The sequence below is a fragment of the Peromyscus maniculatus genome, chromosome 7, assembly GCF_049852395.1.
Source record: "Peromyscus maniculatus bairdii isolate BWxNUB_F1_BW_parent chromosome 7, HU_Pman_BW_mat_3.1, whole genome shotgun sequence".
NCBI lineage: Eukaryota > Metazoa > Chordata > Mammalia > Rodentia > Cricetidae > Peromyscus > Peromyscus maniculatus.
Window position 1 is genome coordinate 51,269,855 of NC_134858.1, and position 72,089 is coordinate 51,341,943.

At 45.5% G+C, this 72,089-nt stretch overlaps 1 protein-coding gene across 1 annotated transcript; it reads right to left on the reverse strand.

Annotated features, from left to right (window-relative positions):
* Positions 1-5,406: 5,406 nt before the first annotated feature.
* On the reverse strand, positions 5,407-33,765 carry Cyp19a1 (cytochrome P450 family 19 subfamily A member 1). Its single transcript, XM_006971586.3, has 9 exons — positions 33,088-33,765; positions 26,756-26,906; positions 20,289-20,443; positions 15,398-15,574; positions 12,455-12,569; positions 11,771-11,885; positions 10,878-11,040; positions 7,934-8,175; positions 5,407-6,354 (listed from the first exon to the last, which is right to left on the reverse strand). Exons 1-9 carry the CDS (start codon positions 33,230-33,232, stop codon positions 6,103-6,105), a joined length of 1,515 nt encoding a protein of 504 aa, XP_006971648.1. The 5' UTR covers positions 33,233-33,765; the 3' UTR covers positions 5,407-6,102.
* Positions 33,766-72,089: the final 38,324 nt, after the last annotated feature.

Below are 72,089 nucleotides of genomic sequence, written 5' to 3' on the forward strand. Positions count from 1 at the left end.
TCCCATTAAAAGGCTATTTGGTAATCACCTTTACTTATCCCAAACTCTTAAATGTTTCCTTGCAAATGAGTGATTTCCCATGGGATATTTCTGCTAGTTACTCCACCCCGGGAATGAGTTTTCATTTATCCTTCGGAAGTCTTAGATTGTAGACTTTCAAGGCTGACAAACCTTGAGGTCAGAATCTCCATTTAGCATTGCTAACGTGTGGCTTCATGCAGATCACCTGGGTAAATCCCCCTCTTACTAGAACTGTGGGGACCTAAGTGTCTGGCAAGCAGTGATACAGAACCACTTTCTTGATCTTTTGACCCTGTGCGAGTCTCAATTCCTAATGCAATCTGTTCACCACACTACCATCTCTGTTCTACATTTGTGGGAACTGAGGTCCCTGGAAGTTCTGCCCTGGACCAGGGTCGGGCTCTTTGGAGTTGGGATGTCATGTGGGGCAGTTACTGTTTGCTGTGCTCAGGGCTGCCAGTCTTTGCATGAACTGGTTTGGCTGTCCTTGCTAAGGCGCCAGCTATGAGACTGGTGCTCCATCTCTCTTTCACCTGATCTCTGTGCCCAGTTGGCACTGGATTGTGGCATAGGTACATGGCTCATTGCTCTTTCTAGGCCTTGCTGGGTCCAGGCTTCAGGATCTATTTGTGTGTTTATTTTTCAGGTTCTTGTTGTCTATTTGTAATTTTTCTTGACATATACTTACAGCTCAGTGAATTTCCACATAGTGCACACAAATACACACAAGAGCACTCAGATCAAGAAACAGAACATTGCTTGCACCCCAAGACCGCCTCACATGGAATCTAGTCCTCACCCCTAGGGCAACCATTCCCCTGACCTCTAATAGCATAGCGAATGTTGATATAAAGGCAATCATAGTCCACAGTGTGTGTGTGTGTGTGTGTGTGTGTGTGTGTGTGTGTGTGTGTGTGTTCATCCATCAATGTTCTGTTGGTGAGATTTATCCACATTGTTGAATGTAGTTGATTTGTTTGTTCCCAGTGGTGTATAAAGACACAATTAATTTATCTTTTATATAATGGGATGTGGTGGTATTGTGTTCCCCAAAATATTGTGTACTCTAATAAATTTATCTGGGGTCAGAGAACAGACAGCCACTAGATACAAAGGCTAGAAAATGGTGGCACTCACACCTTTAATCCTAGCATTCCAGAGATAGAAATCCCTCTGGATCTCTGTGAGTTCAAGGCCACATTGGAAATAGCCAAGCATGGTGACACACGCCTTTAATCCCAGAAAGCCAGCCTTTAATCCCAGGGAGTGGTGGTAGAAAGCAAAAAGATATATAAGGCGTGAGGACCAGAAACTAGAAGATTTTGGCTGGTTAAGCATTTGGCTGGTTAAGCTTTCAGGCTTTGGAGCAACACAATTCAGCTGAGATTCATTCTGGATGAGGACTCAGAGGCTTCCAGTCTAAGGAAACAGGACCAGCTGAGAAGTTGATCAGGTGAGGTTAGCTGTGGCTTGTTCTGTCTCTCTGATCTACCAGCATGGACCCCAATAACTGGCCTCGGGTTTGATTTTATTAATAAGAACTTTTAAGATTCCTGCTACAATGGGAAGACATTTGAGAAGGTTCTACTTTGTGGTTACAGTATATGCCTTTTGGCCCACAGGGTCCCATATTTTTGTAGATTTTTTTTTTTTTTTTTTTTTTTGGTTTTTCGAGACAGGGTTTCTCTGTGTAGCTTTGTGCCTTTCCTGGAGCTCACTTGGTAGCCCAGGCTGGCCTCGAACTCACAGAGATCCACCTGGCTCTGCCTCCCGAGTGCTGGGATTAAAGGCGTGCGCCACCACCGCCCGGCTGATTTTTTTTTTAAAGTTACTGAGTTACTTAGAAAGACATTGTCTTGACTCAGGCTTAACAGATGGGTCTGCCTCATTTCTCCTTCACCACTATCAGCAACTTTTCTTTCATACTTTTCCTTTGTTAGGGTCAAAGATGCCTTGCCATTTGCAGGTCCCGTTATGGCTCTAATGTGTACAAGACCAGCTCTTCATATCCACATCCGCAGAGAGCAGTATCAGCTTCCCAGGGCAGGCTCACAGTCCCCGGGAGGACCTCGGGAACTCAGCCGTTGACCCTGTAACTCGTTTCCCCTCAGACTCAGTTTTCCCACTGTGGAGATGATGCTTCCTGTATTCCCCTTCTCTGAATCCCGATTGAAAAGCATTTCTATTCAGCCTCCCTCCTGGTTTGTTCTGCTCCTAAGATGGACGAAAGCGGCTTCTCTCCTCACCTCACAGCCTCTTCCCTTTTCTCCTCTGCCCACACAGGGCCTGGACTGGGTCCAGGTCTTTACTTCCATTGTTTGTCCGGTGCTGTGGATTCAGCCTGTCTTTCTCTGAGATGTTTTGATCATTGGTGGTTTCTGTTTCCTCCCCTTCCCCTCAGGCCCCCTTAGTCATTTCCTTACCTGAAATCTCTGTTTCCAGATTGGCAGCCCTCCTGCTCCCAGAATGCCTGGCGATGACTTTCCACCAGGAAGGGTAAAGCACAGATCTCTAGTTGAAGCAGGTCAGGTCAAAGGTTTATACACTGACTTGGTAAAGTATGAGGCATAAACAGTTGTGAGAGCCAACCAGAAAGAAGAATGTGAGTCAGACGACTAAGGGATGGAAACAGCAGGAAGCAGGGGCTTCAGAGTTGGGCTGAGCTTCCTTGTAACGAAAGAAATGATGGATTATAGTGTTGCTATTATCAGGACAATAGACTGAACCTTGAAAATAATATTTATAATAGGTTTGAGAGACTGTCTTATTATTATTTCTCTTGAACACCCAGCATAGTGTGGTCTATACATATTTTTAAGGCTAAATTAACAAGTTCCTCTTATCCTTGGATCATATGTATTGAAAATTCACTAGATAGCGGGTAGTTTCCAGTGTGTCACACCTCCAGCAGGTGGACACCATGCTTCCCCTGTGTTCAAATGTAGAGAGCAAAGCTCAGGGGGTAACTTTCCGGAAGTCACAGCTCTCAGTGGACAGTTTCTGATTTAAACTCCAGTGAACTAGTACAGCCAGTCTCTAAGGAATCTGAAATGACAAAATAAATGGGTATTCAGGGGCATTTCATTCACCAGACAATAATACCAACATGTGGGGAGCGACTGCCGGAAGCTTGGGCGGGCTGCACTCCCCTCTGCTGGAAGCTGCCCGACTGACTTCTGAACTAACAAACCTTTGCCTGTCTGCCCCGGTGCCTGACTGGAGTATTGCTGCTCTCTCTCCCAGCTTGACAGCACATCCTCCTAAGTAAGGCAGTGACGCTGGGAGAGCTTCGTCGTCGGTTTTCTAGGGAGCGGTGTACTGCCTGAATTCCGAATTGGAGCCTATGCCCTGACAAATAATACTGTCTTAGCATAGGCTCTGTGAGACTAGCAGCTGTCCTGGCGATTTTACACTCAGTGTGGGCTGAAGGCAGAAGATAGAGGAGCTAAAGGCTCAGAAGACATGGGTTCCGACAGAGTCCCATCTTCAAGAGAGAGATCCGGTTTCAACACTGAGAGTTCTTACTAACAGAACCTGGACATTTCCCATGTGTTATGTGCAGGTAGAAGAGGGAATCTCCGGTCAGTAGGTAACAAACAATGAAAATGGGGAGGTAAAAGGGATGCATCATAAAATGGAGACCTTCCTAAGTTCAGTTGAGCATCTATTCCAATTCATTACCAAGTTCAGTTAGCCAAAGGTCAGCCCTGGGACTGACACAAGAGACTAAAGAGAGTGTGCAACTAGCATTATTTCAGGACGTCCGTGCCATGTACTACCTGGCGAAAAGTGATTCTTAGAAATACAGGATGGCAATTTCCAACAGCCATTTCCCAATAGGAGAAAGACCTTCGGAGCCTGGTTAATGCCCCCTTGGAAAGAGAAACACGCCATCTCGGCGAAACCTGGGGGAAGGGAGGCGATCAACACACAGAGAGAAGGCGTATCTGCGCTCATAACTTGACAGTGACAGAACTTGCACACTCGGGTTTTACTGGGGACACGCACAATCTAGAAACTGACAACAACAGAATCTGTGGCACATTTGAGCGTAGCAAGCGCTTCACAATATACAAGAGTTTTGAAGAGATACTAGGATTTTCAAATGTGTGTCCATCAGCACACACCACTGCACCGTGCAACCCTGTGGGAGCGTGTAGTGCTCGTCTAAAGAGGCTAAGGTCAACCATTAACCAGGGGTTTGATTCTGAGAGAACCTTCCTCCATCGGCCCAGCACTTCTCTTTCTGTCCTGTCCAGGTTCCTACTCCAAACTCCTGTTTTTTTCCCCAACATCACTTTGTGTCCACATTATCTAGATATAACTCTTTCACTTCCTGCTTCACTATAAAAAGATAGGCCCGGATGCATATTTACATATGAAATCAAAGTAGATATTCCAGGAGAATTAGGTGAGTGAAAAATACTGGTAAGAAGTCTCTTCAACCACACAGCTCCAGAGACAGCAATAATGATCAATAGACTATTATCATTAGAACAATATATTATCCTATTATAATTAGAATATTCTGATATAATTAGCAATAGAATTATCAAGTGAACTAGCTTGATTCACTCACTGCCCCTCACCTTGATCATGAGAGTCAAAATTACTTGGATGATTATCTAGACCTGAAAACAGACAGATTTGGGTGGATAGTTATACACTACCTCTCCTTAAACCATACAACGTCAAGCTAGCTGAAATATGGCCTTCCTAACAATGTTCATCCTTGAATTTTTTAGGACATCTATGAACAAGTGTGTCTATGTCGAGCTGATCTTGGCAGTGGATAAGGAAAGTCAGATTAGGAAGGGAGACAGATTGAGGTGGGTGACAAAAGACAGTTCATGCTTTAAGGCTCCTGCATGTATTTTACACCCTGTCACTAAGCGGTAAGGCAAAAGAATGTCCATGCAGGGCAGGATGGCTGTCAGCTGGATGGAAACATGTCATGTTCATAAGGGAGCTTTGACTTTCAGTTTTTAAGTTACCAAATACTGACTATTACATATATTTATAGTGACTTTAGAACACAAAGTGATATAGAGAAAATTAATCATTTATTTGACTCCTTCTAGAATGCTAATTCCATGGTGTACATTTCATCTACGGCTATAGTGATTCAGTGGGCCAGTTATTTGCTAAATTTCTAAGGTAACTATTAAATCTGAGATAGGATAAAAAAAAAAGATTTGCAACAAAGGTTGTAAACAAAGGTTTGACCTTGGTTCTTTGAAAGAATGGGGTCATGGCGGTGGGGGGGATGGTAAGAATGTATGTCAAATAGTTGGGGCCCACTGGGATGCTGCATTAGATGTCGACACAGAGGGCTCTCCTTTCCCCAAACTGAACTAAAGGAACTAAGCAACAATGCAAACAATAGAAAACAAAGACTTATTTATTTGAAGTGCACCGTGTGATTTTCCCCCTACATCACATACAGAGTCCTAACTCTATTTTACTTAAACTAGTATTAATTGGGTCCGTTTGACCCGAATCTATGCCTACTACGGTCAAACTCCATGTCTGGGAGCATGAATTGAGAGTATGAAAGGATACGCTTCATGTTTAACTTTTGCCCCAAATAGCTTTTATGTGGGTCCATCAGAAGTAACTGGGCTTAACTTGTGGGAAGAGTCTAGATTGTTGCTTCCTACCCACTCTTAACACACATGCACATACACACGAGAACGCCTTTATCCCTTTATCCACAGTAGCAGGTTTGCCTGGCCTTTCTAACAACTGGAGTCCTTCTGCCAGAGGCGTTAGCTGCGTTGACGAGAGCAGCGCTGAGGACTCTGGCAGGAGACCAGACAGGTTTATCGGGCAGCCTGTCTTTCCCAAAGTAGAGTTTGTAGGCTCTGTCCTTTAAGACGTCAGTCTCTCTCCTTTCCTTTGCATACTGACTCTCTGGATGGACGCCCATCTTGCTGACAAGCCACAAGAACTATGATCCTAAGACGCTTCAAGCCATCACAGGTTCATTGTGAGGTTGACACCACCCGCCTTCTAAAATGGATAGCTTCCATGTCGCTCCTGACACAGCAATGCTCCAGAGTAGATACTGACCACACGTCTTTATTGCTTGAGGTACTTGTCTGAATTCCTCGGGGTGAAAATTATTTCCACCAGGTGCTGGCTGTCCTCATCTGGGTGCAAGGACAAATCATTTTTTTTCGGTATGTTTTCAATACATCTTTTTTGCAATGTCTTCACATGGAATCGCTTCAAAACTGTAACCAGGACGACTTTCATCATCACCATGGCGATGTACTTCCCGGCGCAGCTGCGGGGCCCAAAGCCAAATGGCTGAAAATACCTGTAGGGAACCTATGAAAACGAGCAGATGGTTAGGCAGGGTCACGCAACTGTCTATGGAAACACTTGTCAGTCAGAATGCCCCGGCTGGACTCTCAGCCACCCTGCTTCCTCCCCGAGACAAACAGCTGTGGCTGAAGAAGCACCCTTCTCAGCCACTGTGCCTCTCTTGTGACACAGTCCCGGCCTCAGATCGTCCCTGGTTTTGCTGTACATGTCAGTAAGCTGGGGTAAGTCAGGGCAAGTCACCATATGGGCAATATTAGCTATCCAGAAACTCTGCTTTCCTAGTGCTTGGCAAGTTACTGAGACAAAGTTTGTTTTTGTGTGACCCATATAGTGGATAACATGAAGATAAAAGATATGAATTTCTAGACTATTAGTGTCAAGCTTCTTGTGTATGTGAGAGCGGAGGGATCTCTGTGGCCTGGGATGGCCCCAGAATTCTGGTTCTCTTGCCTCTACCTCAGAGTGTAGGATTCCAGGAATGTGTCAGTACACCAGGTCTTCTAACCACTTTTAGTTACTGTGAAAAGTAATGTGGATCATGTCTGTCTGCCTTGTCTGATCTAGATTTACATGGCTTAGACATACTAGAACTACAAAACAAATAAAATTTATTGACCAGTTGACAAGGCATTGTCTGGGTTTCCTGTCTAGAAACATTAATTAGAGTGCCAGATCAACACTGGGTCCCTATGCTACATGCAAGTAGGAAAAGGGGAGACAGGGAGCTATTTGGAAAATTCTGTCCTAATAACATTGTTTTGATGTAATGAAGCAAAAATCTCTCCTATATTCCAGCTAGATAAAGAAGAAGGCTGGTGCTTTTAATCATTGAGTTTTATTTGGAGTAAGACCCACTGCTTGAGGCCATTTGATAGAATAAAGGCAGTGATAAAACTAAATTTTATTTGATTTATATCTAAAGCAGAAATGGATTTCCTTTGCTTAGTTGGTGGAACAGTTGAAGCTAGATGGTGCTAGAGTGATGCATTTATTGTTTTTTTTTTTTTTTAATTTTTACTTTACTGTAGAAGAAGTGATAAATTCTGGGCCAGAGAGATGGCTTAGTGGTTAAGAGCACTGGCTGATTTTCCAGAGGTGCCAGGGTCAGTTTGCAGTACCCACATGGTGGTTCATAACCATCCATAACTCTAGTTCCAAGAGATTTGATGCCTTCTTTTGAACTCTGTATGTACCAGGCACATACATGGTATACTTACATGCATGCAGGTAAAACACTCATATTTTAATATAATTTAACTCATAATTTAAAAAATCAAATGATAAATTTGAGGAGAAGAGATCAGTTGCCTTAAATAAATCTTTGCCCAATTAAGGATTTTTTTCATATTTTGTTTTCCTGGGTGGCAAATTTACAAAGATTTTACACACAGAGAGATTTTTACACACACCAATAGCGTTGAATGTGTTAGCCATGTTCTAAGCTATAGGACCCAGGTGCTCCCATGAAGCCGCTGAAGGGTGAGTGAAGGGCGCTAAGGACGTCCTTCCTAAACACAGAACTGGAGCAGGTCTGACCACACCACCAGAAACAGCATGCTCAGGTCCAAGGAGGAGCTCTTACATTTTTCTCAAAGTTTTCTAAGGTAAATTCATTGGGCTTGGGGAAATACTCGAGTCTGTGCATTCTTCCGATATTCAGAATGATGTTCGTTCCCTTTTTGACTGGGTAGCCATCAATCACATCATCATCCAGGGCTCGACGCATGACCAAGTCCACAACGGGCTGGTACCGCAAGCTTTCATTAATGAAGTTTTCTACCACTTTTAAATTTTGGATATCCTCAATCCTTATGTCTCTGTCACCTGTGGAACAGCAGGAAGGACAAAGACAGCAATGCTAGTTTTACATGTGACAAGCGCTGTAGCTCCTCCTTTTTTCCATAGAAGAAGTTGTTCTTGGTTTAAAAAAAATGCTTGTAATTCTAGTGCATACCACCCACTGGAAATAGTTGTGTTATATTTGGTCTGCAAAGGTCTTTATAAAAGTTCAGACGTGAAATCACTTCTGGAAATTTTAATAACCACAACAAAAAAGATTTCCTAAAAATATCAGAAAATTTGCTCATGCTGGATCCACATTCCCACCTGCAGACAATGGGCAGAAGATGTGGCGGGGGCAGCCACCCCTTCCGAGGGACATACACTCTGTAATTCCATGTCGGCCACACCTACTCCACATCTCATATTCCTCTTATCTGTGCACCTCAAGTCTTTGAGTTTTGCATCTACTGCATGTTCTAGGGAACATTTACTTTGTCTCTTCATATGTGAGCCAACTAGCACAATAACCATCCCAAACAAAGGTGCACAGGATGCTGCAGAGTCAGGGAGATCAACTGAGTCCATTTTATAATGTTCACTCCCTAGTCATTTGTACAGCTACCTTCCCACACATGTCACTGGCAGGCCCTCCACGTCTGACCATGCACAAACTGTTCCTGGAAAATGGCAAGACGCTTACTACTCCCCATCATGAAAAGTCAGGGCCCCACCTAGACCTGGATGCGGCTCCCACTGCCTCAGCCTGACCTGACATTGGTCAAAGAGGCTTAGATTTGTTCCAGATATGGCAAGATTTCCAAGTACCCTCAAATGAGCCACCACTTCTACAGAATCAAACCAAGCCATGTAGGAAGGTCTAGTTCAGTCAGAAGAATCTAGGAAGAGAACCTGCGTTTTAAGTACTGTGCTCTGTAACCATGGACCAGACAGAGGGGAGACAGAGGTATTTGCTGGGAAGTAATGTCCCTGTGCGGACCACAAGAGGGAGCATGTTGCCACACGCTCTGCCGCGTTCCTGTCTTTGCAGAGTCTGATGGAGTCAGGGAGACCTCAGAAGCACACAGCAGCTCTCTCCCAAGGAACTTGTATTAGAGGTCTGATAAAAGCGCGCTCTCAAAATCAGTTCCCCCTCCTCCATCCTCCTACCTCTCTCTTCGCTCCATTACAACTGAGTTCTCTTTCTCCCACCAGCCTCGCAGCCTCCCCAGTGAATGCTGTGACCTCTGCACAGACCCTGAAAGCATTCAGGGATTTGGGGCAATGTTACCCTGTCTCTTTGTTCTCCTCCCCCTTTACTGACGCCCCTACAGAACCCTTCTCTAGTACATCTGAACTAAGGCAGCCTTTCCTTAGTGTCAACTATTTCTAGCAGCTGTAAAATTGCTTGTTAAAGGTGGTGCTGTTCCATGTCCAATAACTTCTTGCACCAGCGCTGCGTAAAGCCGGGAAAGTTCATCTCATACTGTGTCTTCTCCCCTTGCTAAGTAAGGTGTTCCTAAAAAGATCAGCCAGGTGAAGGCAAAACCTGATAAGCTTTTGGTTTCTCCCAGAAAATAGTTCTGATTTTGTGTTTCTAAAGCAGGGTGGGGACAGGATGATGCTGGGGCAGAGCCATGAAAATGGGGGTGGGAGAACTGAATGGGGCCCTGGGGGCTTCTCTGCCGATGAAAGAGTGGGGAGGAAGGGGCCGCCATCGCTGGATTGCCGCGGAGAAGGAAGCCCATGGCTTCGCCTCTGCTCCCCTCCCCTCCTCCTCCTGCCACCCAGTGAAATCCACAAACACTCGTGTAAGCAACAGATAGCCAAAAGGATTTACGTAACCCACAAGGCAGGCAGAGCATACACTCAGTTCTCCATCTATGGATTCAACTAAGAGCATTAAACGTATTTTTGTGTGTGTTTGTACTGAACATGCACAGCCTTTATTTTGTAGTTACTCTCCAGATTGTATAATATCATAATTATTTATACAGCATTACATTGCATCAGGTATTATAAACAACGGAGAGTTGACTTAGTCTGTGGGAGGTGGTAAGCAGGTTATGTGCAAGTACTCTAGTATGTTCTAAGATGGACAAACATCTGTGTGCACATGGAGCGAGGTCTCAAGCCAGGTGATGACTCAACAGGTAAATGTATGACCCCAAGACTGAAAACATGAGGCTCTAAGAAAGTGAATGTCCTAATTCTCACTGTCTTAGAGCCTCATTCTCATCCACTACTACTTGTTTTATGTGTGTTCTTTAAGGGCTTTTTATTGTGCGTGCGTGCGTGCGTGCGTGCGTGCGTGCGTGCGTGCGTGCGTGCATGAGAGAGGGAGAGAGAGAGAGAGAGAGAGAGAGAGAGAGAGAGAGAGAGAGAGAGAACATGTGTGCGCACACATGCCATAGAGGACAACTTGTGAGAGTCAGTTCTTTCCTTCGCCCATCTGAGTCTGGTTATGAAACCCATGTTTTCAGTCTTGGGGTCATACATTTACCTGTTGAGCACATTGCTCTGGTGTTTGAAGTTTTCAATAAGCACGTGTTATTTTTGTAATTTCTACAACATACAAATAGGAGGGACAGTCATTTTAGCCTACTCAGCATCGCCAAGATGTGGCAGGATTACTTACTTTATTTTTCCTTCAGGTTTTATGTTTATCATCAGATTCTTAAACATGAGAAGCCACCGACATTCACATTCAGAAGGGGGTTTTTAAAGCACTATAATTTATAGCTTACCAACAACAGTGTGGATTTCCTTCAGTATTGCCGTTTCGACCTCAGGGTACTCCGCCATGAGGAGTAACATGAAGTACAGGGTCACAGACATGGTGTCAGGGGCCGCGATCAGCATTTCCAGTATACACTGGTTCACGTTCTCTTTCGTCAGGTCTCCACGTCTCTGAAGAATTGAACAGAGCAGAAAAGGTTGGAAGACGGAATCCAAGTTTCAGAAAATGAGGGGAGGTGACCCTCCAGTATCAACAATCTCAACAAAATAAAGTTACAGGTCTCTGTAATTAGTACCAACATTTTTACATATTAACACTCTGCTTAAAAGTGAACAAATAGTAATTACCTGTGTCCCATCGACCCTCCATATACTCGAGTTTCACATCTATAGATTTAACTAACTGGGCATCACATATATTTTTGTTGTGTTTTTATTAAATGGATACTGACTTTTTCATAGTTTTTCTCTAAATTAATACAATATCATAACTATTAGCATAGCATTATACTGTATTAGGTATTATAAACAATCCAGAGGTGAGAGGATCCCTGTGGGAGGATGCAGTATATGCATGTACTATGGCATGGTAGAGGTAAGATTTGCACATTCTTAGATTTTTGTATCTGGGAAGGGTTCTGGAATTAAAAGTTACAGATATTGAGGGATGCTTTTATTTAGTGTCTTAAGTCTCCTCTCTTCCTGGTTTCACGTATTGTATTATAATATAGAAGAATTTGAATGATGAATGTCATAAAATGGCTGGTGTTTAGGCTATTTTGGTGGACTACCATAAGACTGTCTGCTAGAGGAATTTTTAAAGAGAGACCATGCCGCATTTCTAAAAAGGATTCTTTAAATTATGGTACGCCATCATAATGGGGTTCGTTCAGGTCAATACCTCAGCAAAAATCAAATCAGTTGCGAAATCCATACAGTCTTCCAGTTTCTCCGCTGTGGAGACCTTGTTTCTTTTTTCTTCCACCAAAATGGCTATCTCATCTTTCAAGTCCTTGCTGTGGGGGGGAAACGTCAAATTTTTCTCAGTTTAGACATCCTGCAAAACAGACTCTGCTTGGTTTAAAGCCATTGGCACTCGTGAGTAAGTGAGTTCGTATTTCATTTCTTCACAAATATACATAAGTTACACGAAGCTTGCGTCATTGTATGGTACCAGAGTTCACTGCGGTTTCTAAAACACTGCTAGCAATCTCAAAGCTGTGACTTGAATTCTACGTTTCCATTTTTCTAGATCTGCAGAAAGTCCTGACCAGTGTCACTGTTAGGGTGGCCCATGCTTTTCTGTCAACTCATAATCTACTGCAGTGCCCTTATTCCAGAGAGCCCTTGGGCTGCACATTCGGCTCCTTCTTGAGCAGCTTCTTGGCCAAGGGTTCCTTTAGTCTTTGGTCTGTCCCAATGCAGCCGCATTGCTATGGATGCTTCCCATGTCACTGAGCCAACACGCCCCGCTGCACCCTGGGGAGCATCGGACATACCAAAGTGGCTGACAGCAGCAGAGACACAAGGACCCGTGTGTGCAGTGTGACCGCGCTTGAAAACCCTCCAGGCCTGTGCTACTTACACGGATCTTTCATACTTTCTGTAGAGCCAAGAAATCTTAAAGAAGATGTTGGGTTTGATGAGGAGCGCTTGCCATGCATTGAAATAACCCTGGATTTTTTTCACAATGGCACTTTCTGTTGAGGCAAAAACAAGAAGAAATTCACTGAGGAAAATACGAGCCTCTGAGCAGAACTCTGGACAGATTCTTTTACGAGTCACCAGTGATGGTCCAGCGATATCAAACTATGAGGCAAATCTCTTATTAATTTACCTACTTGGCCTCTAAATTGACTGAGTTGTCCATAGAGTTGCCAGTTTTCCAGCTTGTGTTTCAGACCACAGCCTAGATTCTCACACTCCCTACCCCCCCTCCCCCCGCCTTGGTGTGTGTGTGTGTGTGTGTGTGTGTGTGTGTGTGTGTGTGTGTGTGTGGTGTTTCTTTGAGACAGGGTTTCTCTGTGTAGCTTTGCACCTTTCCTGGAACTCAGTCTGTAGCCCAGGCTGGCCTCGAACTCACAGAGATCCACCCGCCTCTGCCTCCCGAGTGCTGGGATTAAAGGTGTGTGCTACCGCCCAGCCTCACACTCCCTTTTGGTTGAGCTCCACCACCACCCCCCGACTTTTCTGGACAGAGGGGAGTGGTTAGTTATCGCATCCCTGCTCCTGGCACCTGGAGGGGTGTTATTTGGACAGGCAAGATGGCTCGGTGGGTGAAGGTCCTTGCTTCCCTATGATCGTAATTCCATTCCTGGAACCCTCATAAAGGTGGGAGGAGAAAATAGCTCCAGAGCTGTCCCCTGACCACAGGTACACAGAGTGGCACATGTGCCCCTCCTCTCCCTCGTTAATAATGAAGATGACATTAATTTTAACCCCGCCCCCCCCAAGCCCATTGCACTGCCTGCACCGTCCAGCTGATTTTGGGGTTAGGTGAGACATCAGCTGGACCGTGCATGTGCTGGGGTTGCCCACCTAATTAACAGTGCCTCAGTGTCTCACTTCTCAGCGCTATGTTCACGTCATAGCGCTCTTCACACAGCCTTCATACATTTGGCCCAAAGTGCAGAGTTCATGTTACTTTCTCCAACGCATTGTCCTGAGCCTCGTGCATTGTTAGTAACAGATAAATGATAATGAGTTAAGTTGAATAATAAAGAAAAAAGTCATTGCTTACTTTTTTTTCACATTACACCAGCCCTATATACAAATGGGAAAGGAATCAACATGTACTCTCAACTGCCAAAATGCCAATAATCACTTCTAGGTTGCTTTACAGAGCTTTTAAGTTTAATCCTTATAGTCTTGCCAGGGGAGTGATAGTGTCTTTGATTTGCAAATAAAAAAAAGTACAACTGATAGAAATTAAGGATGCAGCCAGTATGGCCAGCAGGTCAGGTTGGGAGTTTAACAAATACTCAGTATAAAGGGAAACACAGGTAACCCACACAGGTTATACAGGTGTTGTGGCATCACAGTCTGGACCCAGTCATTGACTAAGGGAGAGATCTACAGTTCCCTTGACACAACCCTTCCTGACAATCCAGGCCTGGGGGAACCCAAGGAGTAGGGCGGGATCAGCGTGTCTAGTTAACTTCAGCAGAAATGTATGCAGGGAGGTTAGAAGCAGACCAGGCGAAAGGTGACACAAAAACCTTCCAGAGTAAATGCATAGTTAGGTAAGGTTTCTATAGCCCTCCTGAGGAACAGTCGACTAGAGAAGACAATCTCCTCCCGGCCACGGGAGAAAGGGAGGTCTCATAGCTGATCTTGTTCAACTGTGGGAAGTCAGGTGACAGACACATGGATGACTCAGAAGGGTTTCCTCAAATGCTAGGGCATCATTCTCCTGCCCACATTGTTTCCTTTCAGCTCTGCACATGGCTGTGACTTCACTTTGTTCAGGCTGTGTGTGAATGTCCTCTGTGAAGAGATCTTTCCTGACCGCTCAGCTCCGTAATGACTAGGCCCGCACTGCTACCCCGCCTCAGTCCCTGATCTTTTACCCTGACTTGGTTTTGCCTCAAGGCATTTATTATTGCCTAATATGTAATTTGGTAATTACTTGTTTTACTGCCCATACCCCCCTACTGAAATATAAGCTCCCCAACAGTGAAAACTGTACCCATCTCCACCCCTACTGAAATATAAGCTCCCCAAAGGTGAAAACTGTACCCATCTCCCTGGCTCTCCTCGGAACCTAAAACATTGAATAGCAGTCAATACATATTGTTGAGTGAATGGATGAACCAATGAACATGGTTATAAATTGATTTAGAAAAGTCTCATACTAATATCAACGGCAGAATGGAATTTATCCAAATAACTGTTTGCTTTTGGGTGGTGGTAGTAATGTGCACAATTTAAAAATATTCATCTTTTCTAGCTTAGTGGAGAAGGTGAGATGTCAGGTTGGTATAAATATTAAATGGCAGACATGTACATAAAGTGTCTTTTCATATTGTTTGGTATATAATAGATACTAAATTACTGGCAGATGTTATCATCATTTTTGGCATTATAGGCAGCATTGTTACTTCATTTTATCATATACAGTCAAGTTCTCATATAGAGTACCTTTGAGAGAAGGAGTATGTACACATATAAATAAATAGTTGCATGGGTATGTATCATGCCCAAAAGAATGATTGGAAATAGTTAAATACATCCAGTTTTCCAGATCTATGTTAATGACCACACTAGCCAATAATCTTTGCCTAGAGTAGAATGTTAGGTCCTAGAGCAGCACAGGAGGCAGAGAAGAGATGGAGATTGACCTCTTCTTTGAAAGTGTATAGCCTAGAAATGAACAGGGAGGAACACTACAGGGAAGTACCCTACGGAATACTTAGAAACGCTCACTTCACCACGAGCAACGTACAGAGCAGCTCTTTGCTTCAGTGTGCTGTCCCCACGTGCCCTGTTTAAAAGGGGGCAGGAGGCATGAGAATTCAAAATCCAGTACCATCCAGAGGGATCCCCAGGAACAGCATGTTAGAGGTGTCCAGCATGATGTGCCGCATGAGGGTCAACACATCCACGTAGCCTGAGCTGTCGGTGACTTCGTCCAGCCTGTCCAAATGCTGCTTGATGGACTCTGTGCAGACTTCTACCATTCGAACGAGACCAGGGCCTGTCAGAGCTGAAGGAGAGAGATTTGGCCATCACAAACACCAGGACACACACGAGCAGGCTGCCTTTATGTCAGGAGCAATTGCCCGCACCTTCACATTCGATAACAGGATGAGAATTTTCATAATCTTCTCCATACCTTCTTGAGTTACCCTGATTTTCTGTAAGAAGTGCTTATCATTTTGACTAAAAATTAGTGAATATTAATTTTAAAAGATGATTCAAATTCAAGCCTTTCTTTAAGCCCTAGTTAATCATTTGTGAGGCTGCAGATGAAACAGTCATTTTTTCTGGGTACAATAACCAACGGTGCTTTTTCACACTTACTGTACGTATTTCCCTCGAGGTGATGGTTCAGATTTGGTCAGGGTCATGTTTCTTTTACGTTTTAGCATGTGGAAGGACAATACTACAGAACCAGTGAGGTTGGTCCTTTACCACTTCACCTAAGGTGCGTCCTAGTTGGCACAGATGTGCAATGGAGTCTTAGAGACACTGACCATGTGCCCTTCTGTTACTCTTAGCCGCTCTTCAGATGAGCTCCAGATTCATTTTACACAGCAAAGGCAGGCAGAGCAGTTGCTCATTCGCTTTGCAGGCTTCAGTGACCGAGGAACTCCTCAAAGAGGGTGACAACTACTCCCTGGCATTGTCCTTCAACGAATCTTACATGAGGGTCCTCGACACATGCTTGTCAAATAAATGAATGAGTAAATGGATGGACAAATGAGTGGATGGGTGAATGAATGAATGAATGAATGAATGAATGAATGAATGAATACAGGTAGAGTGACTTGGCTCTGCCCTCCTTTGCTCTGCTCCTGGCCCTTTGGGTGCTGGATGGCCCTAGTAGCCCATCGTGGTAGTTTCTTTAAGTTTCCCTCGGGACTATTCTCTATTTTTATGTCTTCTGTTATTCAGACTTGCTGAGAAAGATCTTTAAACGACATGGAAATTTTTGGGGTACCTTGAAGGCAATCATTCTCTCAAATCAGGAGATCATTCTCTCAAAAAGGAGCAACATGTATCTGAAGGTCGACTTAGCAAATGAGAAAGGAAGCTTGCCAGCATGGCGGCTCACACCGATAATCCCAGCACTCTCGGGCCTGTGGCAGAAGGGTTCTTAGAAGTTCAAGGCCAGTTTGGGCCCCATAGTGAGCTTCCGGCCAGTATAGGTTACAGAGTAGGATCTTGTCAAGAAAGAATGTGGTAGGCAGTGGGTGTTGGGGGTGGAGGATGGAGAGAAGGAAGGGAAGGGAGGGAAAATGGAGTGGCAGAGATCTGGGGATACCAGCCTAAAGACACTAAAGATCCCCAAATGTGTTAAAGAAGGCTGACATAGGAGCCTTCCTCCAAGTGGAGGACGGAACTACCTGGGTGTTCTCTGTTCTCTGGGTAATGGCCACATTCAAGAGAGGGACAAATGATCCCTTAATGACTCAGCTCTTGGTACGGAAGGGGTGGCTCCACAGGTCACCCACGGCTTCCTTCCAGGTGAGTGCAGGATTTGCCTCTATGACCAAGAACTTGAAGCCATATTTCACAGACCAGGGAGTGCAATATGATGGCCTATGGGCATTAGTGTGTGTAGATATGATTTAATGCATAAATATACTTAAAAGCACTCTCATCTTGGTCAAGAGAAGAATCAGCAAGTGGTCAAATTTCATCTAGAAGTGTCTCTTTTGGCAGTTTCAGGACACAACTTCCCTCCACTCTGCCGCCCTCTCCCCCATCTCCCAGGATGCACCATTTCCACAGCTGCGTTTCCCTGCTTCCCTACACCCCAAGATTCACACTTCGTGATGTTACTGACTTAGACTCTAACTCCAAAAGAAGAGTTATGGAGATGCTTAGGACTCTCATTAATTTTATAAAAATGTCAGGCACTGCAGTATGCTTTTTAGTAAGTAATTAGCTTACTGTTTTTGGAATTTAATTGGGGTCTAATTTTATAACATTTTATTAGAAAGTCTGATCTCATATATACAGGGCTAGTCTAAAACATTTACCAAGATGTGTTGGCAAATCTCCAAGTTCTGCTAAAATGTCCCCCTTTCCACAGTTCTTGTCCCCATGACCTCTCCTCTCTCTGCCTCTTGTCACTGCAGTAACCCCCACATTTTCATTCTTCATGGTTGTGTTTCCTTCTCCTTAACTTTCACCTGCTCCCAGAGGACAGACACACAGACAAATGTTCATATTATTTTCTTTGAAATATTTAGTGAATCCCTGTAACTCTTGAGATATGCTCAAGTCCTTGATTTAATGAGAAGTGTCTTGTATGATTTGGACCTGCCTTTCTCTTGCCTGATGTTTGTCCATGAAGGGTTCCTGGATATGTCCTGACGCTCCATCTTTCTCCGCTGTCAAATATCCCATTCTTTGCTCCTACAGTGTCTTTCTTTGTTACACTTTGTTAGATTTTACTTCATTCAAAATTCTTCATAAGCATCCACTGCCCTAAAGTGTCTTTCCTGGCCCCTTGGTGGCTTTAGGTGGCCCATGTGTCCAGTCTCTGTAGTCTGGTGCAACCTCACCTAGACAGTATTTGGTGATACACAAGCCCACCTTACCCAGCCTTCTCTCATTACATGGTCCTCAAAGGGCAGAACCAAGTCTTTCTTATCGTTGTATTATTAGTATCTAATACAATGATGAGAACAGTAGTTTGTTAAATAAAAAATTAATTAATAGAATTTAGAGATTCTATTAATTCTTGAATGTTAAGAGTACAGGATGGCCGGGCGGTGGTGGCGCACGCCTTTAATCCCAGCACTCGGGAGGCAGAGCCAGGCGGATCTCTGTGAGTTCGAGGCCAGCCTGGGCTACCAAGTGAGCTCCAGGAAAGGCGCAAAGCTACGCAGAGAAACCCTGTCTCGAAAAACCAAAAAAAAAAAAAAAAAAAAAAAAAAAAAAAAAAAAAAAAGAGTACAGGATATTGGTATGTGAAAGTTAACTACTCCTAAATGCTAATTGACATATTCTTAGTAAACCTGGGTCAAATGACAAAGTAAAATACAACTTATGTTTCTATGGCGTCAGATATGTATATGTGTTCTTTACAACAGCTCACGCCCCAGGTCTATAATATTCATCAATCTCCGTGGATAAAGAAAGCACACAGATACTAACTGACTTGGCTGAAGTCCTCCTATAAGTAGTAAGCAACAGTGCTGGGACATGAGCCCACTATAACCCTGAGACGTGTACCTTCCCACTAACCCAGCGTCAATCTTGTAAGGCACAGGGAGATGGATCTGCTTCAACATAGTATCTCTCTCTCTCTCTCTCTCTCTCTCTCTCTCACACACACACACACACACACACACAAAAAAAAAAAAAACCTCTCCAAAGTTGTTTGGGGTCCTAATCCCAAAATGATTCAAGTGTGTGTCCTCAAGAAGAGGAGATTATGGTGTGTCATCATGGTAAGCCCAAACCAATCCCAAGAGTCATTGGTGAGGAAACTTTCCCATCTGAGGTCATAAGCGAAGGTGGGGCAGAGGTGTGCAGTGTAAAGAGGAGTGAACCTGTCTCCCCCAGACAAGGAATAAAGGTGGGGCTCCCGGAGCCGGAAGAGTTGAGATCAATGACCCTTCCTATCCACAGGCTTGCCATCGCCTGCTGAGACCCACGGCAGACCTCTGACTGGCAGAAGTTTAAGATAGCAAGCCTGTCATTCACCCAAAGCTGTCTAGTGTATTACAGCAGCCAGAGGAAGCCCTTGGCTTCCTATAGCAGTGTGGCTAGGTCTTAGAGACCTGCAGAGCCTGCATGGAAAGAAAAATTTGGATGGTACACGGTCATACCAGATCATCATGGTCATACAGATGCCATCTCTGGCAAGGTTGCCAAGGCATGGCTATCTTTTCTGATGCTTGATTTAGCATCAAAAAATGGCCTTATGTAGTCCTCAGCCGCTTCATTTTCCGAATGATATAGTAAAGGGTGAGTGCTGGATAAGGAGGCTTGGAACTGAGTCTCTGCTCACCTCTGCCTTGCTCTGTTGGTGCAAATCTCAAACCTTCTAGGAGTTCATTTCTTCAACCACAAAACTCAGAGGCCAGATGAAGTCACACACAGAGTCTTCCCCTGTAAGATTCTCTCATTGTTCTCTCTTAAAATGTGTGGCCTGTCAGAGAGCGGGTCTTCCAGTGTGTTATGTAGTCATGTTTCGATCAAACACTGAGCTAAAACACTAAATTCTTAGTTGAAATGACCCTCAGGCAGGTCAATCTCTTTGGTTTGGCTATAATCATAGACTCTGGGGTTGTATTCGGGGGTTAATATTGTAACCTTGGGCAAGTAATTTAACCTGTTTGAAACTTGTTTTCCCGCCTATAAAATGCAGGTGATATGAAATTTCTCCATATGAGGTTGCTGTGGAATTACAATGTCAAGTGTCTAGGATGATGTTTGATGCATAAGCAAAGGTATAAAGAAGCTTTATCCATATTATTTCAAAATTATGTGGCAGCAAAATTTGAATCATAATTTTTTGTTTGTTTTGTTTTTTTGAGACAGAGTTTCTCTGTGAAGTTTTGGTGCCTGTCCTGGATCTGTAGACCACGCTGGCCTCAAACTCACAGAGATCCGCCTGACTCTGCCTCCCGAGTGCTGGGATTAAAGGCATGCGCCACCACCACCCAGCTTAAATCATAATTTTTTAAAAAAGAAGTACATTTATAGACCTAAGAAAAGAACGTAGCATTCCTGTTTACCTTTCATGAAGAAAGGGCGAATTGTTTTCCAAAGGTCGGGATTATTGTTAAATATGATGCCGTTCTCATGCATTCCAATGCACTGCAGTCCACGTTTGCTGCCAAATCTGGAAATGTAGTTATTGTGCTTCATGACATGGAACATACTTGAGGACCTGTAAAGAAAGAGAACCTTAGTGTTAAGCCGACGTGGGGGGGGGGGGCGGCGGGATTTATGGCAGTTCATTCAGACTGTGTGGTGACTTTCTTAACAGAAGCATGTTGATCCAAATGCAAAGTATGGTTTCCAGAATTCAGGTTGAGTAAGCATGCTGGGAAGCCTGAGAACATCCTAGTTCAATCGAACCATTTCTACGTTCTGATCACTTACGTATCACTGTAGGGAGAGGGAGAAGCCCTGAGTGGAGTCCTGAGTGAATATGAGCTGTTGGCAAGGGCACTGCCATGTCAGTGGTCAGAAGAAAACGTCAGAGCCTTCCCTTCTGGTCCACGTGTGGATGTTGACAGTGCATACAGAAAACACCCACCATTACGTTCTCCCCCGGATATTATAGCCTGAAGACTGCTCCCCTATAGAGACTGTTCCCAGTGGGATTAGCTAACGCTGCCTCCTTGATCCAGCTGTATACCATAAACCCCGCCTCCTTATCTGTATGTAACGGCCCCAGTCCTTGCTCAGCTGGATGTAATGACCCAGCCTCCCTGCTCAACCTCACATAATAAACGTGCTGAGTTTGGGGGACGAGGGGGATGCCCGTGGTTTATTCCACTGGAACTAATTTAAAAATAAGGAAAAAAACTCTAAAATAATAATAATGATAAGAAATAACTTATTTAGTTGACATTTATTTCAGGAAAAAAAAACTTAAAATAAAAGCTATCAAAACAAAGTCTCCCAATTTAATTTCCAATAATATTCTGAAAATGACTCAAGTTTTTGACACGTTTTTTCTTTCTAAAAGCAAAAACAAAAATTCACACGGTTCAAATTGAATGCCAAGAAATTAACCTGGCATTTCAAATTTTACTTAGGTAGAATTATCACTCTATAAAACAGACTGAAATTACTGACAATTAAATAAGACCTATAGCTTCCCTTACCTCTTCCTAGCTTACTCTACAAGTAAAGCATTCTTCCTTCACAATCTTGTATCTAACGATTTTCAGTACCTGAGGGATGGACAGAGCCTTGTTTTTTTCTGCCCTGGTTCCCAAGGATTATGTATACTACATTTGTTTTGTGGACCCTACTGAACGTTAGCTACAGGTTAAAAATCCATGTGTCCCTTAGGGGGTGCTATTGTCCCAGTTATTCTCAGTCTGAAGTTCTGCCAAGCAGAGACACCATCAAGGAAAAATGCCAGCCGCAGAATGCCAGTCGTTTCAAGCAAGGCCATTTATCAAAGTGAGGCGGAATGAATAAAGCAGGAAACTGGACAGTGAGGGAGAAGACTGCTGAAGGACGAGAGGCCCCAGGCCACGCTCCTCCTGGCCCTCACAGAGACCTGACCCTGAAGCCAAGCCAGGCTGAGGGAAACGTCCTGTTTGGGAGAGTGAATATTTGTCAGCAGGGTCCCCAAGTTCGGAAGAGACAGTGGACAGCGTAACGCCACTGAGGTCAGAGGTCATACTTTTTAACATGACTCAAGTTAAGACATCACCAAAATGGGCAAAACCCCCACCTCCAGCATGGTATTCCTACTCTGTCTCCCTCATCCGTCCTCTCAATCTCTGGTGTGAGTCCTGTCTCAAACTAAAACTTTAGAGATTTTCCTGAGGAAAGAGTAGTGGCTAGAAGACAATCCCTGGGACCCATGCTCTACGCTCAGCCTTCCTTCCTATTGCGATGGTTGAAATGTTATGTCCTTATTCAAGACTAGTCCCCCAATATGTCCCTGAGACAGCTTCACATTTCACATAGCACCCCCTTTTCTTCATTAGCAATTCCTCGGTAGTTCGCCATTCCCACCACAACTCCCAGGCGCAACGTGACCAGATGCCTTCTTATCTCTAGTCGAGTCTTTGCCACGATTCCTTTCAGCCCCTGGGCCATCGTTGCTGTTCGTTGCATGGTTCAGACCTGCTCCTGCCTCACGGCCCCTGCTTCTGCTGCTCCTTCTGTACGATGCACTTTTCTACAGAGTTTGGTCTGGATCACATCTTCACTTCAAGTCTTTTGAAAGATGTATTTTATCTTTCCTTTTCCGTGTGTGTGTGTGTGTGTGTGTGTGTGTGTGTGTGTGTGTGTGTACCTATGTCTACATCTATGTAGGCAGACTCGTGTGAGTGTAGACACGGAAGCCTTCAGTTGATGCCAGGAATCATCTTTGGTCAGTCTTCCACCTTATTCATTGGTGCATTTCCCTAGCCCTCCTTTTAAGTCTGCCATCAATGAGACCTGCCCCAAACCACCAACTCACTCACAATTATACATACTATGCTCCCCACAACTAGTCCTCCCCTAAGATCCCCCCACCCCATATTGTACATATCTACCTGGTTTCCTTGAGGCCGTCTCAATTTTAGCACTAAAAGTTCCCTAGCTTAGAGAATCCCCTAATCTCAGGCAAACTGAACAGTTGGCCACCATGTATACACTACATAATGACACTTCCATCAAAGATGGGCTGCACAATTAACAATGTGGCCACATGAGATTATGTCACCTAATTACTATAGTGACCATCTTATATGATACTCATACACTGACAAAATAGCCTAAGAATGTGTTTCCCAGAATGCATTTTGCAGAATGCATTTCGCAGAATGCATCCATCATTAAGAAATGCATGACTAGACCATACATTTATTTGTTCATTCACAGTATACTAACTGTATGTTGTCCCACGATGGTGGGAACTTTGAGCCATTTTTATTCTCCAAATATAATACCGCTGTGTTCCTAGAGTAGAACCTGGTGTTCAGTATCTTCTCATTTATCAAAGGAATAAAAAGCCAATTAGTACTGTTAGTGTTAAGTCTCAAACCTGAGACAAATGGCTAACTGAGGTGCTTATTTAACATACTGCTCCTAGGTATGCTGGAGGAGAAAGTTTATTGTAGATATGAGGGAGAGCATAGGCAGAGATGGAGATAGAGACATCTGGGAGAGTCCAGAGTGAACATGGCCAGACTGAGCTGGGCCATGTGAGGAGAGGGGGAGGGGAGAGGAGATAGCCGCTGACCAAGATGCATGGCCTGGGCCAAGAGACTGGCCAATAGGGTAATGGAGAGGCTAAAAGAGCCAGGTAACCAAAATGGCTGATTATACAGGGAAGGGCAGCCCAGCCCCAGGGCTGGAGAAGTTTAAGGTCGGGGGCAAGGTTTGCCAGCCATACCCTGTAACAGGTAGGGGCTGAGGAATGCTGGGAGAACCTGGCAGCCAGGTCCACTTTGATACATTAAATAGGCACCTCAGTTAGCCATTTGTTCAGGGTTGGAGAGCTGACAATTAGTACATACGCTCTTAATATAAGTTGAATGAATTCCTTGTAAATTTACACATAATTAAGACAGGTGTGCAAATGAAACTTTCCTTGCCATATTAATCGTAAATTGTCCTTTACAAATGTCATTTAAATTATTTCATTTTTGTGTTTGTGACAAAATGAACTGCACACACACACACACACACACACACACTGGACATATAGTATAGCATCTGTAGGTGTGGAGCGGAATGGCCTGAGGGCACTTCTTTGCTTGCTCTTTGGTGGATTCCATAGTCGCTCACATCTCAGAGCCTTACCTCAAAGTCTCCAGGATGTCCGGGCAGCATGCAAGCAGCACCCACCCCTCCTGGCTGCCTCCCCTGAAAGTCTGCAGCCTCTGATCCTTTGGGACCGGACTGATTGGAAAAGCTGGACTGCAATCACTCCACAGTAGTAAATGACGCTACACCTCAAACTTTTCAAAAGGAGGAGAGATCTGGCGAACCATTCAAATCAAAACAACAATCTTGCTGAGGTCCAGCGGGTTTGTTTCGAGAGGTACAGGTAGTTCTGGAAAGGACCTGAAGAGCAGGGAAGGGAGGGAGACAGGGACAAACTCGTCCTATTCCAGAGGGGAGCTCAGCCTTTAACAACAAAATGGAGGGCTGGGAGGCAATTAAGGAGATCACAAAGGCTCCAACAAGTGAAAGGACTTCGGGAACATAACAAGAAATGAGCTGGAGGAGCTGGGGGAGGGGAGGGAGGCTGTATCCGTGTGTGCTGGCCAGAGTCTCTAAAGCTGCTTCCCTAATGGAGGAGGAAGGGTAGGATGGCCCTGACTGTGACAAGGACCCCACTTTAGGAGTTGTATGTGGACACCCAATGGGTTTGTCTGGAGACCTAAGTTTCTAAATGTCCACTCTCTGGGAGCAATGTTACCTAGGACTCGGTTCTCCAATCTATCATTCCTTGTTTCAAATCTAGTCTTAGACCCACCACCTTGGCTAGCCTCAAGGGTAATGCAGTAAGAGGAAAAATACTCCAGGGCTGCTTAGCTGTTTGCCCTAGTCCCAGAGGAAGGCACTCTGGCCCCAGGAACAACCTTTTCCTCCTTTCCCAAGCTCTGCAGCTCTCTGGAATCACCCAGGGCTTAAACAACACTGGCGTCTGTCCATACCCAGGCTTGGTCACAGAGCCCAAGCATAAGGGTTCCTACTGCTCCCTGGCTGGCTCGCCCATGAGAGAATCACTGCTCAGGCAGATGTGCTTCTGGATAAATATCCCGAGGCTTATTTCACCTGTTTGCCAAGGGGAAGGGGAAAGGAAGCCATGCTAAGCCGAGTAGAGCTAGCAGGCCAATCCATGTGCTAAAAAGCAGAAGTGGCTGTCCCCACCCCCAAACCTAAATGGCATCAGTTACAAGACATTTTTTAAGACAATTAACCAATTGAAAAGCGACTGAAACACCGAAGACAGGAAAATGTATCAAATCAGCTTGAGTTAGGCTGGCCAGAGCTCAGTAGACCATAACAGAGCAAATCAAAGCGTAATTGTAATCCTGGCATTGGAGCGAGGCCTCTGAACCATCTGAAAACTTGTCAAAGCAGACCATGGGGTCCTGATCCAGATTTTTATTTAGTAGGTCCTGGTGGAGTACAAGCATGTACATTTCTAATGAGTTCTGAGCTCTGTGGTGGTTGCTGCTGAAGGAATCCTGCCAGGAAACCTCAGCGCTGGTCCGTGAGGAGCCTGACATTTCCGCCCACAGCTGCTCAGGACTGTGTAAATGTGGTCTGCCTTAGCCGTTCTTCAAAGTGCTATAAGATCAGACTAAATGAAACAAGGAAACCTCAGGCCAAAACTAAGAATTGGATAGATCCAAAACAACACCACTGGGGATATTGAAATATTTGGAATTATAGGATGTTTTTCTCCCTTGTGTCCCTTCCAGTATTTACTTCAAAGAACTGGGCTTCAGGATACTATTAGCTTTGATAAAATGATATATATAATCAAATGAATCAGTAAAACGCCTAGGTAGATTTTAGCTTGCGGGAAAAGTTCTATCAAGGGTTATAAATACTAAAATATTTATGATATGGTAGTTGTAGATAACTTTGCTAAAAAGTTAACTTGAGATAGCTGGAAGTCTAGTGGAATATGCCTTCTTTTAATTCCTCCATCTTCTCAAATCAATAGACAAGAAAACTAGCAAACAAGAAAACAGTTCATTTTGTTTTAATCATTCTTAATAGTCGATTCGTATTTAGTTAATCCTAGGATGGATGCAATCCAGCAAAGTACGACAGTGTGGGAGGGAGGGCTTTGGTTTCTAATGGGCACTCCTGATCCTGATTGGTTTCAGGTGGATCAGCCATGAAGCCAGCACCGAGCCAGAGGGCAGCAGCTGGTGACTTCCCTCTGTGCCGTTTGCTGCCTCAGAGATGTCCAGGAGCCTGCAGGGTGACCACGCTAAGATAAGCCTCTTTTTTGCTGCTGTTTAAGGATTAGGTGGATTGTTTTGGTTTGGATTTTATTTTTTTGTACACTGACTTGTAGAAATAATCTCAGGAAAGCAGAAAAAAAAAGTTATCTTTTCTCTAAAGCATGCTTGGCCAAAACCATCTGGACCCTGAGTTTCCACATTCGCTACTCAGAGAAATTTTGAATGCCTTCCCAACTTTCTATGGTGCTACGTGTCTCTGGCTTTGACTCAAGAAACTTTCAATTATTTTGCTTTTCCATGGTATCAGACTGCTACATGGCCGTTTTTCTGTCTTCATTTCCATGGGGGTGGGGGTTGGGGGTGAGGGGGTGGGGGATAGGGGAGGCGGGATGGGGGGGGATGAAGTTTTACCAAAATATGGGTTTTTTAGTAGGAAAAACTCAATATTGTTTTAAAAAAATAGGAAAAGTTTCAGAGTGGTAGTGGCATTTGTACTGAGAATTGAACCCAGACCCGGCACACACTAAGTGCACATTCTTGCTGAGGTAACCCTCCTCAGCCATTCCAGCCCCCTTTATTCACAGACTCACTTGCTGATAATGAGTGTTTCCTCTCCGCTGATCCAGACTCTCATGAACTCTCCGTACATCTTATTATAGTAATTGCAGGCACTTCCAATCCCCATCCACAAGAATCTGCCATGGGAGATGAGGGGTCCAATTCCCAGACAGTAGCCAGGACCTACAACAATCGTGAGACGATGGTGAACTTCTTAATAATGCCAAAAGAGTTGTTCTTCCTTTTTAAGAAACAATATGTATTTGTATTTTATGTACATTGGTATTTTGTCTGCATGTAGGTCCGTGTGAGGGTGTCGGACCCGCTGGAATAGGAGTTATAGACAGTGGTGAGCTGCCATGTGGGTGCTGGGAATTGAACCTGGGTCTTCTGGAAGAGTAGCCAATGCTCTTAACTGCTAAGCCATCTCTCCAGTCCCAGTTCTTTCATATTTAATTTTTTACATCTTCTGGTCTATATGGGAGTTCAATATGATTTAGAATAAAACACAAGACTCTCTACCTCTTCACAAATGAGAAGCACATGGCTACACACTAATTCCTCTTGGTCTGTCATTTCGGTCCCACTAAACAGGAGGCTCTTTGCTAATTTCTGAGAGTCATGAATAAAAATCGTTTGATCTGTCTGCTAATAAGCATAGAAACTGTGATAGGTGACAAGCTGAGGAACTGTATGGCTTCCTGCTGCGCTTATCCGGAAGCTCTTGGTTGTGAACAGCCCAGTTGACAGAATGAATGGGTTAGAACTGAGCATGGCTTCCTTTCGTGAGAGACAAGGTCTGTAAGGATAATGTCCAATCTCAGAGCATCCACTGCCTGGAAAAGGCTCGGTTTACAAAGAGGAGTCTTGAGCAAAAATCTCACGAGGTAACACAAACCTGAGAACTCATTATCTATGCCAGAGCTCATGTACCAGGATCCAGTTTCAGGGGAGAGCAACAGCCAGCTTATAGCCTTGCTTACACGGACAATGGCAGCAGCGTTCAGAGCATGAACTTGGGGAAAAGGTAGGAAGCTTCATGTGGTTTATATCAAAAGATGAACTGGGAGCTTGAATTTGTTCTGTTAAAGTTCTAGGTTAGCATGCAAAGTAATGGGTTTCATTATGTTTCCAGCATTTTTTTTTTTTGTGTGTGTGTGTGTGTGTGTGTTTTGAGACAGGGTTAAATCACTTAGCTCAGGGTGTCCTTGAATATCAAGATTCTCCTGCCTCAGTTTCCCAAGTATTAGGATTCCAATCAAATCTGCTAGACTTTATTTTACCAGTGACTGGTAAAAAGATGAAAAGAATTCAATATTTAAAAATTGCCGTGTAAAATAATTTTTCTAAATCTTTTTTAAAATTTAGTGTTGTCAATAACATTACTATAAAGCCAAATGTGTATACTTGTGTGAGACAACAAGAGTGACATGATAATCTAGATGGTGTAAGATTTCAGTTAAGTCATCTGACCTGGATGTTTACTCCCAATTTAGCAATTTTAATCATTCATTTTGTAGTAACAAGTTCCTATTAATACAATTATCAGACTTCTTCCCCCTGTTTGAAGAGAAGATCTTTGAATCAAAAGAGCAATAGGATCAAAGTTTTTCAATCTTCTAACTCTAGCAGCACTACATTATCCCATAGATGACTGACATTATATTGAAATAATTCCCTTATGTTCTTTCAAAGATGTAAACAAGCAGATTTGGCTGAATATATATTTCTTCAAAATATCAGATGTATCAACTTTTAATCTATTAAAATGTGTTGTAAACAAAATACCATTTATATTATAAATTAGTACATCACAGATGCTTACTTAGTAAATGTTTTCAAATAAACAAGGTATGTACATATAATATAAAGAATGAACTTTTGAATGTTGTTCTTGACACACACATACACACAGAACACACGCATATACAGACACATACACATGCACGTACAAGTAAAAATTTCAAATGCAATAAGAGCAATTTTTATTCTTCCTTAGGGTGCTTTAGGTTGTACTTACATTTTGATCAAAAATGGAAGACTCACCGGGCAGCAGTGGTGCACACCTTTAATCCCAGCACTCGGGAGGCAGAGCCAGGAGGATCTCTGTGAGTTCGAGGCCAGGCTGGTCTACAGAACGAGATCCAGGACAGGCACCAAAACTACACAGAGAAATTTGTCTTGAAAAACCAAAAAGAAGGAGGAGGAGGAGGAGGAGGAGGAGGAGGAGGAGGAGGAGGAGGAGGAGGAGGAGGAGGAGGAAGAAGAAGAAGAAGAAGAAGAAGAAGAAGAAGAAGAAGAAGAAGAAGAAGAAGAAGAAGAAGAAGAAGAAGAAGAAGAAGACTAACACAAAATCTCAAACTCACTGAAATCTGTCTGCCTCTACCTCCCAAGTGCTGGGATTAAAGATGTGTGCCACCTTGCCTGACCAAAGTGAACCATTTGTTTAAAAAATATGGCAATAGAGATTTGTATCTACTGGAAAATGAAGATTGCTAAACAGTACGTGGGTTAAGAACCTGAGGGTTCTACCAGGATGAGAAGCGGAGTTTAGAGTCATTAATGACCACCTGTCTATCACCTTAGTTTATCCAATAAACATGTATGGAGGCCCTACTGTAGACATTTGTTCCAAGTCAGGGTCTAGAGATTCCATGATAAGTATAATAATTCTATATTCTTCAGGGTAGTTGAGAAGATGTGAAAACTACAAAAGCAGGCAATTATAACACAGTATACGTGTGTGTGTGTGTGTGTGTGTGTGTGTGTGTGTGTGTGTGTGTGTGTACATATTCCTTGCATCTACATGTAAATCTTGCACTACACCCAGATGGAAAGCTACTCTAGGTGGTGAAATATGAGGCAAGTATTCTAGTCTCTTCCACATTAGGCAGCTCTCTGCTTCTCAGATTGGGAATGCTTCTCTAGGCATAGGATAATTGTGAGAGACCCCTCACCTGCTCCAGGAGAAGTATATACTTCACTGTACACTGATCTGCTCAGATTGCTCCCTAAAAGCTAGCGGCTAGGAACACTTAGCAGCTCTCTTAGTCAGAGAATGCTATTCACACCTCTGAATATACCCTCAAGAGCCCCAGGCACACACTGTTAGAACAATGCTGTCCACAGTAACCCAACTGGAGACATTGTCTGATGAATAAACCATGAGATATGCATAACATATAAAACTATATGATGGTGAAAAGGAAGCCCACTGATACCACCATCATGGATGGAACTTACATACAGTAATCAGAAGGGGCAAGAAAGACAAGCAATACACAATTTATTGCTAAAATATTTAAAACAAGACATAAACTATATTGGGTCCCAAATTGTAATATAACAAGGCAGTAATTGTTACAAAATCAAGCAAAATGTTTACCTCTGAGAGAGACCAAAGGGAAAAGAGAAGGAGGCAGAGAGGGGGAGAGGGGAGAAGGGAGGGGCGGGGAGAAGGGGAGAGACGGAGAAGGGAGGCGTCAAGAGCGTCTGGAACACTGCTAACCTCCTGCTCCCTGTGCAGGACTCTGACAGCAAATCTGTCATCACCCTGTACAGTTTTTGTGAATTATTCTCTTAAGAGAAAAAGAGGGACATGTTGTCATGTCCGCTTCCTCGTGTCTTGCTCTGGGTATGTGATGCTCAGGGAAGAATGTTATCTGGAGGGAGAAGACCAATGTCAAGATTGGAGTGGCAGTGTGTTCTCCAGGTGGGGAGGGTTGCCAGGTGCCTAACAACAAGTCCTGACCGGACATCAGAGGCCTTGGGATAGTTCTCGGAATTGAGGCGACACCACCTCCCATAGGAACCAGTCTTTACTCCTCAGCACTTGCAGGCCCCTCCCCTCCTCATCAGCCCATCTTTGCCGCTCTCCAGGTCAGGACCCACACCTTTCTTTTTTACACAACCCCAGTCGCCAAGCACCGGGTCGAGCCGGACTTTTCAGCAAGAATAAACGAAGCAGCTTACACCTGAGCCCCTGAGCCATGACATACTGAGTCAAGTCTCTCCTCTTCAAGACCATTTTTGTCTCCAAAAAAAAGGCCACTGTCACCAACCTCAGCAGACAGAGAGGAAGCTGCTGGAACTGGAACTTACTAAGTAAGGGCTTTTAACCACAACACTTTTTGAATTCCCTTAGGGTTTTTGAGGACCCAGAGTACCCTAAAACTTGTGAATCAAAGAGCCTGGAGAGCTGTGATTCAAGAGCAATGACAGAGGAGCTGGGAGAACCGCCAGTTTTCTTATTTCCTAGGCCTGACAGGAGCCTGAGAATCCTGGGCTGTGCCCCTGGAGAGAACAGACCAGACCTCATATTTCCAAGGCAAAGCATGGAAGTAGGTAGGAACTCACAGTCTGAGACTAGAGACTCCAGGCCCTCTGCTGGGGCTCCTATCTTCCTTCTAGCTTGGCATCAGCAGGCCATTTCCCTCCTCCAGGATTTAATCCTTTATTTTGTTTGGACTTTCTGCCTTCTCTTACCTGTCATAACACGTTACCCGGCAATACAGATCATCTCTCAGGGGCTTTCCCCTTCTATCACATGGAGGAGTTAGACTTATCTCTGTGGCTCGCAACCTTGGCTGCCCATGAAACACCGAGGAAGGTTTGAGAGTCTCATCCTGGAGGCCCTACCTCAGACAGAGCTGAGGACCACTGTACTGTCTAGGTGGCTGCCACCGGTGACAGTACCATATCCGTGGCCCAGGAGTGGTAGGTACAAATAAGTGCCACCTAGCTTCCTGATTCAGGCCTGGGGGCTGTCAGCTCTCACTCTGCTTCTTTTCAAAGTACCTGTTTTAGCTGGGTGTGGTGATGCACAACTTTAATCCCAGCACTCAGGAAGCAGAGGCCGGTGGACCTCTGAGTTCAACACAGGCCTGGTCTACATTACACAGTAAGTTCCAGGCCAGTCGGATGGCCAGAGCTACATAGTGAGAACATTTTAAGGGCATTGCAATTTTCAAACTCTCCAGGGAAGGGCTTGAGGATCAGCTCCCATACTCCCACCTTCCTGGTTGTTCTTATACTAAAATTTGACAGAGTGTGGCTTCCTTGATTGATGGCCAGTGCTGGCCTGTTTGCAAAATGCTCTTATAATACAGGTGACTTGGACTTGAGCGCCTGAGCCTATGACAGGACAAAGAAGGAAAAGCATTGTACTGCACCCTACCCTCAGTCTCAACTTCAATTTTTCCTTCACTCTGACCAAGGACCTCCCCATGGGAAAGGAAATCTGTGGAAGGCGGCATCCAAGCCAAAGTCATGGAGGAGTTTCCTTCAGCTCCTAGACCTTTTCTTCCAGAGGTGACCCCACCAGGGAGAAGAGGACAAACTCAACAATGCTCAGCTAAATTGGAAATTCAAGTAACCCGAAGTGCAAGGCTGAATCAGAGAGATGGGCGATTCTCTGGAATACTTCTAAAGGAATCCAGACACAGCATTTTGTCCCCGCTCTCCTGAGCCTAGCTGCCACTTTTGATCACCCTGTGCAGAGCCTTGGCATGTCTGTGAATGGGTGGTCACTAGGGTGTTGAAGCAAACCTTGTTGGCTATCTTATGGCGTTAGAAACTAGTGATAACTGTGATGTATTCGCACCCAAATTTAAAGACATTATCTGGGCTTTCTGTTTATTCTGAATTAATTTGATAATTGATCACTTCAGCAGCAGTGGCAAAAGTTTTCACTGGGATGATCAGAATAATTGTATCAGTCTCTACTTATGGTTGACACACAGACCTGGTTGACAATTCCGTCAGGATGCGATGCTCCCAGAGAATGGTTCCAGTCCCTATTCCCCCACCACTCAGCTCCCAGTCAGCCCTACGGTGACGCCACTGTCACCATCTCCATGATGCCAATAAGAGAAAGTGAAGGATAAGATTAAGAGAAAGAAGAAATGCAAGGAAGGGAGAAGGTATGGATGAGAGAAAGAGGGAGAAGACAGACAGGGGAGGGGAGGCAGGAGGCACCGAGACACGTCCACCTGCAGAGCAGAACTGGAATGGATTTGAATCTGTTGGTTTTCTTTTAATTAACAAAATCTCTAGAATGTTACTTTGCCCCACTCCATCTTAAGCTTGCCTTTAAGGTACTTTCAGTGCCAAATCAAACCTTCCAAAAACACTACGCAGACTAGAGGAAGCATCTACACGGCATTTATGATGTGATCGTCTGCCACGTGCAGGTGATCAGTTTAACATTTCTCATCTTACTGCTCACTTGCTAGCACAGCTGTGGACTTCAGAAACCTTCTGAGGTTTGCTCTTTGTCTTTTTACAAACAAATATTTTTGTTGCCATGGACCAAAGAGCCCAGTGAAACGTTTTGCTTAGGTATAGAACTTAAAAAGTGGCTCACCTGGTATTGAAGATGCGCTCTCACAATTCCAAATCAGGAGGAGGAGGCCCATGATCAGCAGGAGCGGCATGGCACTGATGGACATAGCTTCTGGGACCATGTTGGTGACATTATAGTGCATGGGGTTCAGCATTTCCAGGAACATCTTGTGATCTTTGGCCTCAGAAGAAAAATTCACAGTTCTATAGGAACAAAGCAGTGGTGGAGTCAGAAACTAAACCACTGGGTTTGGCTACGGCTCCCGCCTCTTCTAGGGATGCTAGAAAGGAGAGATGGGCACTTTGTTTTATAGTGATTGGACATTTAGACAAGACAAATTTGTGGTTACAAGTCAAAACAAGGATGGCCTTGGTAGACTCAGGTCCTGTTCAACGGTTGGTCTGATAGAACTTTATCATCTTGCCCTTGAGTGTGTAGAGTGACGTACATGCTCAGTTGAGAGTCAACTCTCTGAAGTTCATTCCAGAGGAACAAACACGGTGTTACTTCAGCAGCAGCTTGACTTAGGCAATCCTCTTTCTTTAAAGCAGACTCAATTAATGAAACAAATCAAGGGCAGGTAAAGGCTCCCACCACTAAGTCTAACAACCTGAGTCCAGCCCCCGGGACTCACATGCATACGCACATATGTGCATGCACGAACACACACACACACACACACACACACACACACACACACACACACACACACACACACACAATATATATATATATATAAATACAAAAATAAAGAGATACAATTAAACCAAATACACGCAATGTCCCAGTCCCTTCCCTTGATCAAAATTACTTTCCCAGATTGTACATTTCTACAGAAAGAATGCATTTCTTAGACACCATCCAAGTGTTCTGGGTCTTCATTAGGGTGTCTATGAAATTCAAGATGTGCTACACATGACAGTCTTTCTCTGGTGGCTTTAATGGCGATCTAGAGAAGTAGAACCCCAGACCAGTTAGACAATGTTTTTGGGGGTAAGCATGAGAGGTGGGCTGGGGGTGGGAGAGGCAGATGGGAGACAGAGAATAAAGAGAAGAGAAACAAAATGAAGGGGGTGGAGAAAGAGAATCGGCAGAACAGCACGCCCCAGCAGCAGGCTCGGGGGCCACGCAGCCAGTGGGTCCCAGTGAAGGCGTGTGTCCTTCTCAGGCTGAGCTGGTTTTCAACTGCAGTGTGCTGCTGGGTCTTTCGGTGGTGTTTTATCAACTCTGCTCATGGGGAGGCTCTGTAGGGATGGATGGCAGAGGCTCCAGAAGCCAAATTGAAGACACTCCTAGCATTATCATCAAATGGATTTTCTAGTGGCAGGTGACACTCTCCATGTTTTTTTACCCTTATGTAGAAAGTGACAGAAGTTTAGGAGACTCACCAAGACTGGCTGGGTGTGGTTACCTCATACTGAAACTCTGAACTCAAATTGGATGTCAGGAGCGGTGTGGATCCCCTGATATACTACAGAAAATCTTGTATGTACTCATATACACTTTTTTTTTCCAAGACAGGGTTTCTCTGTGTAGTCCTGGCTGTCCTGGAACTCACTCTGTAGACCAGGCTGGCTTCAAACTCAGAGATCAGCCTGCCTCTGCCTCCTGAGTGCTGGGATTAAAGGTGTGCACCACCACCACCTGGCTTCACATACACTTTTTACAAAAGATTTTATTTTTATTTATGTGTATGTGTTTGCATGTGTGTATGCACACATGTGTGCAGATGCTTGAAGAGGCCAGAAGAGGGTGTCAGGAGCCCTGGAGTTAGGGATACAAGCATTTGGGAGTTGCTGGGAATTGAATGTGGGCATTCTATGAGCAATTGGTACTCTCAGCCCCTGAGGGGCCTCTCCAGCCCTCACATGCACTCTTGAGAAGAGAAAGGCCATAACTCTCACCAGATTCTTAGGCACTAGGTGATAATATTTCTCCCCTGATCTCTATGCAACCTTTGATTTCTAGTAACTATAGAAATTTCGCAATTGAGCTCCTTCAGTGCGCTCATCATTTTGCTAACTCATTATATTACCCTATCATTTAAATAATAATTATGTGTGTGACACTGAAGATGCCCGTGCATATGTCGAGCAGCCCAATTGTTACAGGTTCCCAGTTGATCTACGTGGAGAATGAAGAATCGGCCACTGTTCTTAGCTGCTTCCTTTGTTAATGAGCAGCTATTTTGAACGAGTTGAGGCTTTTTATTTTTCAGAGAAAAAGATGCTCACTAGAAAAAGAGAGCAGGCCAACGCAGTGGCTCAGCAGGTAAAGGCACCTTCAGCCACGCCTGACGAGCTGGGCTTGAGCTCTGGAACACATACGGTAAGAGAGAACCAGCTCTCACACTGACCTCTGACTCCCACAACGGCACTGAAGCATTTGAGCATGTGCACACACACACACACACACACACACACACATGCATGCATTAAATAAAAATTAACAAGTTAAATAATGGAAGAGAAGGAAGAAAGGAATGTTCAAATGCTTTTGATAACTTTTTTTAAAAATAAGAAAGGTGCAAGTTATATAGCTCAGGCTGACTTGGACCTTGCATTCACCTCCAGTACTGGGGTTATGAGAATGCACCACCATGCCCAGCTTACGAACCTTGCATAGGTCAGGCAATGTTCACAGACACCTTTTATCCCAGCACTCAAGAGGCAAAGGCAGGTGGATCTCTGTGTTTGAGGCCAGCCTGGTCAACAGAGTGAATACCGGGACAGCCAGGACTACACAAAGAAACCAGGTCTCAAAAAAACAAAAAAAAAAAAAAAAAAAAGAGGCCGGGCGTTGGTGGCGCACGCCTTTAATCCCAGCACTCGGGAGGCAGAGCCAGGCGGATCTCTGTGAGTTCGAGGCCAGCCTGGGCTACCAAGTGAGCTCCAGGAAAGGCGCAAAGCTACACAGAGAAACCCTGTCTCGAAAAACCAAAAAAAAAAAAAAAAAGAAAAAAGATAAAGAAAATCACTTTAAGACTTGAACTGTTTTAAATTATTGTGTACAAAAATATTTATTTTATTATTTGTTTTTCTAAGAAGTATAAGTTGTGATAAGAGTAATGTTTTGGCAGGAAAATTTAAAGGTCATAGAATAATAACAAATATTCTCTAAAGTTTCAAGACTGTTTTGTGCAATTTCCAATTGCATGGCTGTGTTTACAGTAGTTAACCACCACTCAAAGCAGAGGCTGCTGATGTCTAGATCCAAGCCGGGACTCAGAAGCCCGGCTTCCCAAAAGCATGTCAAACCCCCACGAGAGCATCACATAAAGAAAAACAGAAAAGGAATTTTTGTAATACTTTCAAAACATTGGCTGTATGTCAGATACTATTCCAACATCAACCCAGTGAGCAATGTATGATTGTCCCCATTTTACAAGAAGAGACTGAGCCATGGGAAGGTCAGGTGACTTGTGACTTGTCCCAGGGTACCCAACTTTTGTATGGCAGAGCCTGGATTGGCACCCACGTGGTCTTCTCCTATGCCCATGTTTTTATTTGTGCCATGTTATTGCTTGTTATGACAGTCTTGGTGTCTCTACATGTGGATATTTTCCCATCTTTGACAGGGTAGGTTATTTAGAAAGAATTTGTTGAAGGATTGAATTTTTCCGATGTCTGGATGGCGCAGGTGGAGCGTTCCCCTGAGTCCTGTCTCACCGATCTTTGGTTTTTGTGTTTGGCAGATCACTCTGATGAGCTACCTGGGTTGGTTGAGCAGAATCTTTTGAATAGCAGTACGGGAATGTAGACAAGCCCTGGAACTTCAAAGAGGTAGCTTCAAGTCCCCTGCCCGCAACACCATGCTCTCACCCCAAAGCCCACGTGCCTAGCTGTTTGCCATGAGTTGAACTGTTTCTTCCTGGAGGCAGATGGGAGGCTTAAGCTCACTCTCTTCAGAATGTTGCACCACTCATAAGACCGCCCTCCAGAGTGGTAGAAGAGGGAACAGTTGCTGAGGAGAGGAGACTCTCGCCCCTGGGACTGCCTACAAGTTGGTCAGAGAGCTCCTGGCGCGTCACACTTGTGACACACAACCCAGGCTTGGGTGGGCCTTTGGTGAAGCGCCTGCCTTGGACTCCCCTCTGTTCCTGTGACACCAATACACTCATTGTCCCACTAAGCTAGATTGGGGAGGAATTATACCTGTAATCTGTTGTCAATGGCCTGTCAGCGGTAAGTAATTTTTTGTACATTTCCTCAGGAAAAGCCACCACACACACACACACACACACACACACACACACACACACACACACACACACGACTTTCAAGTGCTTAGCGCTGTCCAGAGCAATATTACTACCTGAGTCTCCACTGGCTTTCTGAGGGTCATCACTTTGGAATCTTCTATTGCTATTTTCAGGTAGTCTTTACCTATCATGGCATCCCATGCTTGGACCCACCTGATACAGGACTCCAGACACTTCATCTCTCCTGGTCTACCTCAGGTGTCCTGGCTAATGGCTATTGAAATTCTCCTAGGGGCCTGCCCTGAGAAGATTTCTCCCAGAGTCCTGGGGAAGACGTGGGGTACTCTGAGGGAAAAGAATCTATGGACACTGGGTTCTTACGTCCGTTACTCTATTCCTCTGAGATTAAATTCTATCCACATGGCTTTAGTTCTGTTCTCACACTCAGCTTCTCTCTGTCCCTTCTCCCCCTGTCCTCTCAGAGCCCTAACTGAGCTTTTTAGCTATCGGTCTCTTCTTCGCCCTCAGTTCCTTCATCCATACTCGTTCCTTCCTTTCCTACTCTCCCGATGTGACCCAGTCCCTCCCATCTACAACAACTCTGCCTTTTACCTTCTTCTCCAGCCACATGGTTCTGATGGGAGCTAGGAATTCTGCCTCAATCCTCCTTCACCTAGGCCTAGGAGACAGGCATTGTCTCTGTAAGGATGTTACCTTAGTTCAGACCAGCAGTAGGTCTGAGAAGCTTATACTGTTTGTCTTTGTGGCCTAGGAGTATGAGCGCACAAAAAAATTGATAGCAGGAAACAGCTGATATATTAAAAGCCAAATAACATCAAATATTCGTTGATATTTGACTTCTCCTCCAGAAGGATTCCTTGATCCTTCTAGGTATAGCTTTATCATATATAGCTGAATCTCTATTTCATATTCCTGTGGCCTGCAGCAAATGCCTTTCTTTAATTCCCTGCCATCCTCAGGGTGAGGAAATGTCAAGACTCTATGCAGAGTCCTCAGCTTGGTCCATGGAAAGACCTGAAGGGACATAGTACAGTTTTGGTGTCCTGGCAACCTTGGAGTTAGGACACAGCCCTAGGTCCCATGGTGCCAGAAGGGATCCCTGGATACCCTGGTTAAAGCCTCTGCAGGGAAGGGGTGCAGGTCGGGCCAGACCTTGCTACATCCGACCTTCCAGCTGACAGTGGTCTGTCCACCAGGGAGACTATCTGGTCGTTCTGAATCTGAGAGATGAGTACACGTCTCCCTTCTTTCTCTTTCTCTGCAGTATCCTCAGTCTCCCTCTTTTATGTCCCTCATTCCTGAAGAAACATCACCCAGCCACGTTAGTTCCTTTGCTGCACCCCTTTCTTTGCACTCTTCCCAAGGGAATGGCTCCTAAGGTTACCACTAGAAGCAAGACAGATGTAACCCTGACTCCCTGGGGTTGACAGGGTCTTAGGAACATATAAACACTTATTGGGTGGTTTTTCAAGTGAGTGACAACTTCGAGTGGAGGGCAGTTTTTTTGGCTGGAGAACATTCTATTCTTAGAAGTAAAGGGACCGTTGCGTAGTAGACAGGGTAGAGGTGGGCAGGAAAGCTCGATGCCAATAAGAAGAAATAACTATCAGTTAAAACAAAACACACAGAGAAAGCTAGGGAGCTAGAGCTCCCAAAGAGGGAGGCTTGTGTGAGGTGCGCTGGGCTGGACACCTTCACATAGACGGTGGTAAAGCTGCTGGGATTTGAGAAGCTGACCAAGTGTGACATGGGAAGAGATGAAGGGTGTCGTCACAATTTCTTCCCCAGGGAAGACAGAAACCATTCCCTCCTTGGAAGGCCCTGGAGACAATGGAGGTGTGATTCCACCACAGCTCCCTCTGGGGAGCCGGTGAGTTCACTAGGCTTCCTTACGGAGGTATGGGTGAAAGACGGTGGACAGGTGCACCAGCCTCACTGGGAAGTCGGCATGGCTCTTCACTTCCCCGTAGACACGTAGATAGAGAGATGAACCCCTCCCGAGGCCTTCCCACTTTCGGTACTCCAGCCCCTCCCTGGCTTCACACGCAATCAGGGCAGAATGGCATATACGACTGGTTAGGAGGAATGCCCGGATACTCAAGTGAGGGTCCCGCAAGCCTCCTGCACCTCCAGCCTACAGGTCCAGCTGTGGTGAGCTTTTGCAAGTGGGCACAGATGCACTCATGGAGATGCTGGCGGTTTGGCTTGAAGGATTGTCCTGTGTATCCAAGGACAATCATAGAAAACCAGTGAGATCACATTTTCCGCCATTTTAAAACACTCTGGCTGCAGTAGAAAGAATATTGTGGAGATAGTGAGTGCTGAAGTTGATGAGAGACAAGCTGGTTCTCTTCCACAGTTTTGTAGGCAGGGGAGGGGTGGGAGAGCAATGGTCTTGGGTGGCAGAAACTGACGAGACAAGAGTGTTAAATACTGCTGCCCCTAAGCTGCCAGACTGGAAACTTCTACATGAAGGGATGGTGGTGCCATTCTCGTTTGTTTTTATCATTCTCTCATTGATTACATGCTGACTGAAGTTTCCCCCCCCTCCGTTCCTCCGCTCCTCCTTTTGGTGCGGGACCCCACCCCCACTCCCACCCCCACCCCTGTCTCCCTTCTTCCCCAACTCCACTCCTCCTCCATTTCCAAGGTGTGGGAAACTCATCATCAATGTTTAGAAAATGTGAGTTCTGGGAACTGCTGAAACACCCAAGTGCTAATGTCTAGTAGCTCGAGGGGCGGGGGGTGGGGGTCGGGGGGGCAGCAGCTCTGAGCCAACCAAAGACAGAACTGACGTGTAGGTCCAAATTAACCTCTGGGCTGTGGAAAGCACTGGACAAGGAAGCCATTCGGACTGAGACATTCAAAGGACACCAATATTAATTTAATGACAGAATAGAAAAGGGAAGACCATGGGGAGAGAAATGATTGTACAGAAGACGCGTGGAGAAGCTGGGATCCAGTGGATGCAGATGAAGTGCCAGCATCCTGGATGAATGAGGAGATGTGATGGATGTGCAAGAGTTGGTGTGTGTCCAGAAGGCATGAATCACCAAAAAAAAGATAATTAGAAAAAAAGATGATCGCATCTTTTCCTCCCAGTTTTACTAAAGGAGTAAATGGTGTCGACTTAGTGTTACTGGGACCCCGATATGGCCAATCTCTCTTCTGGGATGTCCCATCAGTTGGCATATGAACTGTTTCAATAGTCACAATGGCCTTACAGAATATACGCAATGCTATACCTCATCTTGATTTTTGCTTGTTTTTTGAGACAAGGCTTCACTGTATAGTCCGTGCTGACCTTGAATTCATGCCCCTCTTCCTTCAGTCTCCTGAGTGCGGGGGAGATGAGGCTGTGTGGGAGCCAGCAGTGAAGGCAGAAGCCGAGCATCAAGCTTCCTGACTTGGAAGTTCACTCTCTATCCTAACTACACTTTTGTTCTTTCTACTACCTGCAACTCGTTTTCATGATTTCCACAACACCAGCTTCTCCTCCCTCGCTTTCTTCACCTCCAACTTCCGCTCTCTTGACACCATAATTTCTTTTTCTTCATGACAAATAACCCATGCCCATTGCGTCTCTTTTGACACATTTCCTGATTTCTACTTCACACCACTGATGCCTGCCTCTTAGTGATGGCACATGACCTTCTTACTGTCCCATCTGTGTCTTTATCCTCTTTCTAAACACAGATGCACACACACACACACACACACACACACACACACACACACACACACACACACACACACGTCGGTATAAAGTGAGGGTGCCCTTGGAGGCCAGAAGAGGGCACTAGACCTCCCTGGAGCTGGAGTTACGCACAGTTCTCCATTGGAGCTGAGATCCAAACTTGGGTCCTCTGGAAAAAACAGTATTGGCCATCACCCGCACCTCCTGCGGCACTGGACTCGTGAACCACTCCTCCTTACACCTGCTCTATGACTCGGAGCAAGCTTTCCCATTTCTTCCATTGCCGTGCTCCTCTGTGCCTGTCCTTTGGGCCTCCAAACAAGAACAGCCCCAGCTGAAGTATTTGTCTGCCATGCTTCATGCTGTAACACTCATTGCGTGTCCCAGCTGCGGGGGTTCACCTCTCTGTGGGTACTGCCTCCATTCCCTCCTGGCCCTTGCCCGTCCGTCTCTCAAGCCCCAGCTGCCTTGTACACACAGCCATCCGGATGCCTCATCATGACTCCACAGTTGTTTAAACCCAGACTTGTCAAGCCCCTTCAGACCTCCAGATCCAAACCTCCTTGTGTTAGCTTCAGAATCTTGGTGTCTGTCACCCTCTCCTCCCCTTCCTTTTGAACCTGTATACCCTTCCTATCTTAGCCCTGTCATGTCCAGCCACTGTGAGATATTTCCCCCCAAATGCCCCGGCCCTAAAATGAAAGGTATTCTCTTTCATTTCCTTGGCCTTCTGGACCATATTTTATTTTACTTTTTATCAGTACAGACATGTTTAATGATTGAAGAATTATCACTGGCTCTGACATCTCCAGAAAGGCAACTTTTCATGTTTCAATAACAGATTTAACAGATTGCTTTATTCCTAAGCAGGTAATAGTCATGGAATTCCCCCCATGCACACACAGGGCATCGTCGGGCTGGCAGGTGCTGCTCTTCTCCAGGCCCTGCAAGGAGGAGAGTCTGGCTGGGACCACTGCCAGCATCCTGGGAGAGGGAAACCAATGCAGTATGAACCAGGCATTCCCTTTAGTTCCCCTCATGGGCCTGGGTCCTGGGGGTCAGACGCGGGGGTGGGGGGGGTGGAGTCCCTTCTCTGGTACCTTTAGTGGGTAAGAGCCAAGTCTCCCCTCTCTACTCCTACAGCACTCACCCTCGAGTCTTTAAGCCTATGTCGCCCAGGCCCTCCCCAGCTTCTTTCTGCAGTCCTCTTCTCCCTAGCACCCCAACCCCACCTGCTCTGTTCCAGGGAGAGATTCAGTTTCTCATGCTCCAGGGGTCCTGGGTCTCTGGGACCCAGCCAAGCTTGCTCAAGGGAAAGATGGGGTGCTGGTTTTGTTTTCCTATCCTCATGCTTTCCCAGTTTCTGGTACTCAAACCCAGGTCTCCTTCTGACAAAGACCCAAGGCCCAGAGCATCCAAGATCCCTCTGAGAGAGAACACATTTAACTGTATTTCACTGTATAATCGCTCCTCACAGTGTCTCTGCTCAGTTCACGATGAACAGGTATTCTCAGCGGTCGGCTGAATGCAATTTGTATCTTCCTTCTAGATTCTCTAGGACTCATTTTTAAAAAATCTCCTGTGAAAATTCTGAGGGTTCCTGGGAGCCTCCAGGCCTCCAGGGGCTGCGCAGGTGACATGCATGGTGAGGGACATGGACTGATAGCCACACAGCATGATAGCACAGCCTTCCCCTAAAATACCAGGTACAATGTCAAAGTATCTGTTCGTGAGTCCAACGCCCACCCCGGCCTACCTGCAGCCTTTCCTGGTGCTCAGTATCTAAGTTAAAGACTGCAGCCTTCACAGAACCACATGATGGGGTCTAATTGGTGGTATCTTTTCTGAAATTCGTTTAGTCATGCTTGGCTGCCAGATGGTAACTGACCCTCAGAAGATCAGCTCTGTGAAACTATTTTATCTGCAGAGAAGATGTTGAGAATAACAAAATCATTTATCTATACTTAGCCTTCAGATTTGCGTGTTTTACTATGAAACTGCTTAAATCTCTTTAAAGTAAAATGGAGTTGTTAACTGATTAAATTTTGTGTCTTTGCTTCTGTTTCTTCTCGAATGTGAGTTCCCCAAAGGCAGGAGTTTGTGCCTCTCTCACACACACCTATATCCCACTTCCTGAACCACATCCACGTCTTCGGGCATGCTCACAGTAAACCTGCAGTGGCCTGAGTCTGTTCCTATTTCATTCCCCACAGCCACCCGGGGGCCTTCCTTTCAGGCTCCCCCTTCATTCTGTCCTGCACACTTAAGGCTAGATTGTTTCTGGCTCAGTTTTACTTTTATGCGCTGGTAAAAATCCTTCTCGCTTCTACTTGGCTGTAAGGGTGTCAAAGGCATCCTCATCTGGGTTATCGCTGATCTCCACTCACAGTCAGTCTCCTTGACTTATAAACATCCCACCTGCTGATTCCTTTCCTCCTCCCCGCCTCCCCCTCCTCTTCCTCCCTTTTCTGCTCCCCCTCCACTTCTACCTCCATGTCTCCCTGCTCTTTCAGGTCTTCCCTCCTCCGAGAAGCCAGCTTCCTCCTTTCCCAGAACTATCTCCTATCTGCTACAAATCTCTCTTTAAAAAAAAAAACAAGCCGGGCGGTGGTGGCGCACGCCTTTAATCCCAGCACTCGGGAGGCAGAGCCAGGCGGATCTCTGTGAGTTCGAGGCCAGCCTGGGCTACCAAGTGAGCTCCAGGAAAGGCGCAAAGCTACGCAGAGAAACCCTGTCTCGAAAAACCAAAAAAAAAATAAATAAATAAATAAAAAAATAAAATAAAATAAAAAAAAAACAAACAAAAAACAAACAAACAAACAAAAAAACCTCTCTGAAATGGGCCCCAGGGCACTCTGGCTTTAAACTGGAAAGACACTACATAAAAAGTCTCAGAGGGTTTCATTAAACAAACATTAAAGAGTACGGCATAGTTAATGGTTGCTGGGGGAAGAAGCATCACATTCCTCAGTGACATGGCCATTGTTAAGTTACCCAGGCTCAGGTGAATAGCCCCCTCCACCCATGTTCATGCCAGCAATCCTCATCAAATGCAGTGGGATGGGCGTGCCTGTACGTATGTACGTGTACACACACACCAAAGACTTAAGGGACTTTCCTGGAGAGGGAGGGGGATAAATAAGAACAGAGAGGAATGACCAAAGCATATTATTGGATATGTATGTGATTATACTATTTAACAAGCTGCTACATCCGGTTCTCTGTCTAGAGATGAAGGCAGTAAGACAAACAAGCCAAAATACCGGGGCTGGGTCATCTTGGTGCCGCCAAGATGCTCTAGAGCCACAGGCTTAACTGCCCAGGATCTTCTCCGGCGAGGAATCGCGAGGTTCTCAGCGTTGGGAATGTGCTGAGAGGCAATAATCTTTTCCTTTAGAAATGAAGCCACTATCGGGGCTTGGGCATAGCAAGATCCCCCATTCAGGGTCATTTAAAAGTGGAGATGGTTTAGCCGTGGTCACATCCTGCCACTGCTCTCTAGCGATTGACCTGGGGGGGCCTGGCCATCCTTCTCAGCAAGCTTCCAATTAGGAGTTACTTGTTCTCTAACAAGAGAGAGAAAATGAAGACTTCACAAAGGAAATTCAGATCAATATGTGGTCGGTCGCCTTGGAACCAACTTCAGGGCAAGGGTTTGACCCACCCAGTGTTTCCACTGGAATTTCAGACTGATTAGACATGCAGGAAGGGGATGGGGGAGCAAGAGGCACACTGAGACACCCCTCCCAGTGGGTTCCTCACACAGGAGGACTTGACAGTCCATGAAAGGCACACGCTGCCCACCCCACATTTCAGTCAGCTCACAGTGCCCATCAGTTATCACTGGGGGCTTCTCACTCATCTTTGAGGCCCAGTGCTAGCTAGCACAAGAGGTTCTCTGAAGTCCTATTTTCTTCACAGCTTGCCCATCCACCTCCAGCAGGCCCAGGGCAAGGACGTCCTTTCACTCCGACTTCATCTGTGCCCCTGAGGGTGCCTCTTGTTTCTCAGTGTGTGACCCACTACCTTCCCACTGTGGTACCTAGTGTTACCTCCCCTGGATGTCAGCAGTGACTGACCTAGAAGTCTTTGAGACCTTGGCAGTTAAAGGCATTTTGAGCCACATGACAAGGCTGGTGAGTATTTGGGGGACCAGAGGTTTAACAAGGGCCCTAGGACCCAACTGGGCTTGTCTGACATCAAAACCATATTTTTCTCACTGATCTGTCCCTGAGGGGAGGAAAAGAACAGTTAAAAAAAAAATACACACAATTGTCTGTCTCCTGCCCCTTGGTTTTTTTCTCTTGCTTGCCTCATCAGAATTTTTCAAATTTTGGCTTTTAAGCTGAAAGAGGAAAGGGCAGAGAGGACACCATATGAAGATTTGGGCTCAGAAGGCCTGAGTTCAACTCTGAAACTAACCAGCCCCATGAGCTCACTCACTTTCCAGGTGGCTTAAGCGCTGGCCAGGGAAGTAGATTGTCCACTGTGAAGGGTACTGAGATGGGGGAGGGGTGGGGCTGGCAAGCCACACACCTGTGGTGTTGGTTGTCATTCCTTGGTCTTTACATTAGTCTCCATGACAACTAACGCTATGTGATCCCATGGTAGCAATGGTAAAAGGTCCCCAAGAGAATACACAATTCTTAGGGTGGTCTAGATACCACTGAATCTGTGTCTATGGCAAGATTCATACCCATACCTGGGCCTTGGTCGCCAAGATTTATCACCTTGAAGTCCAGGTGGCCTTGGGTCTACTCTTTGACCTGAATATGATAGGCTCTTTTAAGGGCACTCCACCCCATCCAAATAGCCAATTACCTCTGCAGGATCGTTTTTCATCATAATCACAGCTTAGTCCCTCCTTACATCTCACGTCTTACTTCTGTCTTTAGCCTCCACAGAGGCTGCCATGGATGTTCAATTAATGTTAATGAAGTGAATGAATAAATGGTTAGCATCTTAAGCTTTTTAGGTCAGGTGTCAAAAACAACAACAAAACCCAACTCTAATATACTCACTATCCCCAGAAGAATGTTTTCCTTGTCCTATCTGTGATTACAAATGCCAAGTTCCAATAGCACAGTGGCCCTATAGCTACCACCCAAACAGTCAGATAGCAGCAGCATTATTGATCTTTCCTTGTGAGCTTATCTCTTGTTTAATGAACAAACTGTGAGGCCACAGAGATGTCCTAGAGCAGAGTCACTCTCTGGCAAGGAAACTACTGAATGACCCCAGTGCTGGGGTTACTTAACCTCCCTGGACCTCTATTTCCTTATCTACTAACAAGGGGGTTGGACCACAAGACTCCACAGTCCTGATGCCCAACATTCCTAACCTTGTCCTAATTCTCTAGCTTCTGCAGTCCTTCTCAGTGCCTTGGCCCTCTCCATCTCCATTCCTTCTTCTCTTCTGAACTACTACTTTATACTAGACAGTGGTACCTGAAGGCCTAGGTAACCAGAGCTGAAAGCTGGGGATGGGGAAGGTTAGGGTGCTGAAGCGTTGGCCCCAGGCCCATTCTGATGCTCTGAAGGCTCTCTGGAGCAACACAGTCAGGAATCAACATGCAATGCTAGGTTTCTGAACTCCAGAGGCCCAGCAACTAGCCTCCATTGAACAACTTCTTAGCAAAGGTTGTTTATCAGCTTCAAATGTCCAACATCCTAGAGGTTCTTTGCAGATCCAAACCACCTCCACTGACCAACTGAGTATTGCTTCCAAGTTGTAAGTGAAATTCCCTTCAGAGATTGCTCATTTTTAACTAGATCCCAAATCTGCAGAGGATGACCTGATAAAATTCCAGATTATTTGACCCATGGAGCCAGTAAAATGACTTAAGGATAGAGTAAAGGGCATGTCTGAAACCCCAAGACCCCACCTGTGACCCTGTGACCCATCACAATCTGTCACTGTCCAGGGCTGCACTTATCTCTGAGGATCCTTCTCATTCTCTTTTTTCCACAGAAGAGCCCAGCTCATGGAACGCCCATATTGGCTCAGACATCTTCACTCCAAAAAAGTAAGTGATCTGCTACATCCTACTCATTATTCTAGACTATAAGCACACAAAAAGTTATACCCTTAATGAATTAATCTAGTCAAGACAATATCACCTCTACAAATACAACAAAAGTCTGGTTGCGTGTGTCCAGTAGGGTAGACTAAGCAAGTGTGGACAGAGAGGAGAAGATCACGCTCCTACAAAGGCGGGGCATGGCCTTGTGAGCAGAGAGCCAAGGGTGTTATTTTTCCAAGTTACGAAGATGGGGAAAAGGCATATGCAGTTGAGAGAATGGGAAAAGAATTGACAAGCGAAACTCACGGCTGCTCCTGTCTCCTCCGCTTCCCACCAGCTTCCCTGTGTTCAAGTGCATCCTCTATGTTGTGCTTTGCCTCAGTTTCTTCATCAGGAAAGAAAAACCAGGAGGAAAGGGTGTCTCCTAATAAGGGTACCATGAGGAGGAAATTAGGTAAAGCCTTGCCAGAGTGCCTGGCACATTGTAAGAGATCTAAAGGCTAATATCAGGGGGCTTCAGTGGTTAAAAGCATTTCTCTTGCAGAGGACTGGAGTTTGATTTTCAGCATCCACATGGTGGCTTACACTCATCCATAACTCCAGTTCCAGGAATCTGAAGCCCTCTTCTGTCTTCCTTGGGCACCAGGCACACACACGGTACACAGATATACATGCAGACAAAACATTCATACACATGAATCTAAAAAGAAAAATTTAAGGTTAATATTAGTCCTCTGTCATCAAGGAGTGTGCAGGTGATAACGACCAGTCCTGGGGGTGGCCAAAGGGAACAAACCTTCAGGCTGGAGTTGTGTCCTTGGGGGCCACTATGCAGACATGAATTTTGGGACAGATCACATGTAACCATGCCTCACTTGGGAACCTAGAAAGACTGCAGAATATGGCAGTCTCCAAGTTCCCTGCAGCTCTGTGACTTCATATCATTAATATACTGAGGATGGATACTCGGGAAACACTGGGATAACCTGAACAGAATATGGAATCATTGATATCCAAATACAGTGCTCACCTTCACCTATACTTACCCACACTTGGTTTTCTGGGTCATATTTTTCACATTTTTTAGTGGTGCCAGGGATCAAACACAAAGCTTCAGACACACTAAGTAAGCTCTGTCACCGAACTGCACCCGGGCTGGTTTCCAGAACTCTATGTGAACTGTCTCATCAGGAAGGCCAGAGCTGGATCATCTACCCTCTCCACTGGTTCCAAAGGACCAATTTGCTACTTGCATTCCCTGTATTTTCTCTTTGTACTGTATTCTTATTTGATTTCTTGTTTTGCTAGTTGCTATTTATTGGGCCTTTCAGTCTATCAATTCAGATATTTTACTTCGAAGATCACAATATTAGCAGTGTCCACTGCTAATATCTTAGGGATGCAACATCTGCTGAGGTGTCACTAATGGTGAATCAGTGAGTTCTACAGGCTTACGTTGAGCGGGCCAGTAAATCTGTATCCCCACAACTTTTCTCTTGGCTCTAATCAAATATGTGGTGATGCCTAATTATGAGATCATTCCGTGTCAGGAATTGCCATTGGCTGCCTCTGCTTGCCTGCTTTGTAGGAAGGAAGAGAAGGCAGATGATGTCCAGTGTGTATCCCAGTCTCTTCTGGAAGGGGCAGCAGACACCACTCACCAGAACATATTAGCTGGAGCTCTGGGCTTGGGCGTACCCTGGGCTTGCAGCCCCACCCTTCCATACCCACAGTTTCTCTGGCAGAGTTCCCATGACAGTTGCGTGGTAAAGGAAGGAAGGTGGTCAGGAGCTCCTGGAGTCACATCTCCAGCCTGGAAGTTATCTCTGGTTTCCACCTACTCATTAAGCCCCCATTTCCAGGTGCAGATCCCTGTTTGATTTCTGCCCCGCCCTTTTGGGGTATCCTATTTTCTCCTGTGTTCATGTTGTTGGTCTAGTCCATTTACCAGATTTATTCCAGCTACGGTTAAGCTTCCAAGATTTATGCCCCAAGGAGTGCTCTTTTGGTTTTAAAGGTCACTAGAGGGTTATAAACACACACACACACACACACACACACACACACACACACGCACACGCACACGCACACGCACACGCACACGCACACGCACACTATACATGCACATGTTCATGCGCATGCACGCACGCACAAACACACCACACACAGATACACACACACACACACACACACACACACACACACACACACACACACGTCAATCTAACAAACCCCGAGATTTGGAGTGAGAAGGTTGGCACATGTACTTTGTTCACCATAATGGTGCAAAAATTCCCCGAAAACATTAAGTTTTCAGTGCCACAGGGTCAAACAGCAATTCCCAAGTGGCTTTGATGACATCATTAAAATAAAGACTGAGGTGCTCTGACCTCTCCTGAGTGAGGGTCTCCTGCGAGATACAGAACACAGAGATGTTCAGAGATCAATACCAAGGAGAGACACCATCATAGGCCCACACAAGCAAGCATGACCAGCCAGGGAGCCAGCTGGGAAAACAAGATGAAAACAGACAGACAGACATATAAACAGTTTCCCTGAGAAGAGATCTGCTAAAGATTTTGGCCTCAACAAAAGAAGCAAAGTTCTACAAAGCAGAGTGTGCCGGTTGGTTAGTTTTTGTAAACTAGCACCAACTAGAGTCACTTGAGAAGACAGGATCTCAGGAGAAGAATTGCCTCCATCAGATTGGCCCCATGCACATGTCTGCGGGACATTTCGATGATGACTGATGTGGGAAGCCCCGCCTACTCTGCACAGCCCAGGCTTGTTTTTAAAAGCAGCTGGGCCAGCCATGAAAACCAAGCCAGGAAACAGCTTCCTCCCATCGTTCCTGCCTCTGGTCCTGCTTCAGTTCCTGCGCGAACTTCCTAACAAGATGGATGGTGATGTGAAGTGTGAGCCAGACAAACCAAGTTGCTTTGGGTCTGTGTTTTATCACAGCAACCGAGAAGCTCAGCTAGAACACGGGATAAATGTGCCAAGAGGCTAAGTCTCAAGAAAGGGGTGGTTAAAACTCTGCATGCTTTATGACCAGCCTGAATCTGGAAGTAAGACCTAATCAGTATTGCTACAGGTTTATTGCATTAGATATTAGATAGCCCGGCGGGGAGTCATTCCCTACCCAAGTTGCTCCATATTGTGTGACTTCAGCACTCTGACCAGTTTCTCTGCAGGAAAAACTTCTTTGCCTTGAGAAAATTTAATTGAAATAGCCACAAATGAAACCGTAAAGTGATATAAAAGGCAGGCAAAATTTTGCCTAAGGCTCACTCTTCCAGAGTTTAGGAGGAAAAGTTCAAGCATCTCCAACTCCAGGCAAGCAACCCAGGGATTCCTGCTAGGCCCTGCCTGTCACAGCCAGTGGACCAGGCACAGTCCCCCAAAGCATCCATCCATTAACTGTGAGCCTTCAGAGTCAGGCGCCATGCTCAGCGGGGGTGGGGAAGAGGATGAGTAACAGAAAATCTCTCAGAGCCTAGATGCTGGAAATGGAGCCTTAAAGTGAGTGTGTACCAGGAGGGATGACAAAGAGTTAGCTTAGTCCATGGAGAGAGACTAGAGCAGGCAAAGAGCCTGTTGGTGAGGGAGGCAATGCTCTCATCCGATGCAGGAGCATTCCCCACTTCAAAACTATACTTCAATTAGGGCATATTTCATTTGTCCCGAGTGTCCCTGTATTAGCTGGGCAGTAAATTTCCATATGGTCTGTGGCCTTGAGGATAAAGAAAAGGTAGCCTTCTGTGTGGAGAAGCTGGCCTGGACTGATAGCATCAATTTTTCACTCATAGGTATGACATGGGAAATAAAGAAGACCATTAAAAAAAAAAAAAAAAAAAAAAGAGAAGGCAACTTGAAGGAGTCTTGACTCAATAGAGTATTTGAGGACACTTTGATATGCTTATGAATGAGTACAGAAGGGAGGCTTTTCCATGTTCTACTACTCAGAACTAGGTTCAAGTTAGGTCACCGATACCCTGGAATGGAAACTGTCTCCGATATCTAACTTGAACCAAAGTCACAACTTCCAGACCAAAGTCGAGACTTGCTGGCTACTGATCCCAAATTCTATAGGGAAGGTGTTATCCATGGACTCGAGAGCCTGGGGAGGTGGCTCAGTGGTTAAGAACACTCACTGCTCTTGCACTCTCATGCCCAGCACTCATATGACAACTCACAACCATCTGTAACTCCAGTTCTGGGGGACCCAACACCCTCTTCTGGCCTCCACGGGTACCAGGCACACTTGGGGTGCACACACAAAAATGCAGGCACATGCACAGATGGCAAAAACACCCACAAACATTTTAAAGTCACTATGAAAAAAAAAAACCCTGCTGGCGATACAGTAAATCTGCCACCTGGCGGGGAGGATGCGGTTGAAGGAATAGGGGTTACCTCGGGGCAGGTCCTGGGATAGGACAGGCTCTTCAAGGATGAGTGGACAGTGTGTTTGTCAGACACCCCTCTTTCTCACGCTTGCTCTGGGGCTACAGGATGCAGCTGTATCTAGTACACTGCCGTGCTAAACGTTGCGGCCCCCACAACGTAAAGGGTGCCCAGCAGTTCATCTCAATTCACAGTATCATCATCCAGCTCTATAAGAAATTCACAGTATCATCATCCAGCTCTATAAGAGCCCTATCTTTGTTCACACACAACTAGACAGAGATAATTCCCCAGCAAACACAAGGGCAGAGTCAAAGTGGGCATTCTTGCACAACTGATCTGTTTCTGCACAATCTATCAATACCTAACTTATCAAATAAACCAATCATTAGCTCTTTGAAATCTGGTTCCCCATCTATCTTCCACCCTGGGCAAAAAAAAAAATAAAAAATAAAAATCATCTTAAGATTCCATTTTCAAAGAAACCAGAAGCGGGTCGTTTTTTTAATAGCCTTTGTTTTATTTTATTTATTTTTAGACAGGGTCCTGTATACCTTGGGACTGTTCCAAGTTTGCTATGTAGCTGAGGGTGGCTTTGAGTTCCTGATCCCAATGCCTTTTCCCCCACCAAGCGCCAGGATCACAGGAATGGGTAACCACATCCAGCTCGATAGCATGCATTTATGAAGCTGTCGTTCCTTATTGAAATTATATAGGGTATCCAATGATCGTTCATTGCCTCCCTAACCTGGGGGATGGAGAGCTGGTATACATGGGGAAGGAAGAAATACTGGCACCAGTTCCAGCAGTGAAAGGGTGGGGATGAGTGCCTGATATAAGTCATTCTGGGCTCATCTCTAGACATCCTGATCCAACATATTCCTATGTAGAACTCAGTATTTAAAATAAACACATAATAAATTTAAAAAATACACCACTTAATAGATCTATAACGTTTGTTGGGCAAGTTACTAAATCTCTAGATCCCATTGCCATATAATAGAGGAGCACCTGGCTCTCTCAACAGCGTGAGGATTACCAAGCACAGTGGCTAACATACTCCCTCTCCCAGGACAGTGGTTAGAACATTTACTCCCCAATAAGGGGCAGCTGACAGCCATGATAAAATAGTACCCTTCAAAAGAAAGATATTGAGGTAAGGGCGGGGCAGCACTCAGGAGGTAGAGCAGACCTCTGTGAGTTTGAAGTCAGCCTGGTCTACAGAAAGAGTTCCAGAACAGCCAGGCAACACAGAGAAACCCTCTCTTAAAAAAAAAAATTAAAAGAAAAATAAGATACTGAACTGGAAATTTTTTTTTCACCAAGAACGTTGAAAAAGGAGATCAGATGAGGTGTGAACATGGAAAAGACAGATGTGAATAGTCTGCAAGACAAAAATCGCCACTGTAGTAATGCTTCTTCTTCAATCTCCAATGCCCTGGTTCAGACAATTTCTTGTCACTGAGCGGTTTAGTCACCGGTGTTGACTCCACAGTGGCCAGCCCCGGCTCCCCACTTGCAGTGGGTACCGCTGTGGGTGGTGATGGTAGTGGCTGCCACCAACAGAGTTCACAACTCCACCTCCTTACCTACACCAGAGGCAGCGTTACTTCTATGGTACAGTGGTGATCCTGTGATAAGACCCACTCTGTAACTTTCCCGTAGTAAGGAATCCAATTGTCTCCCAGGGTCCCAGAGCCATGAATGCAGAATTCCCGTCACACCTCTGGCTGAGGCACGTAGGCCTGGGAACTCTTGGCTTGGTAGCCAACAGAAGCATTACTTCAGTTTCATGCTTCCCGTGGGGATCACAAAAGGCAACTTGTGTGTGCGTGTGTGTACACAGTGGCAGACGTACACACACCCATGTATTCCGTGCGGCTGTTTGTTGAGCACTTACTCTGTGCCGTAGTTCTAAGCGGTACTCTCGATTCATTCTCACATTGACTCGAGGTGGGTGGTATGATTTCAGGCCAGCTTGCCCAAAGTTGCCCAGGGCGTAGCGGAACAGGCCTGACCCAGAGCATCTGCCCTGGAACCATGGTCTTCTCTTCTCTGCAGCTTCTTGTCTGCTTTTCCTGTTCTTTGTGCCCTGTGGCTGACACACATTCACATCCTTCCTACCTCGGAAGGGCTGGGGGCTCCTCAGACAGGTCCTAACTAGTACTCCAGGGGCCCTGTCTCCTGCCAGGGAGGCTTGCCCACTTTCCAAGTCACAGTCTCCTCTCCACAAAGCTTGGCATTCTCTCAGCCTACCAACAGCTTCTCCCAGGCCATGTTGCTTACTATGTTCTATGTCCACAGTTCAATTCAGAACTTGGTGTATGTATCCTTAGTGACATTTCGACCATGCCTATATCCCTATGCAGTCTAGGTGCTTATTGAACTTCTTTACATGTGGTGCTCAAAACGTGTGGCACTCTCCGTGGAAGCTATAGAACCTTTAGGGGGGTGGAGCCTTGCTAAAGGAAGGATGTCACCCGTGTGTGCCTGCAATGTGACCAGCCGGCTCCTCACTCCTGCTCTAACCCTCCGGGATCATAAGAATTCCCTTAAGTTGCTTTTGGTCATGGTATTTTATCACAGCAACAGAAAAAAATAATACTATCACCAAAGCCCCCAAATTTCCCTTCTTGCTTTAAAAAAACATGGTGTGTTTATTACACAGCCATTGCTTCTCAGAGTACATTCTGTTTAGAAATACTTAGAGATGGATAATTCCTTTTGGCTAAGTGCAAGGAAATATGATGTAATACAAGAACTTGAGAGACATCTTGTGCTCCAGTCCCTTTTCAGGGGAGATTTGGGAGGGGCAAATTGGACATTACACATCGGTTTGTCGGTCCAGGATAAACAGCTCCTTCGTCAAGGAAGCAGCTCGTAAGAGGCTTCCTCTTGGAGGTGCAATGGGTTGGGCTGGGAGAGGGAGACCATAACAGGCCACGAGGCACAGAAATAGGACAATTCTGCACACACGGAGCGCTCGACCCTGTGGTCCGCCTGAATCACGAGCTGCAAAATGAACCAGAAGCAGGAAACGCTGGTGCAGGTGCCAGGGCCACAGGAGCCTGGAAAGCTTTAGAGGTAGGAAGAAAATGCCAGGCAGATGGGCAGAAACCCCAGGAAGCCAGGGTGTGTGGGCAGAGAGAAGGAGGAGGACTTTCACTGTGTGCAAGACAAATGATGCATTTTGTCAGGGAGAAAAATAGCCCAAACCACGTACGTTTGTGATTCATTGACTCACTTCTTGAACTCCAAGCTCCAGCGAAGTTCGAGGCAGGGCGTCAACCATCCAGTATTGAGGCAGGGGGATGGAGAGGAGCAACACAAGACAGCTTTGTTTCTGCTTTAAGGCCCAGGGGAGATAAACAGCAAGGCTTATGTGATACACCTCCAAAGAAAGGAAGCATGCAAATTACCAAAGAGTAACAATGGACAGGTTAGCCCTGCTCCGAGGAGGGCAAAAGGAATCAGAGTCAGTTCCTGAGCAACTTTCTACCTGGTGTACAAGAACCAGAAATCTGCTCAGAGTAAATGCTGATGGTGTGGAACAAAAATGAAAACATATCTTGAGTGCTCTCCCAGAAGCATCGGTCCTGAAGAGTTGCTAAAGCCTTAGTCGACAGTGGGACATCTAAAGAAAAATTAAAAGTGAAAGGAACCAAACTCGTGCTTGAAGTGGGGGGAGGGGGGCAGGGAATCTGCTTGGGTCAACCCAGAGCACATCTGACTTGAATCCTGCTACAGTACACATCTGGTGGGGCTAAGTGTCTTGTCCCATTTAAAAGGCTACCCAGACTGCCGGAGCATGAATACACAGACGGCTTGGGGAGAGGCAAATGCGGAAACAGGTGAGCCTAGTAAGATATAAAGCGATTTAGACGCTCAGGGGTAGTATCTCAGACTAGTCTGGAGTTGGTTGGTTTACTCTACAATCAGAGTCGAAGACCAGGATCACCCAGGGCCTTTATGTTAACCTCACCCGTGTTGAGATCAGTCTGTGGCCTGCCCTACATTACTTCATAATGTGTAAAGTACTGCTTTTTCACACTGCCTTCTGTCTCACAGATCATCTTACAGACAACTTCTGTCTCTCTTTTGAGGATGGAGGGTGACTGCACTCCTTGTTGGGCACATAAAACACCATCCATCCAGCACCACCCACATGACATTGACTGGTACCTTACTCCTGAAAGCGGTAAGGATGCCATTCTATAAGTGTATCAAAATAACACGGGACGATAGGATGTGCTCATGGGTGTACCAAAACGAGATCGGGAAAACCAGGCCTGAGGCACACCAGCCTGAGGAAAATGTGTAAGCCCCTTGCTGGTACCCCATAAAGAGGGAGCACGTGCCGTGGCAATGGCCGTGGTCCGGATCACCTGTCTCATCTCACCAGCTGGTGCGCACACCAGAACATTGACAGAGAATTTCTTACTATCCCAGGGCTTCAGCTCCGCGAGGTTCCCGGATGTTGATCCATCCAACGCAGATTGTCATCTGCCTGTCCGCTTGTTCATCCATCTCTATCTCAATCGTTGGTCCACTGGCTCATTTGCCTGGTCCCAGCCCTGTCCTTGGACTCCCCCGCTTCCAGGCAGACCCCCTTGCCCCCACTGCACCTCACTCGAGCAGAGCAGCTCTAGTCTGAGTCTGAAAGGACTCAAAGGCGGCATCAGCATCAGAGGTGCTTACAGCAGAACCCCACTAGAGGTAGCTCTCTGACCCTCACCCCCCGGAGATGCACACCCTGCCCCCCACACACCAGTACTGTTTTGCATCTCTATGGGTCTCCCAACTTCGGCCTCCCAGGCATCTTTGAACTCTGCTGTGACCTTCTAGACACTTTGTAGCTATTCTGTAACCTATATCCATAGATTATATTTACTATCTTAAAAGGTAATTTTAAGATGTGAGAGTTAATTTTAGTAATTAATATTTGAACAAAAGAGGACAGGAGAGAGGACTCAGTGATTAAGAGAGATACTCTTCTTGCAGAGGACCAGAGTTCAGATCCATCTGATGCACCCACGTCATGTGGTAAACAAATACCTGTAAAGGCTACCTCCAAGGATCTGGTGGTGCCTCTGACGTCTTCAGGAGCCTGCACTCATACACACACACACACACACACACAATTTTAAAGATTTGGATAAAAGAATCTATGTTTCCCTTGACCTATCATAGAAAGTGGTACTGCTTGGCACATTGCTGCCGAAAACAAACGTGGCTTGTGAAATTCTTGTTATTCAACCAATTCTGACATTGTAGTAGGACATAAGCATGTTTCTGTTTCTGACATAGCATGTTCATGACAATCAGAGAAATGACTAATAGGCATTATTAACAGACTTCATCAGAAGTTGTGTTAAAATCAAGGGAAAGAATGCATCTATCATCTGCTTACCGTCATTTACTAACAACAGTAAGCATCCCTTCTTAGATTTACAAGATGTCTTTTCGTCAGTTCCAGTTAGGAATAGCCATTTAACTTCAGATAGTAGGCACAATGCTTTGATAAAGTCAACATAAAGTTATAGTGATTCTTATTAACCACTTGAACAAAGTGCTGGGAGATGAGGGAGAGCTCTCTCTCTCTCTCTCTCTCTGGCACATAGAACTTCATAAAGATGAGAGAAGGGGGACAGGATCCCAATAAGAGAAGGGTGGGGAGCTGGCCTTTCCAAACAGAAAGAGCAGTGTGTATGGATGGCCTGGAGGAGAAGGAGGAAAGGTACGAGAACCCGGTAGTCTATCACTGCCTACCAACTCACTCCCACACAGAAGTTTGCTTTTATCTCGGAAAGTCTCATCTGTCCCCGTCTCTAATATCAGTCACACCTGTGACCTAAGACTTCCACCAACCCTCTTTTGGAACAGAACCACAAACACTCCTGATACTGCTGACAAGTTGTCAAAACTGTGCAGCTCCTCTTGGTACCCTAAAACTGAAGAACACACACAGCCAATTGATAGTAATGTTTTCTTAACATTAATATAGAATGTCCCCCACTTCTAGCAAAAGGAAATATCCGAATGTCTGTTCTACAATAAAACAGCCACCCACTTAAATCTAGAGAAAACACAGACGTGACATCTCCTAGGTTAGATAGTGCCATGGAGACAGCCATGGGTCCACCAAGCAGAAGTTAGTCGTCAAGCTTGGTCACCTACTTTCTAAGTTGATCTGACAGATTGTAGTAGTAGTGAATAGAGAACACAGTGCATGCCCTTGGCTCTAATAGTCTAGAGGAGAGAGAAATACTTCGCAGATAAACAGCCAAGTAAGTACATAACTGATATGATAGGGTAATGTTTTAGCCAAGATTAAGCCAGGTACCTAACCTCAGTTACCGTAGAGATGGTGCTTACGGCCATGGGAGAAAATGGAATGGCCAAAGGAGATTGTGTGAACAAGGCTTTCTAAGAACTTAAGGGTTTGAAATTAGGAGGAAAAATGAGTGGACAGGTGAGACATCGTGTCTTATCTCGGAGGGCAAAAAGACAGGGCTTCTAGAAGGAAAGTGTGATAGGGAGATGAATGCTTCTCAGAAAGCAGGTCAGATGAAGGCTGAACCGAAGCTAATTTGGCTAAAGCAAGATGCTCCAAGTGGCTGCAGCAAGATCAGCTTCTTTGATATGGTGACTTGGAAGCCAGACCTGACGGGAGGAAGGAAGCTAAGAGGAATTGCTTTCTACCCAAGTCTCAGAAAAGTAGCTACAAGTGGGAGGAGACAGAATGCATGGCAGCTGGCGGGAGATGTGGCATTGATGGGCATCTATTGGCTCGAGTCTGTTGTAGAAAGAAGATTCTGGTATATATTTAAGAGCCGAAGGCAGGAAAACAGTAGTGAGAAAGAAGGTGAAGATTTACAAAGTATATCATTACCCGAAGAGGCCTCCAGCCAGGGAGTGAGGGGCAGCGTGTCAAGGGCCTGGCCTTAGCTAGAGGAGGGACGTAGAAGGCATTGTATTTTCTTGCCAATCTTTTCTCTGGGAGTGGAGGGGTTGGGAGCATTCAAACTCTAGGAGTGATGTGAAAGAAGGGAGCTTCTGAAGATGGAGAGAAGGAAAACATGACCAACTCCTGAGGAGTGCCAAGGAGACTAGTGAGTGGGGAGAATATGACGTTGGAGCTACACCACGGTGTCCATTTGTGTCCCGTCCTCTAGTAATTCTTGCAGATGCAGGCCCAGATGTAACAAAGTCAGGAAAGAACATGCATGGGGCAAACAAGAGGCAGACTAATATTTTTAGAACTAGGAGAAAAAAAAACATGCCCTCTGATCCAGGTGAAAACGAAGATAGGCAGTTTCCGAGCCTAGACTGAGCAGAGAGGCTCTGGGCTGTGGGAAAGCCCGGAGAACTCTCTCGGCAGGCACTTGGTCAACCAAATGGAAGGGGAGACTTGAGGGGAGGAGACGATGCTTAGTGTTTCCAAGCAAGATTCCTACTTGGATAAGCACATTTACAAAATCCAAACTTTGAGGGCCAGTATGCCTACAATTCTACCCAAGCAGGTAGCAAACCCCACATTTCTCTTTACATCTGATGATACCGCCATCCTCCAGTTTTCTTCCCTCCGTCCAATCACGATGCCCCTTCCATTGCTTTCTCAGAAATTAGTCTGAGATTAGGAGCTATCCCCTGTGACTGGTGCCATTCTTGATTGGTCCAAGAATTTCAAAAGTTTGACTTCAAATACTTAATTTCTAAGTTTGACTCCTTAAGCATGGTACACACCTTTGATCCCAGCACTCTGGAGGCAGAGGCAGGCAGATGTTCTTGAGTTTGAGGCCAGCCTGGTCTACATAGTGAATGCCAGGCCAACCAAGGGCTGCATGGTGAGACCTTGTCTCAAAAAAAAAAAAATTGACCCAGTCCATACTTGAATAGATAATAAAACCATTTGTTCTGCACTCTTTAAATAGGTATACAACAAGAGCCTACAATAGCAAACAGCATTATGATGTGTCCCTATTTCCAGTCACCAAATTCAAACTGCTGCTTCTTGAAGTTTTCTGTCAGGGTTATAGATTGCCAAGTGATGTGACTACCTCCAAGAAAGTCTCCAGGAAGTGCTGGAGAGGGTCAGTACACCCTTCCTAGAGATTTCCAGTCACTCCCTTCCACCATCCCCTCCCAACCTGGGCAATTCTGCCCCAGCTGCACACATTCTCTGGAGGAGCTGGACTATATGCAGGGTAGAGGGTCGCTGGGGGTAAAGACTCCACCTGTGCAGCCGTGGAGAAGTCATCGTTCAAGCTGGGGTGATGCAGGTCAAGCCTTTTTGGTGATGGAGTTGTTTGAGTGTTGTCTTCTGCACTCGGGAAAGTAACCTTGGACACTCTTTCCCATGGTCGAGCCTAGAAAACTACTCATGAAGCCATGGTTGAGTGTCTTCTCCATGTTCTATCACCGGTGCGCTATCTGGGCTAATAGAGGTCGGGACACGCGCACACCAGGAAATGCTAACCCAACACCATGCTCATTGTATTACCCTTCCGTGGGGACTTTCTTCAGCTAAGAGAAGAACCGAAAGGCTTCCTAGTCCTCTGTGTGATGTAACCACCTCTTCCTCCATGTCCCTCTCTCTCTCTCTTTCTTTTGTTTGAGGCAGGATTTCACTATGTAGTCCTACCTAGCCTAGAACTCACTAGGTAGACCAGGTTGGCATTGACTTGCAGCAATCTTCCTGCCCCTGACCCCCAAATGCTGGGCATGGCAGCATGTGGCACCACACTCCTATTTTCCATGCTTTTGCCTGTTTTATTTTATAGACCCTCCCCTCTCCCCGCCCCCCCCCCACCTTCTAAAGAGTAGCTCTACATTTTCATATCCTGGTATGCCCTCTACCATTTCCGACCTTCAAGGTGTGTTCCAAAATAAACTTCTTAGCGTCTACTTTATTAAGTACTTCATTATCAAGGTAGAGTCTTAAATCACACGCATCGTCAAGTTAATTAGAACTGAGCGCCATTAGAGTGTGAGCTTCTTCAAGACGAGGACCATGTCTTATCTAGCTTTATATCACAAGCTTCTAGCCCACTGCTGGGGACATCATTTCAGTGCTCTGAAGACTTGCCAAACAAACATCACTCTATGATGTGGTCCGCTGTTCTTTAAATGCAGAAGACTCTGTGCTTCCTCACATGGGAAAGGGATGCTCAGAAAACCATCACGACAGGTTATCAATGCCAAATCTACACAAAGGTGTCAGCACAGAATGTGACCCTGGGAGTTCAACTCTGAGGAGTTCACCGCTCAAGGTCTGGACGCCGTCATCAGCCTTTCTGCAGCTACCCCTCTATGACAGGGTCTCTTGACTAAAGCACGGGAGTCACGGTCTGTAGGAAGGAAGTGTGCTCCAACAGGAAGAGAGTCCGATGGCCACCTCTTCACAGCACCCGTCACTGTTTGTGGCGTGGGCGGTGGCTCGGCGCTTTATCTGTGCAGACGTACACTCACTTCCTTTCTGAGGAGTACATAAATGATGATCTATTTGCACACTAGGCTTCATAATGGGAGGGAACATTTCCCCACCTCTTTTTCTCACTAGTCCCACGGGGAGAAACGTGTGGTTTTAATGGGCTGAAGGGCCCTTGGGCACTCCAAGTGTCTTCATTTTAGCACCAAACCACACACTTACATCACAGAAAGAATAGAGATGGTTAATTACGGGGAGTTGCTAAATCATTTTCATGGTTTTAATGGTTTTCATATATTTTTGCGTAGCAGTCATTGTCCTTAACAAACTTACTCACACCCGCAGTTTTTCCTATCTTTAAAACTGGGGTTGTGGTCTGTGCTATTACATTTTTCACAGGAATAACAGTTATTATCACACAGCGGAAAGAGCACTGGACTGGGAGTCAAGAGACCTGGGTTCTACCTTCGGCTCTAACTCAACACTTGAGAACATCTGCTCAGTCCCCTCAGCTCCACAACGGGAAGTCCAAATTATGCAATTTCCAAGTCAGCTCCCAGATCAAACATGATTTATGCATTTCCAAGAACTAAAGTGAGCTCAGTGGTCATCTTCTGCCTAGAGTCGTCAGGTACAAGGAGACTTGGTGTCCACTAAGCAGGGACTGGGCTGCAGCATACAACACATATGCTAAGTTCACAGGGTGTCGGCACACACGTAAGCCTATATGTCATAGCACCACACACCAGGCAGGAACACAAAGAGGGACGGGGTGTCTCATCAGACACAAGAGTCCTAGGAAAGTGGAGGCCTAAAGACTTCTTGTCCAGTTTTGCACAAGGATTGTTCTTATTCAAAAGCGAAAACTACATGTAAGCAAGCGCTTCAGACTTCCTAAGCGATCTGGCATATGAGCAGAGGAAGTATCCATAGGTGTGGCTCAGCAGGGAGGAATAGGAAAGGGGGCAAGTTGTCCCCCGCACCTTTTGGAAGTACCAGAAACCCTTCTACTGGGATGGATTTGAATGTGGCAGGTGAAGTTCTGCCTCTATTAAGTTCACTTAATGATCATGTCAAGTCCAACCCCCAAACCACTGTGGCTCCCTAGAGCCCCGCAGAGTCTTTCTGCCTGTATGTACCATCATCTTTCACAGACAGGAGAGAGAACCATAGCAGCCTCGCATTTACACAAGCCGTCTGTGGCTTTCAGCCAGACGGCCCAAGTCTCGGAGCCGGTTGAGGCAAGACCAAAAGAAATAGGGATGTATGGCTGGTTGTCTTCTGGGCTAATCACAGCTGCCCTGTCCTGCCCTTCTGCCATCTAGAAACCATTTCAGGAGAGTGTCGTTGAGGGGACCTTGTTAAGACGGAGCCCTTTGTCAGAGACATTTGAATGGTTGCGCCGGATGAGGACAATGTTGTAAGCCCAAGGAAACGGGGTGTAAAATAGTGACCTCATGAGGAAGCCGTGTTTTCTCAATTACCACCCTCTCTCCACTGGCATGCCTACCCAGCCCCGACTCTTCCCTCCAGCCCTACACTTTCCCCAGATGGCATGTCAACTTGACCTATTCTGCATCTTGCTATGGCTTCTTCTCTGTAGGAGAAGCCTTCCACTGTTGTGGTCCAGGAGCGGGTTCCCACCAGGGAGGCCCGTCTCAGGCAGCTTTCACAGAAAGTGTACGTAAAAAAGCCCGACTCTCCTTCACTTGAGACGTACATCACGGCAAGGAATGGCAACATGCTCTGGGTCAGCTGCTGCCACAGCCTGACTGAGTGTCCACCTCCAGTTCATAGACTGAGGCAGCCCCGGAAAGCCCAGGACCTGAGTCTCTCCCAAAGGAACATCATCTTTGTGAAGATGCCCTGCTCATCATCTCCAGCCCAGTTCCTAGAGCCTTTTCTTTTTATGGGGGACTGTTCCAACGGCCTTAAGAAGCAGCTTGCGCCATTGGCACAGGAAATCTCACAGGCCTGGGAGTCAGACTGCCCTGGGTTTAACTCCCAATTTTGCCATTCACTGTTTAGGAGACTCCTTGGCAAACTGCTGAACCTGGCTTACTTAACATGTGCGTAAAATAGAGACACCGATACCTATGCACAATTGTTGTGAGGATTAAACAAAACTACAACGTCAGGCACTGCCCAGCATTCATTGGGTACCTTGGCCAAAGCTGCTGCTCTGGTTTTAACTCTTGCTTCTCTTGCACCACAGAATGCAAGAAGTATTGCACCAAGTCTGTCCCATTTAGGATGGCTAAGACATTGTTGCCCAAGGTCAATTGCATAGTAGTTGAACAAGTTTCAGCCCGCTTGTGTTCATTTGGGCATTAAGGGATCCTGTGAGTAAATCCATCGCTGCAGATGGTACTTCCTCACAGCAACACAGCAGTGGACCTACTAGCTGCCACCTCCATCTCCTCACCTCATGCCTGACTGGAACCTAAGGTTTGCAGGAAAGTGACTGTCAAGTTTGTCTAGGGTTTTTAGACACTAAGATTTTAATGCAAATTGTCTTTCCTGTAATGAAAGCTCTCCTTTTCCTGGTAAGCTCTGGTGGCTGGGTCCCCTCTCTTGTCCGGACATTCTCATTTCCACTGAGACCATTCATTTGCATGCCTGTTTGTGTCAGAAATGACTGATATCAAGACCACAGAGCAGTAACTGGCTTAGTCTACAAGGCCAATTTGTTCAGAGTGTTTCAGTCATATATCTCAAATCCTGCCCTTATTTGTCCATCCTAATAAATGGCTCATCGAGTCAGCCAAAAATGATAAGCTCTGCTATACCTTGGGTCCTTTGTCATCTTATGCATAGAATATAGGACCCACATAGAAATGGTTTCATTTGAAAAATCCCAAAGAGCCACCAAAACTCCCCTGCCACCTGCAATACAAAGGTTATTGGCTCTTTGCTTCTCTTCTAAATCCCCTCCGTGTCTAAGACACTACGGTAAACTGAAAACACACCCAGCACATTATACAATAGGATTATCTGTCTAATTCCCTTAACATTAAAGCCACAGGCGCCTTTTTACAATCATCACCACACTGCAGTAGAAATCCAGAGAATATTTAGTCCTAAAAGACCATGTGCTCCTCTGTGTGTTCGTAGTATACTGCTTATTAAAGTTTCTACAACTCAACTAAAAATTCATGCCTTACTAACTTCCAACCGCAGCCAGCACAAGAAGGAATTCTGCCTGGTGTCGCTAGCAAAAACAAAAGCACAAGCCATCAGAGAATGCTCTTGAGGTACTTCTTAGGGGAACAGTCGTCCATCCCCAATTGTCCGGTATTGTCCTGATTTGGAATGCCCTGATCCTAGCTGTATACCTCCCCCAGCCCCCATCCCACCCCAGCCCCCACCTTTTGTTGTTTCTAGAGACTGTTAGCCAGTGACTTAATTTGGCAGCGGCGCCACAGTTCATACAGAAACCAGTCACTGTCACTATCCCGACTCGTCTCCCCCGAAGCTGTGACACTCCGTTGTCTGTGATATTTCTTCTGTGCAATGCTGCTTCCGAGCGTTCCGTGAAGATTCTTTTGCTCCCCCGCTGCCCCCCATCAAAAGCTCTTCTCCCTTTCCTGTTCATTGAGTACCCCCAAAGTGGGTTGATACTTATACAATCTTAATTAAAGGACCACAGATGAAATAACTGTTTCTCTTCTCTAGCTCTAATTTTCTAGAGAGAATTTAAACATCAACTTTTGGGTACCAGAAAAGAGCAAATGAGACACAGAAGGCTGTAATTTCTACTATTTTTAGTTTGGGAATGCACCTTATTTTTTTTCATAACACTAATGAAAAAATGCTTTTGTGTTATGAAAGGGAGGGAAAACAGTTTCTACTCTCTGCAACAAATGGAATTGACACTGGATTAAACAAACAGCTGAAGTTTAGAAGTAAAAGAATTTTGCTACTCTTTAAATATTTTGAGAATCTAAAAACACACTTATTTCCCTACAATGTGCACAGCTTGGGTGAGACATCCTGCACATCTATCTTCCCACAATATAGATTATTTGTCCCTTCAAATGAAAATCTGCAAAAGATAAACTGCTCCCCTCCTCTGTTCTCACGTCAACGGAATGTTTTGAGAGAGCCGTTTTCTGATAACAAAAATCTACGTCCAACTTATTTTTTTTAAATCAAGAAGCAGATATTTAAAAGAATACATTCCCTTATCAAAAGTTAGACAAGACCAACAACTAAGACTTAATAAAATGAGTATATTTCAAAGAATTTTGTTCTCTTCAATAGTTGCATGAGGTTTTTGGTTTCTTTTTTTTCTCCAGGAAAATGTGCAAATAGCGTGGTTACCTGGGTCTGCTGGTCACTTCTAGTTTTTGGACTCTTGAAGATGGTGAGTTTTGCTAATGATGCGCAGCCGTTTAAAAACCGGATAGCTTTTCTGGCAGTCACTCTTTGTGTGCCATCTTTTATAAAGGTGCTTCTTGTTGCTAAGAGATCAGTTGCTTAGAGACCAAATCATTAAAAAAAAATATATATGTCAGGGGCCAACATAAATTATAACCAAATTGTGTCATTTCATCTCGGCCTCTGGATGTTTGGCTTTGTAATAGATCTCAGCGTACCAAGAGAAGCCAATTACTGATCACAAAGAAGAAAACTGACCACGAGGAGGGGAAGATCTGTGCGTACTCTCTGTGAACAGCGAGTGGTGTCCCCGCTCCTTTTGATGGGGTTACACTATCTAAGGACTGAAAAACTTTTGCTCTTCATGGGATCCTAGACAGGTTCTCTAAATGCACGGTTTAAAACACACTGGTGCAGGCGTGTACACGAGTATACATATACATACATACATACGCACACACCTGTCAGAGCAAACTTGAGTGCAGTTTTGAGTATGGACATATGTGGGAATTGTCAACTACTTTAGTGCTTTCCAAAAGAAAATTAAAAGAGAAATTCTACACTTAGGAAAATATAAGTTGGATCTTTAGCCTTTAGCCAGGGGTTTTTATGCTGTACTGATTCAGGTCTGGGAACACACATATGAAGGAGGTGAAGGCTAGCCTGAAATGTAAAAACTCCGCCTGTTATTTCCACCCTTGTATTCAGATACAGGTTAGCTGAAGGGCAGGCGCAAACATAACTGGTTAAGTTGGTAAGTTTTGGGCATTGGGGGGTCTCAGTCAATATTTCTTCATAGTAACTTTGCTCAAAAGAGACTGCCCCCCTCAAGTTAACTCTTCGCTAAACGTAGCACACGCACACACACACACACACACACACACACACACACAAGCACACACCTGGGTATTATTTACATCTCAGGAATAATGCTAATAAATGAAAACCTTATTTTCTTTAAACATTGAAATGAATGTCACTACTTCAAGCTCCAAAAAAGGTAGGACTGGAGGTGTTTGGGGCAAAACAAGGCATCACTGTGGCTGCATACTGCAGCTCTCTCCTGAATCTCATCTACTTTCATTCTTAAAAGTCTCTTTGACCCCCATGTCTTAGGTGGAAACAAAAAGTACGTAAGACATCAAAGTCTTGGGACTGAAATCAAGGTAAGATAAATCTATGCATGGTAGCGTTTTAATCCCAGTGCTTGGGAGACAGAGACATGTGGATTATGAGTTCAAGGCCAGCCTGGTCTACAAAGCAGTCCCATGCCAGCCAGAGCCACACAGTGAGACCCTGTCTCAAAAAGGAAAAAAAGGAGGAGGAGGAGGAGGTAAGAGATGAAAAGAATACCTTAGCTCGTGAGTTTGTTTTCTGTTTTGGTTTCTCTCTTAAAGCCTCCAACAAGGTTACTGTTACAGACCTTTATGCCCTGAGCTTTATCAGTATATTGTAAGAGTAATCAATGTACTATAAGAGAGATGGTGAGCTGAGTCTAAGGGATGGAGTGGGGGCCTACACTAAGATGAAGGGGTCCTGTTCTTAGCTCAGACCTAGCCATTGTAATGGCCCATTGTTAATCCACAAAGTAAATGAAAGGCACACACAGTGGGTTTCAATTTGTTTACACAGAGATACCTGCCCCCCCCTGTAAAGAATCACCCCTGTAAAAAGGTGACACAGTTAACACCCAGCAAAAACTTAAAAGAGGAAAAGCCTAACTTCTACCAACCCACACTATAAATGGACACAGCATTTGAGAGTCACAGAACGAACTCAGGTGTGCCAGCCAAACAGATGTTCCCTTTTTCTAGTCCCAGATACTTGCCTCTGCTGCTGTTACTTTTAAAGAGGCAAGGAAGCAAACTGAGAGGTCAGAGATAGGAGGGACTAGGGCTGGAAAAAGACAAGAGAAACAAAGTATCTAGAAAACGCTAATGAAGAAAATGAGAGAGCAAGAAGAGCGGAGGAGGAAATACTCAGGAGCTTGACTGTACGTTCCTTGAGGGCAGAAATCATCTTCCCTTTCTCTCTCTCTCTCCAATTGCATGCACTTTGCAGGGGATGTTGCATTAGAATGCAAGTACACATTACTGTACAAGTCAACTGAGAAAAAGAGAGGGGAGACTGAGAAACTGCAACACTTTCTATCCCTAGACCTTATGTGAGTTGGTCCCCCATTTAGAAGAAGGCTCTACAGAGACATTCGTGTTTTGGACCTAAGCGCATGCCCAGCCTTCTTGTCCATCCATTCTGATTTCTCTGTTTTGGCTTTGGTTTGTCTTTCCGTATCCTGTGACCATTCACTTCGAAATCTCAGCTTCTATCTCTAGAGCATCTACCTGCCTTTGGCCACTCCTGCCCATCAAGAGGTAACTGAGGCACCATCCTGGATTCAAGACATTGGCAGGCCAGTGCCTGGGTGTAAGTGGGAAGATGCAATGAAGAACCCATCCAGTTGCTAGTACTTGAGATTACCAAAGGAAATAAGCTTGGCAAATGTTCCAAACTTGAAGCTTCACAACAAATGTTTTATTACCCATGTAACTTCATACTCAGAAGAAGTATAACCCATTGTCATCTCAATTATTGTTGTATGACAGGCTACTTGTCCCTGGGTACCTGGACCACAGGGTCCCCATACCCCAAGCACACCACCGCTGAAAATCTCCCAGCCTCTGTGAGCTGCTTCTCCCAGTCTCAGGAATGGGCTGGCTGTTCTATACCTCATAGGACCCTGGAAGTGTAAGCACCTGTCTCCAGGTCAAATGGATGGTACATGCAGTGACACCAAGCACCAAGGCATCCTCCATAGAGATGCCAGGCACTGGAGAAGCCAGCAAGCATTCCCTGATGCCACTCTCAACTCAGCCCAAAGATCCTGGTGCTATTTCCTACTCCTCAATTGCCAGAAATCCCCACCCCCAACACCAAAGACTTAACATGTCTTGGCTGCAACCCAACAGACACCATTTCTAGGAAGGATCACACTTCCTCATTGGCTAGAAGGAAGGATCCTTTGTGCCCTGGGAAGGTTCCTGTGTAGTGACTCTTCCTATTTATCCAGGAAGTGGATCCAGGAAGAGCCAGAACAGCTTCAAGAGAAACATGATCATCTGGTTAAGGATGGAGAATGTTTCAAAGGTCTAGGGTCTCTCCCCCGCCCTTAAGGCTCTAGGGGAACTAATAGAAACAGAGTCCCTGCTAATAAAGGCTGCTTGTTTCAAGCAATCTCACCCTCCCAGACGCCTTCACTGGACAGAAATTACTCTTAGAAGCCAAAGACTGAGGGAAGGAAGGAAAGAGGGCCTGCCCAGGAGCAGTCCCACCCGACCCCAAAGCGACCGGCAGAGCAGGGTTTAGGAAGTGTGGGGAAGCAAAGCACAGCGGACTCCTCTTGAACTCTAGGCCAAGAAGAGGAGGTTGGGAAGGAAGAAGCATCTGCTCTTCCAGGGCTTCGCTGCTCCTACCAACTAAAGGCCCCTTAGCAAGCTACTGCCTGAGCTAATAGCCTCTGAGGACTCTGTTAAAATCTTTGTCAAAGTCCCCAGGAACCTCTAGTGTGATAATTCTTGAGAGAAAGAGCCTGTGGTCCATGAGTAGCGGACCCCAGGACATGTGGTCAGAGCTACCTTCTCTGATCTCAGCCATCTGTCAAAGACCACGCACGTCATCCTCTTTCTGGTACTGTCCCTCCAGTCTACTCAGCAAAGGCCTCTTAGCCCCTTGATCCCCACCCAGATTCTTCACAAGTATGCCGAAGCCTTCTGCAGAATCTATCTCAAGGGCAAGTCAGATGGCATCCCATGGAGGGTAGAGCCTGATGAACTCCTCAGGCAGGTTGACCTGTAACCAGTACCCACGTCCCCTTTCCTTTTCCCTCTCCACTTCCACCATAGAAAATGTCTTCTGCTTCAATCAAACGCCCCAGACTTTAGCCCACTAACAGTCTGGCAGCAGACCTGCCGTCTGATGGCTCAGCAGCCCCCCTCTGTCAGGAAACGATCGGAGACAACCTCCAAATATAGAAGAATGCAAAGAATACACCAACTGCCTTGAGCTCCAGAATCCTCATACACGTCCAACTTTTCTAGTCAGACACTAGACATTCCAGGTAGGAGATCTCTTATGCTGTAATTTGTATAATAATTACTATAACAAAAGATCAAAGTTTAATAAGCACCCAGCTTCAATTTCACCACTTTTCTTGGAGAAAGAGTCCTGGTGTTCTTCTCAAGGGATCAACTGGCTCTGGATGACCCTCTCCCCAGCTGGTAATTTACATCCAGTTACTAGCTGGCAATTCTCAGGTGTTAATCGCACTCACACGAAAGTCTTGCTTAGAGGAAAAAAAACACAAAACATGAGGTGGGAAATCAGAAAGACTGTGCTGTGGTAGTGAGGGGGCTTCGGAAAGAGAGAAACCAAATGTCCTCTTGAACCTATGAGGGGCATGCCTGTCCCACCAGACATGTGCGTGCCTTATCAGTCCTGTGCGTATTCAACCGGAACCAATGGACTCTGGTACCTTATAATCCTCAAGAGAAAAACCTGAGGTAATTACTAACTGTGACACAATTCTTAGCCAACAATGGCGTTTTAGCAAAGTACAGCAACTAAAACAGGCCAAACCCACTTATTCACCAACTGCTTCTCTATTTCCTGACCTCGGCAGCTTCCTCTTCCTGTCTTCCTCCACTCTCTACCAGTGTGTCTCTCTCAGTCATGGCTCATCTGCAGATAAGCAACACTCCCCAATCCCCCCACCACACACACACACACACACACACACACACACACACACACACACACACACACCTCCTCCAAAAACATCAAGGTTCCAAGCCTGGGACAGACACACATCTTTTAATGAAGTGAACAGAAACGAAAGCCCAAGAGCAGCAAGTAGAACTGTTCCATCTTTGGACTCTTGGTTTTCTTGTGTTCCATTTGGGTCTTGCTTTTCTCTTGGGAAGACTGATTCTTTTGTGAATCAGTCTTTAGCCAGCAGGGTACAAAATACTTTCACACGCATAAGGAGTGCATTTCAAAACCACACATATCCTGACCAGGCTTGTCCAAACATCCCAATATAAGAACACTGTCCTTAGAAGAAAGGGAAGACTCCTTCTCAAGAAAAGCAAGGGATCTGGCCCGTGAGTGCCTGCTTCATACAGCCCCGCCTTTCCTGCCCGCCTCTAAGCCCGGGAGTCCCCACATTCCACTCTTCAGAGTTAGCCCTTTGTAAGCACGCGGCATACTACTGGAAGGTTCATCAAAGTCATGCAGAAGGCAATATGAGGCAGGAGCCCACGCATAACTATGGGCAAGACCATTCACCCAGGATGATATGAGAATGAAAGTTCCAGCAGGTTCTGGATACATGTCTGGGAGGCCTCTGGAGGGCACAGAAGGCTCTGCTCTCCCAGGCTTACAAAGCTGATTCCAGCAGAGCCTTTTATTTATCCCATCCAACACTCTAATCCCTGGAGTGGCACCCATGGGAGCAGAACCAGCTCGAGGGGTTTGCCACCATATATTCTACCCATACATGACTCACCCCGTGACACCAGCTGCACACAGGCATGGGCTCCAGACTACACGGAGTCCCTTCAGGGGAATATGATCAAAATACATTATATACATGTACGAAATTGTCATAATGAAATCTATTCTGTAGGGTAAATGTGTACTAGTAAAAATAAAAATAAAAGGCAAAGCCAAGTCCTTTGGGGATTAACTAGGAAACTGATCACAATGTCCCACTTTACTCCCTGATACCCGGTCTTTCCCAGACCCCTGGGCCAATGCCCAACCGGAATAAGGAAGGTTGTATCCTTCAAGGAGAGAGAGAATAATCACTTTCTAATTAGGAGACAAGGTGGCTGAAGAAGGCCACCAGATGAACACCATCATTTCCTCCAAGAGGCAGCGCTGGTGTGAGGGAGCCCATGGTGCACACAGGCCCATCCTCTGGCAGGTCTGGGCTAGTCTGCTCAGAAGTGACTAGGAGGCAGGAGGCTGAGTCTGCTTGAATTCAAGCTGTCTCCCAGCCAGGCCCTCTCAGATTCTGCAGGTGCCACTCTTGAGGATGGTAGGAGCCTCTCCTGTGCTGTGGGATAATGCCCTGGTACACTGGTTTAATAAAACGCTGATTGGCCAGTAGCCAGGCAGGAAGTATAGGCAAAGCAAGGAGACAAGGAGAATTCTGAAAAGAGAGAGACAAAAAAAGGATAGGAGAGACACCAGTGAGCCGCCCAAGGAGCAACATGTAATGGGACGCAGGTAAAGCCACGGAACATGTGGCGACACATAGATGAACAGTTATGGGCTAATTTAAAAGAGCTAGCTAGCGGGAAGCCTGCTGTGGCCATAGTTTAAAAATAATATAAGCCTGTGTGTGTTTATTTGGGACCAAGTGGCTGCAGGACCAGTGGGTGGGAGAGATTTGTCCTGACCATGGGCCAGGCAGGACACAACAAAACTTCAGCTACACTCCCGGGGATCTTTGAGTCACTGCTGTTGAACTTGGCACCTCCAGCTGTTACTGAGCACGCTTTCTCTCTGCACCCAGCCTGTGCCATGTCCTAGGGCCTAACCTCTCTGTCCAGCTCTACTCTGACCAGTCTCTACCTGCTCTCATACGCCCTCCCTCTTTCCCTCTCCCCTACCCATTGTCCAATAAAACCCACCAACCAATGATTACAGAACAGACTCTTGGTTTTCTTCTGGCTAAGACTATAAAATGCAGCGGAAGCCATCTCTTCCCTTAAGTGATGGGCCAGCGCAGCACCACGCATCCACTTCTGCTTCTCTCAGTGGTAAGAGGGATGGAAGGTGATGGCCATGCATGTTGAATGTGGAG

Bases quoted from the DNA above. Each gene is read 5' to 3' on its own strand.
- Cyp19a1 (XM_006971586.3), bottom strand. From the start codon at position 33,232: ATGTTCCTGGAAATGCTGAACCCCATGCACTATAATGTCACCAACATG. The intron at 26,907-33,087 runs GTGAGCCACTTT...CGATTGTTGTAG, and splicing joins GAGCGCATCTTCAATACCAG to GTCCTGGCTACTGTCTGGGA. The intron at 6,355-7,933 runs GTAAGAGCTCCT...TCGTTTTCATAG, and splicing joins TAGAAAACTTTGAGAAAAAT to GTTCCCTACAGGTATTTTCA.